General features: G+C 46.3%; 1 protein-coding gene across 3 annotated transcripts; it reads left to right on the forward strand.

The window, feature by feature from the left end:
- The first annotated feature begins 4,639 nt into the window (after positions 1–4,639).
- On the forward strand, positions 4,640–59,189 carry Car12 (carbonic anhydrase 12). 3 transcript variants are annotated; one of them, XM_006511548.4, is made up of 11 exons: positions 4,640–6,277; positions 9,904–9,924; positions 38,814–38,993; positions 39,920–40,065; positions 43,274–43,369; positions 44,287–44,350; positions 44,631–44,788; positions 46,039–46,165; positions 54,744–54,776; positions 55,591–55,678; positions 56,632–59,189. In XM_006511548.4, the coding sequence occupies exons 1-11, from the start codon at positions 6,193–6,195 to the stop codon at positions 56,699–56,701; spliced, it is 1,068 nt and encodes a 355-aa protein (XP_006511611.1). In that variant the 5' UTR covers positions 4,640–6,192; the 3' UTR covers positions 56,702–59,189. The 3 variants fall into 3 exon arrangements, with proteins under 3 accessions (XP_006511611.1, NP_848483.3, NP_001293077.1); NM_178396.5 differs by having other exon boundaries at positions 6,030–6,277; positions 54,747–54,776; NM_001306148.1 differs by lacking the exon at positions 54,744–54,776 and having other exon boundaries at positions 6,030–6,277.
- Positions 59,190–66,272: the final 7,083 nt, after the last annotated feature.

Below are 66,272 nucleotides of genomic sequence, written 5' to 3' on the forward strand. Positions count from 1 at the left end.
TATCTGGAAGTTTTTGCCTGTTCATCCCTGAAGGCCCATGGAAGTTGGTGAGGTTGCCCACACCAAGTATGGAATTACGGGACAAAATTACTGGCCTCTTCCTCCTTCAGCCATGCAGGGCCTTTTAAGAGAACTACATGTATGCAGTGTTAAGCATGCCCCCGTGCCACATTTAAATATGCCTAGCTTATTATATTACTTCTTGATGGCTCTGTGGGGGTGTATTTACTATAGCCCTTGTATCTTTGCTATCTTAAATTATTGTTATCATTTTGAATTTTTGAAGTGGTGTTTGTCTGTAAAGCCCAGGCTTGCTGTGAACGTGTGCTCTCCCTGCTGCCGACTCCTGGGTGCTGGGGTTACAGGGATACTGTCCCCACTCCTCAGACAGTATCTGAAGATACTCAGAGCAGAAGGCTGCGTGCCCAAGGTCATGTAGGACAGCGAGTGGTGTGGAGATGCAAACCCAAGCTCTTTCTCCCCTGTGCCTTTCTGTCTGACTCAGTGAAAGCTGCTGGGTTTGATATTAGGACTGTTTAATTTATGTTTCACTTACGAGCTTCATGGAATGTGAGCTGTCCTGCACTGTGAAGGGAGGACATGCTTTGGATCAATTCCAAGACCAGGATCTGAGACTCCTGAGGTTAGCGGAGAGTGGATTCAGCAAGCAGGTATGCAGGGAGACGTGGCTGCAAGAAATCCAAGCTATAATGGTTAAATTCTATCTCCCAAGCCGGCTTCATGTCAGCTAACCATGATTTCCTAGATACCTGGAAAGAGGTAAGGCTCATCCTCTTAAAATGATAAATTATCTTGTGTGTAGAATTGTGAACTTTCATGGTTTTTAAATTAATTATGCAGTATTTTGTAAAGACTGATTAACATACATCATTGCACGTTCAACAGGAGCGTAGCAGCTGAAGAATTCCACGGCCAAGTAACTGAGCCAGCCTCACCATGGTAACTGGAGGCAGTGATGGGCTGAGAGTTTCCACACTGGAATCCAGGAATCCACGAATACAGTTTTCATTTTCATTAGAAAATTAAGGCTGAGATTCTCCAAACTTCCTTTTATTCCAAGCTGGCTCAGGAGCGATGAGAGAGAGAGAGAGAGAGAGAGAGAGAGACAGAGACAGAGACAGAGACAGAGACAGAGACAGAGACAGACACACACACACACAGATTTATTTGATTTTTTTTCCAAAGCACTTTCACACATATGGGCCCAAACCTGTAGGGGGTTAGACATTCTTGTTCCAACTAAGAGGTCAGAAAACAGAGGCATACACAGGGTGAGAGGCTTGTGAAGGTTCTAGGGCTGGTTCCTGGCAGAGCCAGGAGTTTGGCACTGTTTCCTCCGGGTCACACTGTCCTCTTACTGATCCTGCCTGAAACTGAGCAGAGTAGAGCTGCAGTTCACACAGAGGTTATGAATCCATGCCCTCGCTGCATGGCATGAAGAAAGCTGTAAAACTCGCTGCGTTTTCACATCCCCATCAATGAGCCTGCACAAGTTTGGACATAGAAGTCTGCCCAGTGAGAGCCAGCTTAGTCTTTTTTCCTTCTTCTTTCTTCCTGCCCCATCCCTCTCCTTTGTCTTCCTCCCCACCTTCTTTTCTGGTTGAAGCACAGCTCATTAACAGAACAAGTAGCTGTGCAGAGAGCTCATGTTCTCCCCCTTCGCTGGAGAACTGTGGAGTCAGAGCCCTGAGGTCTCAAGTTCCCTCTATCGCATTCCATCCAACGCTGTGTTCATCGAGGGGCACTCCGTCTACATCTCTGCCTATGGGGCTTGGCGAGGGAGGCACAACCTCGTCCTCTACTGAGAATAGATCGTTGGGATGGACACACCTTGCCTCTTATCAGAAAATACAGAACTACACCATCTAGAAAATCAGAAAAATCACATCTCTGAGGAATCCGAAACTAAAACAACTCCATTTGAAGCATTGGTGGGATAGACATAGAAAAGCCTGCCTTGGTCTTGAGATAGAATTATCTGGATCAAGAATATAGTCTTGTGAATCTGTGTTAAGAAAGGATTGATCTTCAAGCCTCAGATTCCCAAAACCTAATGCTACCTACCCCACCGGTGATTTTAAGAACAAAGAGCCACACACTGTCACGCAAACAGCAGACAATCAATCGATGTTAGTTTCCCTCCACACAGCCCTTTCTTCGGCTCCATACAAAGGAGAATTCCCCAACTAAGTGCCACTCCTTATGGAGTTCATCTCTACCTCAGGAAATGAAATTCTTGGGGCTGGAAAGTGGTTAAAATCATCTGCTGCTCTCAAGGAGGACGCCCCCAGCCCCCACACAGGCAGTTCCAATTCCGGGGCCTCTATCACACTTGTCTGACTTCCTTCGGCACCTGCACGCATATGTGCACATCCTCCTCTCTGACTCCTCCATACACTGTCCTCAACATCTAGCGATTCCACCGGAAAGGCTTATGGAACAGGCGAAGGCCCAACGACAGCTGCCTTGGCAAAGAGGATCCTGGCAGTTGCTGTTATTTCCAAAAGTTTCTGATGTCTTGGGATCTGATTTCACACTAATGATGTCTTCTGTCAGCACCCAGGGCAGAACGAGGCCTTCTGGGTCACACGCCTACCTTCCACTGTACCACTCCAATTATAATCCCATGTCATGCTTGTGTGTCCTCCAAGAACACAACCACACTTACCTAACACAGTTCGTGGCACATAGAAGATGAATGAATGAGCCAGGCAGTGGTGGCACATGCCTTTAATCCCAGCACTTGGGAGGCAGAGACAGGTGAATTTCTGAGTTCGAGGCCAGCCTGGTCTACAGAGTGAGGTCCTGGACAGCCAGGGATACACAGAGAAACCCTGTCTCGAAAAACAAAACAAAACAAAACAAAAGAAGATGAATGAATGGACAAAAATATTTCCAATGAATGAATGCGTGAGTGAGCAAAACTTTTTCACTGGCTTGTCCCTCCTTAGAGCCGTATATGGGTTCTGTCAGGAGCCCCAGGGGCAGGGCTTACCTGTCTTACATTGGCATGAAGTGGGGCCATAGATGCCTCGGTCCAGACCTCTAGACAGACACTGTCCTTGGCACTTTCCCTCTCTAGTCTGGCCTCTCAGTCTGTTTAGTTACAACATTCTAACCAAGCACTGTTCCCTGGATCCGTTTGGTGGCTAGGTGCCACGTTTTGTGCATAGAAGCTCCACCCCAAGTCGATGAGTAGTGGGGCTGTTCTTTAGCTGGCCAACAGCCCTGTCTGAAGATGTCAAAGCTGGCCCTCACTTGTAAAGCTACAGTAAGTTTCAGAAAACAGAGAAAAGATACGCAGAGTTGGGATTGTAGACTGGTGAGGGGTGCATTGCTCAGCCTGACTGGCTGGTGAGGTCTGGTCATTCTACCCATTTAAATTTGCTGCTCCTATTTCTGATGCTTTAAAAGTATTCTTTCATCTCAGATTCACTCTAACTACTCAAGGCAATTCTTTCTGCCAGTTTCTCTCTCTTTTCTCTCTCTCTCTTTTCTCTCCTCTCTTTCTCTCTTTCTCTTTCTTTTCTTTCTTTCTTTCTTTCTTTCTTTCTTTCTTTCTCTCTTTTCTTCCTTCCTCTCTTTCTTTCTTTCTTTCTTTCTTTCTTTCTTTCTCTCTTTTTTTCTTTCTTTCTAAACAGGGTCTCAGCATATAGCTTTGGCTAACTTGGAGCTCACTATGTAGACCAGGCTAGTCCTAAATTCACAGAGGTCCACCTTCCTCTGCTTCATGAATGCTAGAATTAAAGGCATGTGCCACTACACTTGGCCCTTTCTTTTTAAAAACCTTCTTCCTCTTCCTCTTCCTCTTCCTCTTCCTCTTCCTCCTCCTCCTCCTCCTCCTCCTCCTCCTCCTCCTCCTCTTCTTCTTCTTCTTCTTCTTCTTCTTCTTCTTCTTCTTCTTCTTCTTCTTCTTCTTCTTCTTCTTCTTTCTCCTCCTCCTTCCTCCTCCTCATCCATGTGGGGCTAAGAGGCAAGCATGCTTTGGCATACATGGTGAGGTTAGAGAACAACTTGAAAGAGTCAGTTCTCTCCTTCCTTACATCCCACTGTGGAGTCTAAGGATCAACTCGGCTGACTAGGTTTTCCCAGCAAGCAGCTTCACACTCCGAGCCACCTCTTTATTATCTCCTCCCAGATTATTCTGCCCCTTTCTTGTTGACACAGGGCTTCACTTTGCAGCTCAGAGATCCCCCTGCCTCAGCTTCCCGTGTGCTGGGACTTCAGGTGTAACCCACCACACCGAGTTTCAGCTTATATTCTTGATTCCCTTCTGTTAACCATTCTTTACCAATTAGCCAGCTATCTGCTAGACATACGATGAATGTCACAAGCTTTCCCTCTGTGGCTCCTAGTTTATGATCTATTCTTACTATTTGACTAAATCCACCATATCCTTCTTTTTTCCCTGCATCTTTGGGGATCCGTTTAAAGTGAACATTTGAGAAGTTGAACTGAGTACTTTCCGACATACTGAAAAACACCTGTCGTGGGAGTGACACAGGCCGGTGGCAGGTATGATCCAGTTGGCCTTGAACTAGTCAAGGCTTCACTCTCTGGGCCCAGAATCTGCATCTCAGAACATTCAGGGGTCTCTCTGGGCCTTCTGCTCCCCAGTCCACCTCAGCCTTTAACAAGACTGCCTAAGCCACTCCAGAGCTCATTCAAGGCTATTCATCTCTGAGAAAAGGTCACCCTTAAGCTTATTGTGGTCTGGAAATGATTGTGACAAAATTGTCATTGTAACAACTTCCTTGAAGAGATTTCAAGCCCTTTATTACCCATACAATAGTTGAGCTGTTAGGGACAGAACAATAACACCCCTTGAAATGCAGGCGACACCTGCTTCCTGGTGGTTCTCGGCTGCTCAGTCTCTCCAAGTTGTAGGTGAACAAATGGCCTCTTTGGTCACCAAGGCCAACCTGAGTTGTAGGTTGAGTGCCAGAACAGATGGGGGATGGGGGAGGGCTGGGCTGGTTGACTTGGCCCAGAGAAGAGGGCATGGCGGGCCAGGTTACAAACATGGGGTTATGTACTATTCCGTATGTGTAGGCAGCAGGAGACCAGGGTTAGTAGGAGCAGGAAACTGAGCCCCACACCTGAGGTGGTAGAGAGATATGGAGGAGCCAGGGAAGCAGAGACCATCTCGGGCGGGAATAACAAACAGACGATATAGGAGGTAAGGGTGGGGAACAGCAGAGCAGGAGGCCAGGAAGATTCAGCTCCGCATGGGCGGGCTAGACACAAACGTGATCAGAACAACGGGCTCCTGTCTAGAGTGTAAGTGTGCATATTGCAAAGCAAGCGGAGATTGGAGAATAGTGGGCAGGAGTAGCAACAGGTGATAAACCAGCATTGGAAACAGCCTGGCCACTGGTCCACATAACCCCTAGCCTGGTCTCTGATGCTTGTAGACACTCGGTAATAAAGCAAGTCCTTTTCTTTCACCACTACTTCAGAGAGGGCACCTTCTCCACCTGCTGCCTACCGAAGATGGGCTGATCCTGTGAATTTGCACAAGGAGTAAGCCTTGTCTACATGCCTCCTCCTCCTAAGGGAAATGCTAATCGCCAAGAAAAGCGACTCATTTCTGTGAATCCCTTTATCTTAGTTTCCGATTCGCAGTCTCTTTGTGGTTTCGTTGAGAAGAGCTTAATCTGGATGTGATGTGTAATTCACAGCTACTTGGCTAAGACCAGGCAGAAACATTCAGACCCTGAATGAGGCTTTGGCCCAAACAGCATTCTATGCTGGGGCTTTCAAGTAAGGGCAGTGACAGACCACAGTCACATCTAGGGAAGTGAGTGCTGCACGGGTCCCTGACTTTCCATACCTCCCTGTGAGAACTGGCTCCCCCAAGTAACCTGTGGCCCAGAGGACCGCCGCAGTGGGCCACTGAGGACCACTTAAGTCAGGACCTCAACTCACCTCGGACCTGGGGCTCCTGCCCTCCGGTAGGCTGGGCTTTCTGCCCCGCCCTCCTGCCTGATGACATCATGTTTAGGGTTGAGTCGCGGCATTAAAAAGCAGCCTACAGGCAGCCACGAGTCTACACAACCAACGTGCACGTCTTGGTCCCAGGCTAAGTGCACACTGTGCTGGTGCGCCGCTGCCAGCTCCGAGCGCCCCACAGCTCCGAGTGAGTGGCAGCTTTGAGTCGCCAGGACAAAGATGCCTCACCGCAGCCTGCGCGCGACTGTCGTCCTCCTGTTGGTGATCCTTAAGAAGCAGCCTTCCAGCTCAGCCCCACTCAACGGTAAAGTTTCTGCTTACTTAAAAAAAAAAAAAAAAAAAAAAAAAAAAAAAAAAAGAGTCCTGTGCACTGAGCCATGCCTGGGCAGAGAGAGGATTTCTGCCAGGCTCTTGCAAGATAAAGTAAAATCACTACTGAGCGAGTAAGGAAGTTGCTGTGTGCCTAGCACATTTTCAAGAAAGGATGCTAGCTTTGGGATCGTTTGGGATGCACTGTTAGCTGAGGTTAGTTGGAGGCACTTTTTTTTAACGGTGCTTGGTGCACAGTTGTAGTTACTCATTTGCCTCTTTTCTGAGCACACTACCTCTGGAGATGGGGCTTGGAAACTTGCTAGCCAGGATCCCGGAACCACGTGCAGAGCGCTGAGAAAGGACTGTCTTCCTGTGTGCTGTGATCCGCAAGAAGGGGTGTCTGGCTGATCGTCAGAACCCTCAGAGAGGCAGTTAACCAGTAGGTTTCACACTCCGTGTCCAGGGGATAATGTAGCCCACCGTTAGTCATTGTCTTTCCCCTCGAGATCTCTGCTACACTGAACCTACATGTGTGCGCACATGCCTTATTTCTAACTGTAATAAGGGGCTGAAACCCGAAGGGCAAGTATGCTGAACAGGGTGTCAGGTTGAGGTGGGAAGAGGAGCCTGAATTGTGGGCTCATGTCCAAAGCCTGGATAATTAACTCCTTTGGAATAAGAAAAGGAAAAGCAAGCTTTAGCCTGCCTCTCCCTCAGGCTACTACTAACCTTAGGGAGAAGGTGGGGACTGGGTCCTGCTTGTTTGTGTCAATGGGTCCCCACACTGTGGTGATACTTGTTCTTGGGTTGCAATAGAAGGGACCAAGAGTGACCCCAGTGGCTGAACAATGATTCCCCTGGCCAGGCAGCGGGGAGAGAGCCCAGCTCCTGCCCAGCAGTATCAGAGCTCTGCTCTCCTTCCCCCCTTGGAGGACCACACTCTGCCGGTGGGCAACAAGCCACTACCCCTTTACTGAACCTTCATCGACTGGCTGGCAGGATCTGCCTACTATCACCTTTCCCACGCAGTCAGGAAGAAGCAGAATGTGGGAGAAGTCCCACAAAAGTGGCGATCAATTTTGAAAACTGTTAACTTTGGGTTGCTACTAACTCTAAAGGAATCTATAGAGACTGAAGTTCACCAGAAGTCGTTTTAGCACCAAGCACCTCACACAAAGGAGAGAAGGACTCTATTGATCTTTTTTTTTTTTGAAAGTTTGGGGCTCTCCATTCTCCTCTTTGTTGCCCCCCCTTCATGTCCTCCTTATTCTCTAAACTGCATTAGAGGGAGTTTGCAGTAAAGCTCCACTTTCCCCTCACACTGAGCAGTCTTAGCTACCGCTAAGTTCTAAGCTTTTACACTGCTATTTATTGGGCAGGTTTCTTGACTGCCTCAGGAGATGAAGTCAAACACTCACTGAGGTGGACTGGAGACCAGTTAATACAAGGTTGGGGCTGGAGGGTTAGCTGAGTAAGGGGGTCAAAGTGTGCTTTCCTGATACTTGGGGGTTGAAATTTGTTAAAGCTGACGCTAAGAAGAGCCTAAGAAGAGCCCTCAGTCCAGGGGTGAGAGGAGCACAAGGTGAAGTTGAAGGTTTTCTGAAGACAGCATGGTGTTCTTTGTTGCTATGGCTGAGGGCTGGTTCAGTGAACTCCGTTGAGCCTGCTCTGCCTGAAGTGAAGGTGGAGAGCCAGGCAAGACCACACTGCCTGGCTGCATTGTCATCAGCTCCTGGAAGCTGCTAGCACCCAAGGCAGGGAGCAGGCAGAGCAGGACCCCTGGCCTGACTTTACCAAATGCCCTTTCCTCAGGGCATCTCCCTGCCCAGTGCCAACCGGGTTTGCAGGTTCCAACAGGCACTGCTGAGCTGCCCAAATTCAACTTTTTTTTTTTTTTTTTGGAAAGGTAATGGTTCTATTCTAGGAAGAGCTTGACTCCCACCCCCTTAGGAAGCTCCTGAAATTTATGGGAACATGGTACATGAGTGATAGCCATGCTGAGACTCGTAGTAGGCACATGGTCTATCTATGACAGGTCACTTTACATCACCTGTGAAAACTACACTCTTCTCTTCCAAGGTAGGATGTTGGTAAATAGTGCCTGAGTCTACAAAACCCAAATGGGGACAATATTAATATATTTTCAAAGTTATGGAGAAAATACTTAAAGAGTCATTTAAAAAACCCCAAAGCATCCTGGGAAGTAAGTAAATGGTAAGTGACTGGGGTGGGGGTGATATTTGTTAAGAAGCTTTGCAGAACCATCTGGCTCTAAACTTGTTCAGTGTCTCATATGATCAAAACTATCAATATGAAAATTAAAAACAGAATTAACACAGAGGCAAAGAAATGGAAGAAGGCAGTAATAGCAACAATGGAGAAGAAAAAGGTGATACCAACATTAAAAAGAAAGAAGTGAAAAGCAACGTTTTTAGAAACCAGCATTGGCTTGAGTAGGACTTTCCTGCTCATGGCCAGTGGCCAGATCCTTGACACTACAGTTTATTGAGAAACAAAGGGGAGCCAGGTCCTTATTCTTCCAGCTATTTCTCCCAGCCAGAGGCTCTCGGAAGATGACAGACAAAGGGTGCTCAGGAGTTTCCCAGTGTACAGGGAGACACATCTCAGCTTGGGGGCTCAGTGTTCTTCCTGAGGGAGGGAGAAGGTGGGCAGCCTGGGAGATAAGAGCAGAGTCCTGCAACAACTGCTTAAAAATATCACTCGATGTGGGAGCGAGGGACCTGTGTGCTGTGACGGGTGTGGAGTGGGAGGTGGTGGGTGGCTTGGGTTATATTCCTGGCAGGATGTCTCCTCCACATTCCTGCCAGGGCTGGCATTGAAACTCAGATGAGAATGGCAGCTCCCTTGGGGGAAAACATCTTCCATTTCTGCTCTCTGGGTACTGATGTGAAAAGTTCTCCAGGATACAGTGTTGAATGAAAAAAAGCAAGATGCTAAATAGTGTTTCCAGCAGGGGAGACAATAGAATGCACGAGTGTCTGGTCCATTGTGAGGGGCCCACTATCACTCATACACAAGGTGTCTACTGGAAGAGGGAAGAGGGAAGAGAGAGAGTGGAGAGAGAGAGAGAGAAGAGAGAGAGAAGAAGAAGGAGGAGAAGGAGGAGGAGAAGGAGAAGGAGAAGGAGAAGGAGAAGAAGAAGAAGAAGAAGAAGAAGAAGAAGAAGAAGAAGAAGAGGAGGAGGAGGAGGAGGAGGAGGAGGAGGAGGAGGAGGAGGAGGAAGGGAGGGGAGGGGGAGGGGAGGGAGAGAGAGAGAGAGAGTGAGAGAGCGCTCCCACTGAACCAACACATTGATTACTTTGGAGTTTCAAGTCACTTGGAATTCCCTGTCCAGTTAGTAATGTTTGACTTTTCTAACCTGTCTGGGGATAGCATCTATTCCAGAAGCCCCTGTAAGTCCACATCCACCCCTGTAAACTCCCCATCCTGAGCTCAGCTCGGTGGAGACATGATTCTGGCTCTAAGTCAAGTGTTCTTATTTGGCGGCATTGACTTCCTTTTCAGCCTCCGCCATTTGAAAACTAGATGTGGGGTTTCTTCTTCACTTCCGTTAGCTCCATTGTGTTGTACTTATCTGTTTCCCTCTGTTCTTTACAGGATCCAAGTGGACCTATGTTGGTAAGTAGAGATTCTAAATATTTATATATATGTGCCTGCGTGTGTGCGTTTGTGTATAGCACAATGGAGGATGCGTACACGGATTCTGTGCCATCTGGGCCCCTGTGGGCTTCATTTCCTCATCTGCAACCTGAGGATGGAGTTGTGTAGATCAGTGCTCCTCAGACTGTGTCTTGGCATCATCTATCTACATTAGAATCTTCTAGAATGCTTTCTGAAAATGCAGGCTTCTGGGTTCAGCCTGAATGTAAGGAGAGACCTGAGAGACATGTATTTTTAAAAACATTCCCCAAGGTGTAGATTTATTTATTTATGTACTTTTGCTGTGCTGAGGATCTAGTACAAGGTCTCTCTCTCTCTCTCTCTCTCTCTCTCTCTCTCTCTCTCATTCTCTCTCTCCCTCTCTTAGGAGATGAATGTCTTAATAAGAAAACTAGAAGCTTGATGGAGGTTATTTGGGGTGTGGTGGTGGTTGGGAAAAGTTGGGCTGTTGTTGGAAGAGGCATTGATAGAGCATGGCTCCTCGTGGGAGTTACATTCTGAATTTTAACCCAAGTAGAAAACCTGCACTAGGCACTTGAACTGTGAGACTCAGAATTAAGACTTCCAAATTCCAGTAAGGATTTCTCCCAGACCTCCAGCTGCAGGGACCCTGGCAGGAGGGAACCCTTCCTCCTCACAGGATGTGTATGCTTCAACAAAGAAGAAAGGGCTCCTTTCTGAAAGTTTGGCTCAGGCCCTAGAACTTAAGCTGTCAGTGATTCTGAAATTAACTTTTTGTGGCCATGTTGTAAGCAAGTGGATGCAGAGATGATGGCCAGTCTTCAGTGAGGCTTGTCCTATGTGAAATATGGTTCAGGGCTTCTGGGGGACTGGGTCAAGAACATGTTAGCGGTTTGGCCAGCTTGTAAGACAGTTGGCAGGGCTACACTGTTGCAGTAAATTGGCAACCTCACCACTGGCTGGAGTGGGAACAGGAAGACAGGCACCTGGCCTTCGGGCCAGTGTAGGAAAGTTAGTGATATTTTGATATGGTCGGAGTCTACTGCACAAGATGCAGCATAGAAGTGACCTCAATGACCCTGGCGAGCGAAGAAAGCAGAGGTGTTCTGTCAACGTTAAAGCCAGGAGACTCAATGGCTATGATGGTGACAGTCAGGAAAGTTGGTTATGAGAGTAGATGCATACTGTAGGGAAGTCTGACCTTGGGATGTTTGGGTAACCAGGAAGCATAGGAAAGTCACTGAACCAAAAGCCACATTCTCTCAGGCCAGGCCTCCAGGCACTCGGCACCCCGCCCCCCAGTCCTGCATAGCTCCACCATTACTAACGTCCTTTATGTACTTATTACGTTCAAGGAACGTTACTAGGTGGGTGGGTAATTAGAAGGGTTTGCTGAGCTCTGTAGCTGGGAATTACTACAGTTCATAATTCAAAGCAGAACATAATAGGTAGTAGCAGCAGATTGCAAATGAATGGCCCAGTGCTCTGATTGTCAGAGGAGAGATCCCGTGCTGGAAGGTGAAGAGACTTCCTGAAGGAACCACATTTCTACATCGGCCTTAAAAGAACGGGAGAACTGACAGGGTGGGAGAAGTGCTGTTGGCCCAGGTGCCAAGGGCATCTCACGGGCAGAGATGGAAGGCCAAGCAACTGGAATGTGAAGGCAGTACAGGAAGAAGGCTTTATAGAAGAGGCATGGGTTTGGAGGTCAGAAAGAATGCATCAAGCAGAGAAGGCCAGGAAGTTCTGCCTTGTTCTGTGTGTGGTGGGCAGGGAAGGGAGCATAGCTGGGTTTTAGGAAGAAGACACTTGGGCCGATAGAAAGGAGATTGGTAAGTGCTGAGCCTTTGTGAAAACTCTGTTCTGTTCCCTGTCTTCACACTTACCTTACAAAAGGGCAGGGTAAGAGTCTGTCAAAGGAAGAGTCCCTTGGACAGGTTCTGTATGTGCCCGCACGTGTGCCTGCATGTGTGCATTTGTGTATAGCACAGTGGAGGATGTGTACATGGATTCTGTGCCACTTGGGCCCCTGTGGGCCTCATTTCCCCATCTGCAACCTGAGGATGGAGTTGTGTAGATCAGTGCTCTTCAGACTGTGTCTTGGCATCAGCTACACTCGAATCTTCTAGAATGCTTTCTGAAAATGCAGGCTTCTGGGTTCAGCCTGAACGTAAGGAGAGACCTGAGAGACCTGTATTTTTAAAAACATTCCCCAAGGTATAGATTATTTATTTATGTACTTTTGATGTGCTGAGAATCTACCACAAAGCCTCTAGAGCAGAGGTTCTCAACCTGAGGGTTATGACCCCTTGGGGGCTCAAACAACCCTTTCATGGGGATTGCATATCAGATATCTCGGATATCAAATATTCACATGAGATTCATAACTAGTAAAGTTACAGTTATGAAGTAGCAATGAAAATAATTTTATGGTCGGAGGGGGTCACCTCAACGTGTATTGTTGTCACTGTAACTGTATTAACAGGTCACAGCATCAGGAAGGCTGAGAGCCACTGGTCTAGAATCTAGATGAGCACCGCCCACTTAGCCATACTCCAAGCCTCAGAGTCTCATGCACACCCTGAAAGGACCACATACAGACACTTCCCAAGATCCTTCTAACCAGAGAGTTAGCGCTAACTTGCCCCCACTGCTTCTGTTGGCATCTCACATACAAGTCAAGTCTCTACAGGGCTCTCTGGGTCTCTGCTCCGGCCCCCAAGCCTTCAGGCAGAATGAGGAGGGAACAGGGGACATCCACATCAGCTGTAGCTGTCGCGAGCATTGTTCCAGGACTGGCTTCTTTCAGTAGCCATGAGGCCTGGCCCAGGGCTGTTCTTCCCGACCACTAGCCCTGGGCAGACCCCTGCCATCTGCACTGTGCAGTTAGAATGTCTCTGGGATGAGGAACCTGATAATACACATTGAGAACCTAGACTAGGTTTTTGTTTTTGGTGTTTTGAGATAGGGTCTCTTCTTAGCCCAGGCTAGTCCCTAAAACTCACTCTGTAGCCAAGGATGACTCTGAATTCCGATTCTCCTGCTTTCACCCCCTGAAAGGTGGGATTATGGGCTTGTGCTCCCATGTCCAAGTTATGTGTCATTGGGATTAAATCTGGGGCTTTGTGTTTGTAATCTACCCCTGGGCTACAAACCCAGCCCAAAGCTGGTTTCAATTAGGGGTGCACAGTCATCCTTCAGTGCGCATGTGATCTGGGGGACAGAATGAGGACAGCTTAGGTGGCAACAGGTCCAGGCCGGCAGCTGGCAGTTGGCACCTGTACCCAGAGTCGCACAGGTAGACGGCAGGCTCAGCACTGGTGCTGGAAGGAAGTGGTTTTCCAGCAGTAAGGGCTGAGCAGAACGTGACAAGCCCAGCCAGTGCCACTGAATCACCTTGCCCCATGCTTCCTGCTGTCTGCTGCACATGATGGAACCTCTAGAAATATATGGGATTTCTTTTTTAACTGCTGTCCCTGGCACCGAGCCACTGTGTTGACCTCATGGTGGCTCTCCAGACACAGGATCATCTTCCAGCCAAGATGGCCCAGGTCCTGCCCCTCCTCTGTTCCTGGGCTGGCTTTAGAATTTTCAAGGCTTGATCATGAGAGAGGAAAGGTGTTGGAGCCGGTCCCCTGCCCACCTCCACTTTAAGCCAGTGCCCAGTCAGCCCTGTAGAGCTGAGTACTTTACCTGCTCAACTGCTGAGAGACTGACCTGCAAAGTCAGGCTATCATGTGAGCTGAGGACAAACTCCAGCCTGCTAAAGCAAATCTGGGTCTACAAATTAAGAGAATGGGTGTCCTGTGGGTAGCGAGGAGGAGGTGGCTGGAAAGTGGCACCAGAGGTAGCTGGGTATACTCAGTTCCTTGGCATGGGTACCGAGTTCAGTTTATGAAAATCTACCAAGCTGTTGGCGTATGATACATGCATTTGTTTGTATATACATTAGATTCAATGCAAAAAGTGAAAATTTACAGCTAGCTAATAAAGACATTTTTCTCTGGTAGGCAGGTTCTACTAGCCTTATGTTAAAGCAACAACAACAAAAATGTCATTGTGGGCCAGAGAGATGGCTCAGGGGGCAAAGATGCCTACGGCCAAGTCTGACAATCTAAGTTTGCTCAGGTGGGACCCACAGGGTGGAATGAGAGAACCCACTCCTGAAAGTGGTTCTCTGACCTCAACACATGCAGTATGGTGTATGTATGAGCATGCACACACACACACACACACACACACACACACACACACACACACAGCATCCAGTGTATTTGAAACAGTGCAGTAACCAAACGGGAATGTCAGTATTGGAAATAATGACCCAAGAGCAGAGAGTGGTCATGATCTCCAGTGGTACCAGATGCTAGGTTTGGTTGTCTGCAGATCTGAGCCAACTTAGAAAGAGACTCAGGCAACTAAGATGAACCTTCATCATAACATTGGGAAGTGTGGGTACCTGGAGAGTCCCACCTCTTTCCAAGTCATCACCCACCCCCAGGGCATTGGGCTAGCCTCTCTATCTTGACATGTGCGTTTGGGATCAGTGGGGTCCTGGCTATGTTGGGGGGCGATGATTGGCTGCAGTAGAACACAGCTCTTCCCATCCAGCTCAGTGTTAGCTTGGACAGCTTTGGCCTGGGGAGGACTTGGTGTGTCCCAGGCCCTGCCATGCATTCTCAGAAGTGTCATTTTTTCTCTATGCCTACCCCATGCCTCCCACACAATGGATTCTCCATCCTTAACCTTTGGAGGGCTGGGGAGGTAGCTCATTCAGTAGAGTGCTTCCCACACAAGCAACCACAGAAGAGCTGTAAGTAGTGACTCATTTGTAACCCAAGTGCTGAGGACACAGAGACAGGCAGACTCCTGAGGCTTCCTGGCCAGCTAGCCTAGCCTAACTGGCTAGCCCCAGGTCCCAAGGAGACACCTTGTCTCAAAAAACAATCTTGACAGAGTCTAAAAGAGGGACCACTGAGACTAACTCTGGCTTCTACATCCATATGGACACACATGCACATGCTCACCCTGCACACACGTGAACGGGAGGAAATCGCATGGGATCCTCCATAGCCACAGACATCACATTCACATCCCTCACGTCTTTCCTGCCCTGCCTCCACCTGCCTCTGCCTGCCTCTGCTGGAATACAAAGCTGCTGCCAACACATGTGCCCTGGGGCCCTGCACACTCCTTAAGCCCTTCTTAGACTTTAAGACCCAGAAACGGAACACAGGAAAGGAGGCTGGGAAGCAAACATTACTTTCTACCCTAAAGCAGAGATGGAGACCCGTGTGCCCCCCCCCCCAAACTGCAGTAATAAAAGCAGGCCTGTTGAAGGCCAGGGGAAGGGCCGAAAAAGGCAGCTGGGGGCACACGCAATTACAAGGCAGATTTAATTAAGGGGGTGCATGTCTTTCTCCAGTGTCCCACAGCTGCCATCCTGAGCATGAATAAAAGACCCAAAGTACTCTTCAGAGAGCTGGAAAAGGCCAGGCATGTTTTTCCTATTAGAAAACTGAACCTTGTCCCTGTGTCGGGGGATTTTCCTGAGGCCAGCAATCTGACCCACTCTCATTTATTAAATCTGGGCTCCAGTCCCAGTTACTACTAATTAAAGCCGTGACATGCAGGGTCTGTTGGGATGTGGTGTGGTCTGCCCACTTGCAATGGTCCTCATCTTTCCTGGGTTGCAGAGTTGGGGTTTAACCGTGTCCTGGAGGTCTGAAGCTTTCCAGATCTCTGCGTCTTCGTGACTACCACTGGCCTTTCCAGCCAGGCGAGAGGACAGAGGTGGCAGTATTCATCCCTACCGTTGGGTGTGATGACTGTGGGTGGGTAGTTGGCAGAAAACTGGGATGTAGAAATATGGAGACTCCAGAAACAGAAAGACGTTGGGCATAGCCACTAGGCCACTTTCTGGATGGCTGGTATTAAGAAGTAACTTGGATGCTCTGTCCATAGTTATAAAACTGGGAGTGACAACATCTAGCTTGGTGTGTCTCAAAGCATGATCCTTGGGCCAACACCATCAGCATCAGTGAGACTGTTAGATGTGCAGATTCTTGGCCCTGCCCCAGGCCTATCCACCAATCAGGAAATCTTCTAGGTAGCCATCCTTTTAGCAAGCCCTTTGTATGAGTCTGGTGTCTATTCAAGTTTGAGAACTACCCCTGGCTTAATGAGGATCAAAGAAGATAGTTCATGGAAAGAGGCTGGCTCAAAGCTATAAAAGCCACACATGCCCTTGTCTATGCCAATACCTGATAACACTCCAGCGGTCAATGCACCCATGTAGTCTCTCTCTCTCTCTGAATTGGTTTTATGGCCATTAGATATCCTCTTATATTGTGATTAAACAAAGGATATTTCTTTTTGAGAAGGGAAGAATTATACAAAACACACAAGAGTCCCCCCTCCCCCAGCCCAGTGGTGCTTTTTCTGGCTTTGTTCTTCAGATAAGCATGAAGGTGGATCTAATTTCCTGGTGTTTTCTTGGCACTTAGGCACCATGTATTGGTCTGCACAGCCAAGGTCATATCAGCCAAGCACCAGTTTCCCAGGAAGCAGGCCTATCATAGATGCCTAAGCCTAAGAAGGAAAACGAACTTGGCATAGGATGTTGCGACTCTGGGCTACATATGTCTAGATCCATGCAGGACTTTCATGTCTAGAGAGGAGCCTATGTATGGTTCCCTTTCCACTTGACCAAAAGAGACCTCTAAATTGGCATAAGAGCTAAGTTCAAAGCTGGTGTGTGTGTGTGTGTGTGTGTGTGTGTGTGTGTGTGTGTGTGTGTGTGCTTCAGGAAGGCACTAGTAGGTATGGCTTATATGATGTGTCACTGTGACAAAATGCCTAAGAAAAAAAATTTTTTAAAGCAAGGGTCTCACTGTGTACCTCTGGTTGGCTAGCCTTGGGTTCATAGGAATGCCCTTGACTCTGCCTCTCAAACATTAAGATAAGGGCACATAATACCAAGCCTGGCAAAGGTAAGTTTTCTTTTTCTCATGGTTACACAGCTTTCGCCAGCTGTCTGCATTGCTCTGGCCCTGAGTGAGGCAGGGCACCATAGTAACATGGTAGAGAGGGTGGACTGGGGTGGGGCTACTCACCACATTGCATCCAGGGAGCAGAGAGGCAGGAATATCCATATAGCTCCTTCACAGACCCTTCCCCAGTAGCCTTCTTCCACCAGACATTTCCACCTCCTGATAGCCCATGAAGCTATGAACACCCTCACGGATTCCTGTATTTATGAATTTGCTGTCCTGGTGAGCCAATCACTTCTCCATAGCAACACATAGCCACTGGAGTCTAGACCTTCAATACACGAGTCTGGGAGACACGTTGAATCCAGAGCACAAGAGAGTGAAGAAAATGGTTTGCAGAATGCTTTAGGGAGACACCCACAAGCTTTGAAGGAGACAGGCCCTCTCTCTTTCCTGATCCTTTACTGACCTGCCTCTGCCAGGTAGTCCTGCAGTGAAGCAGCCATGCAGCCCTAGCCAGATTATCCAGGGCAGCATGGTGGGATGTAGACAGAGTTGGTGCGCCTGCCATGGTCAAAGGTTCAATTACATTTGGTTCCTGATGATCTACTTTCCTCATGTCTTAGCATTTCTGAAGCCAAGATAGATCTTATTGAGACAGATGTGTCCCAGGCTATCTGGAAGCGTGTGGGTCCTCTGTCTCAGCCCGCAGAGTGCTGGGCTGAGAGGCCTGTCTACCCACTGAGCCTTTGGTAATAGATCCGGTTATCAGTGGCATCTCCAACCATGAAAGTATGATAGCTGCCTCATGAATCTTCACTGAGAAACCGTGCTCTAGATGCCAGGAATGTGGACAAAGGGGTAGAAATGAGTAGTTTCAATAAGTAGTGAAAGCAAGGGGAGGGATCAAGGGATTGGAAAGGCATTGAAAGGCTGTGCACACTCTGCTTCAGCATCTAGGAAGGACAGGGACTCATTCGGGTTTGAATACAGCTCTACCGAGCTTTCTATCAGTTCACAGCTCACACACTCGATCAGGCATGCTGGGTAAGCAAGGAGAAGTTTTAGCAATATAATTGATGTGTCCTTTTAGTTTACAGAAGTATCCCTTTACAGGGGAAGCCTTCTGAGTCCCTGACAGTCATTTGATTTGTGCCAACCAGGAAGGAACAAATCTTGGCTGCCACCTCCTTGTGTCTATAAAGGTTGACTCAGGATTGGCATAACTCTAACATAACTCTAAGTCAGATGGTTCTGTTTAGCTCACCTTACCTTTTACAATGCTTTTGCAATCCTTAATGAGTGACTCAGTCTGCTGGGGGACCTCTGGGTAGAGTGGGGAAGACCCGTGCAGTTCTCATAGGGACCCGTGCAGATTCCATGCAAGACAGGCTGGCAGAGGTGCCTCAGTCACAATGAGAGTGGGCTTTGCTTATTGTACCCAAGAGTGACATTAGCCAATGATTCCCAGTGCTTTTTTGGAGTAGCCCCTCCTTGGGAACTGCAAGAGAAATGGAGAAAGAAAACGAGGTGATACTTTAAGCTTGAGTGACAAAGATGTTTTTGTAGCAGGTCTGAAGCAGTTATGCAAGTCACTGTTTCCCTTTTTGGCTTTGATTACCAGGAAGGCCAGTCGCTCCAACTTGAATAAGTGCCTATTTATTTATTTATTTATTTATAGGTAGGGACTAACATATCCTAGGCTGGCCTCAAACTCACTTTATACCTGAGAATGACCTTGAACTTCTGATCTTCTTGTCTCCATCTTCCAAGTGCTGGGATCCTAGTTTTATGCAGTGCTGAGAGTTGAGCCAAGGACTTTGTTCATGCTGGGTGAGCAACTGAGCTATGCCCCTAGCTAATTTTCTTTGTTTGATTTTAAGAAATTACTACATTAATGAGCTGGCTGCCATGTAGTAATCGGAGACCAGAGACTTTAGTACACCTGAGAGGATAAGTTTACAACATACTGCAAATATTTCCTAAGTGAATAGTTAGTGCCAAACATCGGGCTGAGGAAACAGACAGGAATTAGAGCTGAGCTCCGCTATGGGACTGGCAGTCTGGAGACTCTGCAAGTAACTGGGTCTTAAAGCACAGAGCAGAGCGCTCCCACTCAGAGTCCCGAGGAAAGGATTATGGCGGAGGTTCATAGGTTTCCTGATGCTGCACCCCTTTAATACAGTCCTTCCTGTTATGGTGACCTCCCAACCATAAAATGATTTGCTACTTTATAACTGTAGTTTTCTCCTGTTATAAATCATGATGTAGACATCTGATATGCAGAATATCTGATCTGTGACCCCTGTGAAGGGTCATTTGACACCCCCCCCCAGGGGTCACGACCCACAAGTCGAAAACCACTGGATTAGGAGCAGCTCACTGTGGCAGCTTGAGCTGAGACCTGAAGGTCATATAAGAGCCAGGGAAGGGCACTGGAGACAGAGGGACAACCTGCACAGTGGTCAGTGAGGAGGCTGGTATGAAAATGACCCAGAACCTCAGTGAAGAAAGAAAGAACTTGGAGAGAGAGGAGCCTTCAGCCTGCTAGGGAGGCAGCAGGAAGCTGCTACTAGAATGTTATTCTAAGAAGACTCATGTGATGGGGGAAGCTTTGAGCAGGATCGTCTTGATCGTGGGATGAAGAATGGATTGGGTGGGAAACACTGGGAAGGGAGAGTGGAGGATGTGAGGAAAGGAGAGTGGGTTCCAGATCAAGGGACCAGCGACACAGACATGGGCCTGCTGGAAGAGTTTAGAGCTATACGGACAGCTCAAGGTGTGGTCTTCCTGTGGTGACAGCCTGCTCAGCTCTCAGCTCAGCTTCACTGCATATTCATGCAGGCTGACTGTCACTATTGCCTGGAAGGGCCCTAAGGTAGCACGGGGAAGAGGAGATGCAGATGGAGCCATCCGGGCCTCATCCCCATTTACAAATGAGACCAAGGAAACAGTTGGCAAGAGGGTAAGCAGAGCCAAAGGGCCGTGCACAGCCAGACCTGGGTCTCCTGGCTCTCACCTGAATCACTTCCCCAGGCGTTTGGCAATGCTTGCTTTATGCCGGACTGTGCTCCTACATGACACATCATGCCATAGAGGAAACACAGGGACTGAAAGAAAAAAAAAAAAAAAGAAAGTACACAGTGTAGACGTGTCAGAGACACATCACGCCAAGTTAACTCGCTTTTCTTCCCCTCCGTGGGATAAAAGGCTTGGTGGTTAAGGAAAACACGGCAGACTAATGCCTGTTGATATAAACAAACATTAGACAGAGCTCATTGTGGCATGCTCGTGGGAAGCGCAGGTCAGACTGCTGTGATTGCTCGGAGGAGAGCAGAGTGGCGGATATGCTTGAGTGAAGGAGCTGACCAGTGATGGCTCTGGCCTACAGGCCTCAAAGGGATGGAGGAGCAGGTCCCGAAGGATGTGAGAAGAGCTGCATGCAGAAATGGTGAGAAGAGAGACTCAGCTCATCCACCCTTGGTCACACATGACCTCTGTGCCTAGTTATGCCCCTCTCCTGACACCTTCATCTACTTAGAGGGTCCTCCCAGTTTGTTACTGAGTTGCATGTTTGTGCCTCCACATATTGCTTGGCTCCATCTTAAAGCCACTCCTCTGCTGGCAGGTTCCCCCCAGCAGAGTCCCCGCTTTTGATAGACGTGTTGTTGTCATGGGTCCATCAGTAAGGAGGAGGCAGGGAAGGGTCTCATCTCTAAATGGATATCTGGGAGAAGACTTGAGAACCACAGGGGCTGAGCATGATCCTCGCAGCTCAGGAAGCACAGGTCCCTGCTTCATGACACCATCTCCCGGAGCGGCCACTCACAGCTGGACTAGCTGTGAGACTTTGGGTACCTTACTTTGATTCGCAGAGCTTTGCTCCCAGGATGCAGGGGGCAGCAGCCATCTCACAGGGCAGCTGTGAGACATTTGGTGTCATTTGTGGACGGTCTAAACATGAACTTGGTGACCGTTGATGAAGACCTTTCCCTCAGTGGTCGCTGGTGACCTGCTGTGTACCGTCCTGTGAGTGGTAACGTGTCAGTGAGGGACCATGCAGGCCCAGGAGGTGAGTTACTCCGTGGCTGGCTCCAGAGGTCAGTGGTGGGAAACTGAGGAAGCATCCATCTACGGACACAGCTGTGGGATTCAGAAAAGGCTCTAAGAAGACCGTGACACCTGATCGAGGGTGGTAGGGTTTCAAAGGAGACACCAGTCTGAGTGAAATACAATGCCACTGTGCACTGGACAGAAAACATGATGTGTTTTAGGTGAAGTAAACGGGAGACACTACTGTGAAAAGTTGGAAAGCAGGCCCTGAAGCTGGGAAGGGACCGAGATGCTTCAGCTCTGAACGACCTGCATTCCAATAAAATAGTTCACCTTGTTTAGACTGTCCAGAAAGGACACCAGCGCCTCACGGCTGCCCTGTGAGATGGCTGCTGCCCCCTGCATCCTTCGAGCAAAGCTCTGAGAACCAAAGAAAGGTACCCAAGGTCTCACAGCTGTACTGGCAGCTTGGGGAGATGGTTTCAAAGTCTTTGGTTTCCTCGTTGTGCTTCAAACCTTTGGAAAAGACTGTTGGAAGTAGTCTATAATGGAACATCATTAAGGATGAGAACTGGCAAAATGTCATTTTTTTTCCATAAAGGGAAAATGAAGGGAGTAGTCACACACACACACACACACACACACACACACACACACACACACGCACGAGAGCTATAGGTTATCGATCAGAAAGAACTTTCCTTTTGTGAAAGCTACTAAACTCTCGATCAGCATTCAGAGGCCAATACAACTTCACCTTAGCTCCAACTTCACTCTAGGGAAGGGCAGAAAGTTCTTGTTTGTTTGTTTGTTTGTTTGTCTGAAGTAGTAGTCCAGGTCCTTTAACAGGCTGGGCAGTCAAGGATGACCTTGAACTCCTGATCTTCTTGTCTTGACTTCCTAAGTCTTGAGATCACTGGTGTGTGCCATTGCATCTGGTTTTTTTGTGGTGCTAGGGACTGAATACAGGGCTTCCTGTGAGCGAGATAGCACTCTACTAACCTAGCTGCAGCCCAGCCAAAGCTGATGTCTTCTGATACAATCCCCACTTCTTCTCATTTCTGGGTTCTCCAGGGACTGGTAAAGGGGATGTTTTATGATGTCACAACCCCCTCCACTCCTTTTTCCCCACCAGCTCTCATTGATCCAGTAGGCTTTACCTCCTAGCCACCTCTGACCCCTGTCCCTTGTGTTGAGAGGTTGCTACGGTGAGAACAAGGGCTTCCACAGTTCCCAGATCAGCCTTGTTAGTAACTGGCCATGCCAGTAGCCATATGTCTCAGTTAAGGGCCTTGTGGCTATGATGAAAGACCATCACCAAAAAGCAAGTAGGGGGGCTGGTGAGATGGCTCAGTGGGTTAGAGCACCCGACTGCTCTTCCGAAGGTCCAGAGTTCAAATCCCAGCAACCACATGGTGGCTCACAACCATCCGTAACAAGATCTGACTCCCTCTTCTGGAGTGTCTGAAGACAGCTACAGTGTACTTACATATAATAAATAAATAAATCTTTAGAAAAAAAAAAAAAAAGCAAGTAGGGGAGTAGGGGAGGAAAGGGTTTCTTTGGCCCTTTGGTTTACACTTCCATATCATTGATTGTCATTGAAGGAAGTCAGGAGACTTTCTGTCTATACTATCTTGCTCTTCATGGTTTGCTCAGTCTTCTTTTTTTACAGAACCCAGAACCAGCAGTCCAGGGATGGCACCATCCTCCCCTCATTAATCAGTAATTAAGAAAATGCCATATAGCTGGATCTTAACAGAGGCATTTTCTTGATTGAGGTTCCATACTTTCAAATGACTTTAGCTTATGTCACATGGACATAAAACTATCCAGCATACCATGTTATTCCATCTTTCTGAGCTCATTTACCTTGTCCACTAAATGAGAACATGGTACCTATGCCATAGGGTAGCTTTGCAAATAGAAATAACTCAGAACTGTGGTCCAGCCCTCCACTGTTCTTGTGAATTAAGTTGCACAAGAGCATGCTTTGGTCTTTTGCCTGCCTTTTCTCCGAGGTTGCTTTTCTGCCACAACAGCAGAACTGACTTTCGACAGAGACTGTGTAACCTGTAAAGCTGGAAATCCCTCTGATCTGGCTTTTTTGTAGGAAAACTTAGTCAATGCCTTATCAAAGGGTTGCCTGGGGCATATTCAGTGCTCAGTGAATCATGACTTTGTTGAAAGAACTCTAAACCCAGTAGGTCTTGGAGTTTAAGAAAATTTAAATAGAAAACTAACTCCTGCAAATTGTCTTCTGATATCCCTACTCAAACCATGACGTGCATACATGTGCTCTCTTGCTCTCTCTCTCTCTTCCTTCCTCCCTCTCTCCCTCTCCCTCCCCTTCCCTCCCCCTCTCCTTGTCCCTCTGCCCCCTCTACCCCTACCTCTCTCTCAAAAGAAAAGAAAAGCAAAGGTGTGGAGGGGAATCTAGAATAAACACAGGTTGTCAGTGTTCCCTGAGGATGACCTCAGTGTCCTGTCTTTTCAGATGGCAGGGACAGTGTCAGCCTCATAGGTATCAGCCTTGCCTTCGTAGGCTGCAGTCCCTGTGCCTATGTCTTCTCATCCCTAAAGCCAGCCCCCTACTCCACATTTCTGCCCATGATGACTGACAGTGAGAGCAACCACTCCCTTCACTGTGAGTGTTATTTGGTCGCTTCTTCCCTGTGCCCTGAAGGGACAAGAATAATCCTCTAGTCCAGGGCTTCTGAGATTTTGCATGACTGAGCTTTGTCGTGGGATTTTTGTCATAGAGTGGTTCTGTGCCTTGCAAGATGCTTCCCAGAATGTCTGGCTTCTGTCCAGCAGATGCTGACAGCATGCCCCTACTTGTGATAACCAACAATATCTCTACACATTGCCAAATGTTCCCCGAGGGGCAAATTGCTCCGACCGAAAATCACCTGGCTTAGTCTAAAATAACTCCACAGGTGAAGCAACAAAACTGGGTCCAGAGCAGATGAAGTTCATGCTTAGGAAAGCAGGGTTCTGTACAATGCAAGGGCACGTAGACACTGTGCGTGTGTCTGATGGGTCCTGTTGCTTCATTCAGTAGAGTACTGGGGCTCGGCTGGACTCTACAGCTGACGTTCAACATTGCTGGAGAACCTGGATAGCTTCTGCCCCCTGTGTTACTAAGATGCTCCTTCCCCCTCCCCTTCACTTCCTCTTCCCTTCCTTCTCTTCTCTTAGGCAAGGAATTGGCCTCAATGCCTTGTGTATCCTATACAAGTACTCTTTCATGAGATACAGCTTCAGCTAAGAGAAGAGTTTTGTGTGTGTGTGTGTGTGTGTGTGTGTGTGTGTGTGTGTGTGTGTTGACCTACTTGTATGTAAGTGTGTAAGTCAGAGATTAACACTGGGTGTTTTTCTCTATCACTTTCTATGTATGTATGTATGTATGTATACATTCATTCATCCATCCATCTATGTAATCTATCTATCTATCTATCTATCTATCTATCTATCTATCTATCTGAGACAGAGTCTCTTACTAAACTTGGAGCTTACAGATTCAGCTAGCCCGACTGGCCAAGAAATTCCAGGGAGCTGCCCGTCAGCCCCAACTCAGGACTGGGGCATCAGTGAGCCTGACATTTATGTTGGCTGTAGGGATCTGAACTCAGGTCCTCATGATCGAATGGCAAGCGTGATACTGACTGAGCCAACTCCCTAGCCCAGAAGCGTTTTCAAAAGGTCCCCTCCTACAGTACCAGGAAGGCCGCCCTAGGATATAAACATGCTTATGAATCCAACACCCCGTGCCAGCTTGTTAGCTTCTTCATTTTCATATCCAACTGTACTTCAGAGGGAGTATTTGGATACTTGCATGTTCACTGACTCATTTATCCTTCCCCCAGTTGATACCAATTTCCGGGGTGGGGGGGGTGGGGCTGACCATTTGGTGGCATATAGGAGGGCAGAGCCAGAGCCTTGCCCAAAGTGGATTGATAGTTAAAGAGAAGTAGACATGAAAACAGATATTGCAGCAAGATGGCTCAGCCTGAATTTGATCCCTGGGAGTAACATGGTATAAGAAGGGTCTAGATCAACCCAGAGGTGAGCATAAGAAGAAAAGCCAGGGAGCTCACATTAAGAGACAGGCAGCCTGGGGCTGAAGAGATGGCTCAGCCACTAAAGGCGAGATTCATAACCAAAATCAAGAGGCAGGCCACCTCACAGAGATTCAGAGAAACTAGAGATCTGAGGTGACAACTCAGACAACGCCATGTCCTGAAAACAGTGAGAAGTTTTAGAAACAGCTGGAGCTGCGTGGCTGCTGAGAATGACGCATGCCTGTGATCTCAGCACTTGGGAGGCAGAGGCAGGGGATGAAGAGTTTAGGGCCAAGCTGGACCACACAGTGACATCTTGTCTTATGACATAAAACAGGAAGAGACAGAAAAGGAGCAGGGGCGGTAAGACAGAGCACGGCAAGGGTGAAGCCTGTGAGGAAAATGACGGCAGAAGAAAGAGCATTTGAATTCAGTGGTCTGTGGACAGGGGCTTGAGCAGAGTGAGCGGCCAAGGTCTGAACAGCAGGGGAAGATGCAGAAGGGAGTAGGCAGACGGTTCTTGTTGCATTCAGAGCAGAGCAAAGCCGGACCAGAGCAAAGGGGAGATTCTCACCCAGTGCACAGACATGGAAAGTCCACAACTAGTCACCAGTCCAGAGCGACATTCAATTTAGATAGTCTGATTTTCCTGGAACTCCTACGCAAATGCCAGCCAAGCTATAGCCCCCTCCCAGCCTCTGGTATATAACAGATGAGCCCCTGAGAAGGGGGAGGAAGAGGGAGAGGCAGAGCGAGTGCTTCTGTCAGCAGGCAGGCAGCTGCACCCCTGAGGAGAAGCACCTGTGACATTTACAAGTGTCTCTGCCAGGGAAGCAGCCAGCCAGGGAGGCTGCCTCCGCCCACAGTGTTTGCTCTCCCACGGGTCTCCTTTCCTTGCCAGGAACACTGTTCTATCCTTTGTAGCTCCTGATATTTCAGGTTTTCTCTTTCTACCCGGGAGCTTGCTATGAGTGATAGCCTTCTTGACCCCCCAGCCTTTTCCTACTAACTGCTCCCCGGGTCCAGTCACAGCTTGTCTCCTTTTAGCCAGCAACTACTTCACATGAAAGGACAAAAGCAACTTACCTAGAGTCAAATACTTAAATTATAACAAGATCAACCTTATGAATGGATAAGCAAATTGTAGCATATAAACAGAGTGACATGGTTCTCAGCTGTAAAAAGGAGTGGACTGAACGCATGCTCAAGGGACAAGCCTTGGAAACATGATGATAAATGAAGCCCCTCTGGGACCGGATACCATGTGACTGACTCTACATTAAATACAGAATAGGCAACTCCATATAGAGGGAAAGTGGATTTGTGGTCACCAGGGGCTGGAAGGAGGGAGAATGGGTAGAAACCATTGACTGTTTGGGGAATGCTTGCCTGGCATGCATGAAGTCCTGGGTTCAGTCCCCAGAACCACATAAAACCTAAGGTAGTTTTACATGTCTATAATCCAGCACTCCAGAGGCACAAGTAGGATCATCAGAAGTTCAAAATCAGTGGATTCTATGTGACTTTGAGCACCATGGACTCTGAATCCAGAAACTCAAGGTCATTGTTTAAACTTTATTTATCTTTAGTGCATTGGTGTTTTGCCTGCATGGGAGTGTTGGATTCTCTAGAGTTGGAATTACAGACAGCAGTGAGCTGCCATGGGGGTGCTGGGAATTGAACATGAGTCCTCTGGAAGAGCAGCCAGTGCTCTCAATAGCTGAGCTATCTCTCCAGCCCTCGAGGTCATTCTTAAACTACATGGGAGTTTGAGGCTAGCCTGGGCTATATGAGACCTTCTCTCAAAATTTCTTTTTAGTTGTTGCTATAAAACAAAACAGCAACCTTGCCTTGACCCAAGAGAAAAACACAGCCCTGGCTCCAATCAGACAAGGGCCTTTGATCAGACGAGGGCCTCCACCAGCTCTTCTCAACTTCAGCTAAATATTAGGATCTCTGGGGCAGCTCAAGACCAGTTAAGCAAAACCTCATAGGCAGGGCCAGGCAGGATTGGAAGCTCACAGAGATTCCTCTGTGTGGCAAAGGTTGAGAAATAACGCTTTAGCACAGTGGTTGACAAATGTGGGGCCCAGCCCAGCCACATCAGCACTTCGGGGGCGGAGGGTGGGGGGTGTTGGACATGCAGAGTTCAAGGTTCATCTCCAAACTGCAGTGTCAAAAACGCTGCGTTGTAAGAAGCTCCCATTTAGGCATGGTGACCACTCTTCTGAGTCTAGACCATGTGAGCCAATCTTTGAGTAAAAGTCTAGAAGCCTCTGTTGTGTGTTTGGCTCTGTGATGGCTGTTGTGAAAATACAGAGGCATACCCAAGCCCTCAGGCATCCTGTGGGTTAGGTTCTTGGAATAAGATGAGTCCTTTATGGCTGGGTAATATTCCACTGTATGTCTATGCCACAGTTTTGCATATTCATTTCTCTGTTGATAGATATGGATTATTTCCACCATTTGGTTTTATGAATAATATTGTTGTCTGGCCAGGCTAGTGGCCACAGTGTGCTGTGGATTCAGCAGTTTCCCACACAGTCAATGAGTCAAAGAAAACCAGCAAGAACATCGTGCATTGGGCTTGCACAGGCAGCTGCTTGTTTCATCATCAGGGTAGGCTAGCACCATGCTAGCAATTTGCACTAGTTTGTAGCTATTATAGTTTCTATATTCAAGATCTGTTTGAGAATTTCAGAATGTCTGGGCTCTTTTTCAGGAATCACACATACACGTATAAAACTAGCTGCCACCTAGTGAAGCTTGTCTTAGTTCTTGGCAAGCACCAGGATCATTTGGGGAGGTGATATTCAGTAACAGGCCCTAAGCCCACCTCCAGAGTCTGGTTCAGTAGGTCTAGATGGGGCCTGAGAGCCTGCATTGTTTTCTGGCTTTTCTTATATCCTTGCCTTGTAGCTCAAGGTAACCTTGAACTTTAGATCCTCTTGGCTCTACCTCCTGAGAGCTGGAATTACTAATATGTTCCACTATACTTTATTTGGTGCTGAGAATGGAATCTGGGGCATCTTGTATGCTAGGCAACTGCTCTGACAACTGAGCTACATCCCCAGTTAGAATATACATTTTGAAGGAGCTCTAGGCAGGAGAAGAAGATGATGATGATGGTGGTGGTGGTAGTGGCAATGATGATGATGAAGATGTTTCTCTGAGGAGTAGTTTAGGTAGCTCTTGATTATTGGGGTAGAAAGGCCAGCATTCTTTTGCTAAGAGTAGTTGCTGAAGAAATGAAGAGTGCAGAGGGCCCTGCACCGCTGGAATAAAAAGGAAAGGTGAGAGCAGGGAGTTGCTATGGCTTCTCTGTGATCAAAAGGCTCTAAGACAGCAGCTCCTCAGGGCCTGCCAAGAGGTGGCTAAGACAGAGAAGCAAAAGCAAATAGATAATTCACCTTTGGCATCTTGGAAACCCCACCCTTCTGTATAGTGATACAGAGCTTCTGAAAGAACCTGACAAAAGCCTTGAGGTCAGAGTGTGACTATGGAGCCCTTTGTCCCTTACCCCAGCAATACTGGAAAGGAATATTGCAGAAGCTTATAGGCGGGCGGGAGGATGTGTGGAAGAGCAGGAGAAAGACGCTTGCAGTGGCTAGCAGAACTGATTGGCAATCCCAGCTTCACCCTCCCAATCTGTACCATCAGCCCCTCCCACCATGGTAGGAACAGAAATGATGGCAGAAAGACCTGGGGTGCACTTTACAAGTCCCAAGCTGATTCTGCCTGTTAAGTCGACACAATTTAAAACTGACACAATGAAGATAAAATCAAAACAAAGGATGACTTAGGCATCTTTAGAAAATTCTGTCTATTTTAATTGGTCTATAATGTAAAATCCAAGGGAAAGAGTGGCCTGCTGGGGCAGCCCCCTTCAACATTTATAAGTAAGGAGTCGCCCTGGCCCGGTAGCCTTTGCTCTCTGTCCAAGCCAAGGCCTGATTCATCTCTAACATTAACAAAGAAAAAGTCTCCATGCCAGTGTGATTCCTTGACCTCTGTTAGTAAATAACACAACCAGAAGGCCTCAGCCATCAATTATTAACCTGGCAGCTTCCTTCTCTCTGGCTGGATCTTGCCTTCATGCTTGTGTCTGACCACTTGGTAGACAGGGAAGCAGGCCAAGTCCAGCCAAGTGTTCCTAGATTTGTTGTGAGAAGCCATATTTTCTTAATAACTTCTGAAAGGAACTCCAGCAACTTAAATGTACTTTAGATATATTTTGAAAGTGTGCTTCTATATCCAAACTACATCCTGGAGATACGTGCTTTCGAGTTGGTTTTAGAGGGATCCTTCCCTTCTGGATGGGATTCTGGGGGCTTAGCTGCATTTTCTGTGGTTCCAGCCACAGGCTCAGGAGGAATGGATAGCCTCTCCATATAGAAGCGGGTACCAGCCGCCTGAGGGGAAGACTTCTTCAACCTGTGAAAGACCATACACTAGTTGGCATCAAAGGACTCCTGCTCAACCTCCCCACAGAGCAGCTTCTTCCTTGGCAAGAAACCTAGTGGGCCCCAGGTCCTCTCTGAGTGCAGGTCTCCTGTACATCTGGCATGCACCACCTATCAGCTTTAGCAGGCCTGTAGGCTCCTCAAGCTCTCCGTCTGGAAGGCTGGTCCTCCATCTTTGTTCATGGGTCATTTCATCTCATCTCTTAAGTCTCTACTCGGATGGCATCTCCTTCAGGAAGGATGCCTATACCAGAGATGGAGTGAGGTCTCTCCGTTTCTTCCACCACAGCCCTTGTTCATTTCCTTCATAGCGCCAATGGCAGACTATGGTGATTTGACCTGTGTAGGGGTTGCTTATTTGTGACTCATTATTGGTCTTGACCCCTGGAATGTAACTCTACAAGGACGGGAAGTAAACCTGCTTTCATATCAACACCGAGTCTAGTGCCCAGCATACAGAAAGGCACCTTTGTGAAGAAATGAATAAATTCACTTCAAAATTAAATAGCAGTTCAAAGGATATTAATTAGAGATTTTTCTCCTTCATTGACTATGGCTACTCAGGTGTGCGTGTACGTGTGCGTGTGCGTGTGTGTGTAGGCCAGAGATTGACCCTGAGTGCTGTTCCTCAAGAGCTGTCCCTCTTGTTTTTGATAGATAGTCTCTCACTAGGACCCAGGGCTTGCCAGTTTTAGGCAAAGCTGGTTGGCTAATGTGCTCTGGGGAGCCTCCTGTCTCGGCCTCTCCAGCACTGTGACTGCAAGTACACGCCTACGCAGCAGCTTACATGGGTGCTGAGGATCACACTCGTGTGCTCATGCCTGCAGGACAGGCACTTTTCCAAATGAGCTTCCATCCCGGCCTCGGAACCCTCTGTTGTTATTGTCACTACAATCTGTCTTGTTTAGCATGCGTTTGTGGTTGGTCCACAGTCACCAATCATTTGTGTGCACATTTGTGTACTAGGACGAGGCATGGTTTTATTCTTCCCAGATCTCCGAATATAACAACCTAGCCACAGCCTTGAGGGACTAACCAAAACCTACACATTTTCACAGTGTGGGAAATATGACCGTTGGTTGGCAAAATGTCACCAACATCTAGAATGTCAACTTTGCCACAAAGGCAAGTTCTGATCTGTTTTTGTAGACAGTCCAGTTTCAAGGGATCCAGCTTCTTCCTCTGGCCTCTGTGAGCACTGGACTCACACGCACATACCCACACCCCCACACATATACACATAATTAAAAATCATAAAAAATTGTTATTAATCTTGAGAACATAGGACAGCCAGTAAGAAACCGTAAACAAGCCTTATGGGTAATTACATGGTTCATGCTTTATTATTATTATTATGATATATGCTATAACGTGGATGTATCAGGTATATAAACACAAGAAATTACTTAGCCCAGACATTTTTTTACCCAGACATCATGTCTGCAAACAGGTTATAAAGGCATCCTTCAATCCCTTGTATGAATTATTTGCTCAGAGCAACGGTGCGTCTACACGCTGTGTGCCTAGATGCACTGAGGATACAAACAAGCTCTTAAAACCGCTCTGAGATGAACAAAGAAAGCTGAAAACTCGCTGGGTATTTAGTTATACTAATGAGTTATAAACAGATTTTACATTGGAAATGAGCTTATGGTTTAAAGAACCCTTATCTTTAATGATACATAAATATCAGACATGTTGCTTCATCTCCAGCCCATACTGTGTTTTTAATTTTGTTAATGCTTAAATTTTTCTGTAATCAAAATTCAAATTAAGACATACGAGTTGAAGCCGGGTGTGGTGGCGCACGCCTTTAATCCCAGCACTTGGGAGGCACAGGCAGGCGGATTTCTGAGTTTGAGGCCAGCCTGGTCTACAAAGTGAGTTCCAGGACAGCCAGGGCTACACAGAGAAACCCTGTCATGAAAAACAAAACAAAACAAAAAACAAACAAACAAAAGACGTACGAGTTGAATGTAGTTGTGCATGACCTGTGAACCCAACACTGGAGTCAGACACTGGAAGCCTGGCCCAAGTTTTAGACCAGCCAAGGTTAATTTTTATGTAAATTTTGAGTGCTAGGCCAACCAAGGTTAGTGAGATCCTGTCTCAAATAAAACAAAACTAAACAAAGGAAAAGAAAGCAAAGATACAATTTTATATATCTCTATCTCTATCTATCTATCTATCTATCTATCTATCTATCTATACTTCTTTAAATAGGTAGGGATGAGTACAGGGTTAGAAATCACATCTTTGTTTTTAAGATGGCTGGTTTGCTCTGGCTGTGTCCATCTCAGAGTGCCAGACATTCAGACTGTTTCCCACAGTGGATCCTCCTCTCCCATCACCTTTGCAGCCTACAGGATCTCAGAATGTCTGGTTGGGCTTTTCATTATCTAGGTGCTGGAAATCTGCACCTTTTCAAAACTCATCGGTGTTTCAAAACCCAGTCCGAATTTTGCCAAAGCCAGTGTCTGCTTTTCTATGGCTGAACTTAGCCAGCTTAGAGGTTCCCACACGGGCAGTGACTCAACCCTTCCTGCACCTGAGTAGCCTGAGGCTATCTCCAGACTACAGCTCTCTCCACAGTCTCAGACCTTTGAAGGCCATTCCCTATGAACACGTAATGGTAGTTACAAATCATAGACATGGTAAACGGTCTCTTAAGCTCATTTTTGAAATTCAGCCCACAAAGGATGGGAAAAGAAGGTGTTCGGTTCCTTAATGGGGAGACTCGAATATGCATCCATGCAGATGGCAAAAGAGATCAGGGAAGGAAGGTTGCATACAGGAGAAAGAAATTTGTTCCTGGAAAAAGCAATGGCTTTGAAAACCTGGACAGGATAGGGCATTTTAAAACTTTGAAAAACAGCTAGTTTCTGCTTTGTCTTAGTGGGGAGCAGGGCGGGGGGGCATGTTGGGGATCAGAAAGTATTTGGAAGGACCAGCCACAGAAGCAAGGCACCACTAGCTCAGTCTGGTTACAGCGGGAGAATGGAATTGGTCTGATTAAAGCTGGTGAGGGAACCTGGCATCATGACAAGAAGGTGGAGACTGGGCAGCCTGTGGAGGGCCCTTGCAGGATGGCATGGTGAGGGTCTAGCCTGAGATGGAGGAGGCAGCCATGGAAAGTTGTGACTCAACTAACTGGGAGCAGAAGACACAGGGCACACTTGGCTGAGGGCAGAGGATGCAGGGCTCACTTGCCTGAGGTTTTGAATGTTGGAGGAGTTAGGCCCAGGTGTTCTCTGACAAGACACTAAACGATCAAACTGTGATCTGGGTCCAACATGATTGCTGCAATCTGTGGACCCTATTGAATACTAAAAGTTACAAACATACAAACAAAATCTTATAAACTTGTAACTCTACCAAGAAGTTTGCACCAACGTCTAGGATATGTGCATCCTCTCTTTAACACCCATGCTTTGATTATCTATTAAAACTGTCCCATTGTCAACTCCAACTTTGCTTCATCCTGACTCATGCTGAAATTACTTTATTCTGTACAGTCAAAAACCCTAGTTTCGCTGGAGTAGATGTCTTTTAAAAAGCTCAGGCTCCTACAGGATGTAGAAGGTGTCTCTGTCTCCCACTGCCATCTCTGGTAGGGGCCCACCTGAGATGACACTGAAGCATTACTGAGTTCCTTCATAGAATGAAGATCCTCCAGGCTGAGACCCTCTCATGTCCTCTCCCTCAGGGAAGGCAAGTCTAAACTTTAATCCTGGATAGGCAGGATCTAGCAGGATGCATTCCTGTTCAATAGTGAAGAAGTTTCCAAACTCTTATATCATCATCGAGCCATAAAAATAAGGAGCCAAAATCTCAAGAGGGGGAAATTGAGACTGGATAGGAAGATGGGGAAATTGAGAGGTCATAAGAATGGGGGGGAAATCCCCTTACTCTGTAGACTGGTTGACACTTTCTTCAGCTAAGAGCCAAGAATTTTGGCATAACTAGGATTCACTGCAGACGTGGAGACATATTCTCTTTTCTATAGATACTGCAAATAAAGACGTTAAAACAGCAGAGGCTAAGGGCTGTAGCTCTGTTGTAAGTGAACTTGACTTGCATGCATGTGGCCATCGGTTTAATCACCAGTACTGCAAATAATATCATAATAATGATGATAATAATAATCTAAGAGAATGGTAAGAAGCAATAAGGAACTCGTGAGATGGCTTGGAGGGTAAAGGCACTTGCTAACAAGCCTGCTGACCTGAGTGCAGTCCCTGGGACCCCCATGGTGGAAGGAGAGAACTGACTCCACGTGTGTGGGTGGCATGTCCATGTCCGTGCACACAGGGCAGGTATGCATATATGCACGATATATAAAACTTAAAAAACTTAAATTACCCTTAAAGCTTAAGCATATATGACCTTTGGATTTAAAATATTATCATGTGGTGTATGATGGGGGGGGCACACAGGAAAATGTAGTCAGTTCTGCCTCCTTCTTTATGTGGGTTCCAGGAATCAAACTCAGGTCATCAGCCTTGTGCATCAAGCTCTTTCCCTACAGAGCCATCTTACTGGCTCATGAACTTTGGCTTTAACCTAACCCTTACCCTTCCCTGGGACCCCCATGGTGGAAGGAGAGAACTAACTCCACGTGTGCTGGGTGGCATGTCCATGTCCGTGCACACAGGGCAGGTATGCATATACGCACGATATATAAAACTTAAAAAACTTAAATTACCCTTAAAGCTTAAGCATATATGACCTTTGGATTTAAAATATTATCATGTGGTGTATGATGGGGGGGGGGCACACAGGAAAATGTAGTCAGTTCTGCCTCCTTCTTTACGTGGGTTCCAGGAATCAAACTCAGGTCATCAGCCTTGTGCATCAAGCTCTTTCCCTACAGAGCCATCTTACTGGCTCATGAACTTTGGCTTTAACCTAACCCTTACCCAGCTGTAACTCTTATAAGCTTTCTTACAAGAATCTTAGAAGCACGAGTATGAACCCTGCTTATAGTGAAAACGTGTGTGAACTTCTTTGTAACTTAGATCTAGGAAAGACTCCATAGTCCTTTATGACCTCTGTGTTTCATCCTATCAGCTTATAATACCCAGCACGTTTAGAACTCACCCAGGGATCACATTCACTAAAAGAAGATGGAAAACCTCCTAGAAACCCTTTAAATAATGTCACTTCAGAAGCCACCAATGTTGTATCTGGGGCTGATGTTAAGACACTTAAATACAAGTCACTCTGGAAGTGTGCACCTGTATTCAATTCGCCCTTTCCCAAGTGCCCTTCGCTGTCCCCTAACACCCACACATAAATCTGTTAGCGCTATTTCCTCATAAGCCCCAACTTGGCTTCCTTGGGGAAAAAAAATGATGTGATTGTAAAACTGGATGCCGATTGGATTTGGTAATATTAAATTCTAACTCTGCAGGGGCACCAATGGGACTGAGCTTTTGCTTTGAGATCTTGTGGTTTAGAAAAGCTTACCGAGACACGTGCAGTTGGGATTAACCTGGTTTGTTTCAGAGTTATCCAGGCAGACAGTGAAGATGAAACAGGACTGGCTATAACTCATAAACTGTCACAGCTTCACAGCTGGGTGAGGTGGAGTTCACCTTGCTTATCTCTCTCTCCTGTTGGATATGTTTGAAAATTTCCCTACACCCTCAGATAATGTGGGTCCTGTACCCTGGGCCTCACAATTCCCAGTCAAGAAGTCATAAGACACACTTTGAGCAGTGCAGTGTTATATTTCAAAACAAAGATCTGTCCACTCGTTTGCCACCAGTAGGGAAATTCATGACCTGGAAAGAAACAATGGCTTGCTTTTACTTGGGAAAACAAGCTTTGGGATAGACATGGTCTCTTTCTGGATCATGGGGTGGAGGATGGTGATGGGAGCCCACCAATGGAAGAGGTACCATGGAAACCTAGAGCAAAGGCAAGTGTTTAGAGGAGCTGCTTTGTAAGGCAGGCTCTCTGGCAAAGAGCACTTGGCAAGAGTCTGAAAGCTAGTGCTGGGTGTGTAGTTCAGTTGGTAGAATGGTTGATCCATACATAGTACCACATAAACCAGGCATGATGGTGCATGTCTGAAATCCCAGCACTGGCAAGATAGGGGCAGAGGACCAGAGGTACAAGGTCAGCCTGAGACACATGAGACATTGTCTCAGGTTTAAAAAAAAAAAAAAAAAAAAAAAGATTGTGAAAGCCGAGACTCTATTGAGAAATTATAGCCTTCAGTAACCCTCCTAGGATTACTGTGGCTGCAAGTCACAAAGTCACATAGGCTGGACAGAAACTGAGGACAATGGCAAGAGTCTTTACTGTAATATTTGATATTGGTTGGGTAGATACCTAACCATGTATCTCTCTCTCTCTCAACCAGGAAGTCATGAGACTGTATGATAGTGTCCCCAGCTGTGCAAGAGCCATCCTGTGGTGGTGGTGGTGGTGGTGGTGTCGTCTGTGGACCCTATGAAGTCACAGTCACCAGGCCACCTCCCACAGTATAGGATGGAAAGCAGGTTTCCTTTACAGCAGGTAGGCCCAGCCATCCAGACCCAATCCTCACACAGATGAGCTCAAAAGCTAAGGAGAGAGTCTGAACCTGAACATGCGAGCTCGTTTGCAAATATTCTTTTTTTTTTTCTTTTTAAAGGCAGGGTCTCATTTAGCCAAGCTAGTCTCAAACTTGCTATATAGCCAGGGATGGCTTTGGGTTCTTGATCCTCTTGCATCCACCTCACAAGTACTAGGATTGCAGAGGACCAGCAAGATGGCTCAGTGGGTAAACGTGTTAACTGTGAAAGCCTGAGGACCCAAGTTCATATCCTGAGACCCATGTAGAGAGCATGATATGGTGGCACACATCTGTAATCCCAGCACTCCTATCCTGAGATGGAAGGCAGAGAAAGGAGATGCCCCAGAAGCTCACAGACCACACAACTATGCGCGCGCACACACACACACAAGCACATGCATGCACAAGCATGTGCTCACACATACACAGTAGGGGGGGATGAAGCAGCACTAAGATTCTGGATATGTACCAACATAACTGGCTCTAATTCTTCTTTGAAGGGATAAACAGCATGTGGGGACTTCAAACGGGTAATCAAGTACCCTTAGAGAAAAATAAGCCGGAAACAGGTGGGAGAATTAGTGAACAGGCGAGGACCTGCCGTGTGCCAGGCAATGTAGGAAATGCGGGGAAGAGCGAGGCACTCCTTGCCTCCAGGGAGAATGTGGGGGAGAGAGGGAGGAAAGAGATGCACAAAATCTCCCAGAGAAACACCCAGAGAGAAGGCACCAAAGCCTCGTGATCCACGCCAGGTAACTGATATTTAAGCCTTAGTCTACCTTGGGGCACTTCATTTATCTCAGTAACAAGATACTTCCATCTTCTCCCCTTGGCTGTGTCAATGTTATAGATTTTTCAAAGGATCAAAACTGCTAAGAGAAACAAACCATGCTGTTGATGGTAGAAGAAGGGGGAGGGATGGAAAGGGTTCTTTTAGACCCTGCTGCCATACGGATCTGTAACTGGTGCCAAGGACAGAGGCCAGGACTGGGGCAGGTGGTGTCTACACCCCAGCCTGCCCAGGGACGCCAGCATCCTGTGCCTTCACTTCTTCACTGGGTATCTCAGCAGGATGCATTGGAGCTGCCTGGGCATGAACAAGCCTGGTGCAGAGGGAGAAGTTGCTTATATCTTGGATCTCAGGAGCCAGAAGGGACCTTCCAGAATACAGTATCCAACACTGCCATGTCTACTTAGGTTAATGGCAGCTCTAGCAGGGAACATGACCTGGCTGGGGCCACTCACCAAGGCAGTGAGACAGTCTTGCTCTCTGGGTACTCCTCGTCCAGTGTTCTCACTTCTGTTTCTCCTGAAGGCTTTGCCCACACTGACTCTGCTGTCTTTGATATACTTATTTTTCGTGCCCTCAAATACCTAATGTGGCTTTAACTCCTAATCGAGTCTACAGGGAACACAGCTTAGACAATTTCTTCCTTATACCTCCCAGGATCTCAGTTCTTTTAGGGAAATATTTGCTGGTAGCCTGAAAATCCATTGAATTTCCATGGGAGATAATCTTTTAAACACAGATTTACATTCTTTCAGGATTTTCCCCTGTGAGAATCACACAGTTTTCAGTGGTTCTCAACCTTCCCAATGCTGAGACCCTTTAGTACAGTTCCTTGTGTTATGGTGAGCCCCAACCATAACATTAGTTTCATTGCTACTTTAGAACTGTAATTTCGCTACTGTTATGAATGGTAATGTAAAAATCTATGTTTTCTGATGGTCTTAGGTGACCCCAAAAGTGCTTCATCCCATAGGTTGAGAACCACTGCTTTATCTGACCATGGAATGTTTATTTCCATTCACAGAGGAGCAACTGCTAGCCCATATTTAGCAAGGATCATGAGCCTTGATGCTTTTTAGTTTTAAGCCTGTTTCTCCTCACTGAGGACTTGTCATTTTTATTACAATAATTCGATTGTAGTATTACCAGGCTTCCTTCAAGTTAAAACCCTGCTGTGTTTGGCTCTGTGGTCCCAGGCCTATAATTACTTAATGTTTTTCAATCATCCCTTTGGGATTGCATCCTGCACTCTAGATATAGATATCATAAGTCTGTATCCAGGGTTCCCTATCGGGAATCTCACACTGTGAATCGATTAGCCCAAAGACCTACTTGAGCTATGGTCAGTCAGATACCAATTTCACCAACCTGGCATGGTTCAGAAGATTCATCAAAATTTCCCAACTAGGATAACGTCCCCTTAGTGTTCAACCTGGGGGCCTCAAGACTTAGAGTAATTCCTGGATCATAATAAGTGTTCAACAGTCTGATGGTGTATTGTTGGATGTCACTAATTTTCATGTAGGGAGGATATGCATTGTGTCAACATGGGAATAAAGTAGAGGTTGGGTGAGGGCTCTAGTTTCTGTGCTGAGTTACTCTAGTCTTTCATCCTCTACAGCACTTGAACGGCAGGTGGTATTAAGGCGTTTTCTAGGCCTGATTCTGTAAGATGCTATCTCCAGGACTTGAATAGTTTACCTCTAAGACTAGGACTGACCCTTCTTCCTCATGGCGGTTATAATGAACAAAGGTATTGAGTATTTCTTCTGACTCTTCACTACTCTTAGATAAGGTCCACACGGATGCCAGGGGGCAATGCAGACAGTTGCCTCTTATAGACTACTGCAGTTGTCTATGGAAAGATAAAGGAGAGAAGTAATAAGAAACCATTGTGTAAATAGAGATTAGAAGATAAAGAAAATTTCTTGTGGAAAACTGAGCTTGAGTCTCTCCTAGGTCCTGCTGGGGAAAAGAACTGGTCCAAGAAGTACCCATCGTGTGGAGGCCTCCTGCAGTCCCCGATAGACCTACATAGCGACATCCTTCAGTATGATGCTAGCCTCGCACCCCTCCAGTTCCAAGGTTACAATGTGTCTGTTGAAAAGCTGTTGAACCTGACCAATGATGGCCATTCAGGTAAGACAGGTCTGAGACTCCTTTGACTCCCTGGACATCTGGCTAGGAGGAGCTCCTCTGAAGCACCCAGGAGAAGGGGCTAGGAAGAGGGTGTAAGACATGCCTGACCTACTATCTACTGTAGGGGGGAGGGAGGCAGGGGAGTTGTTGGAAGCCCTGGCTCCAGTGATTCTTTGTGGGTAGCACATCTCAAAACTACATCTCTTGTGGGAGGGAGAGGGAGCAGATTGGCTAAGCTTCCAGGGTGAATTCTGGGTTATCACAAACTATTCAAGGCACCAGCAATTTGGCTAAACACACACACACACACACACACACACACACACACACACACACACACACACACACCAGGTTTAGGAAGAAGTCTTTCTAATCTAACAATCTAGCCAGGAATCATATCCTCACAAGAGTGCTCAATCGCTTACATTTTAGTTGATTCCAGATGTAATTAAATTGACAATCAAGATTAGTCATCACAGATACTAATGAGTCATCAGACTGGGTAAGAATTTTAACTACCTTGAGTTGTCATTTGGAAGAGGGACCTATTGATATACTACAGATTGGGTATATCAGAGTCTCTTGTATAGTAGTGCTTCTTAAATAGCAATTATTGCAATTCTCCAATTGGAAAAGTTCTTCACTGAAGGTTCTAGTATCAGACAGGAGCCCGATATACTGATTAGTAAAGAAACATCCATCATTGGCTTAGAGTTGGTGCTTTGCAGGGAGACCCATGAAGGTGTTGGTGCCACTACAGTTACACTAGGGAAAGAGGGCAGGTGCCACATCTGCAAGCATCATTGCTCAGGTCTGCTCCGTGGTCCTGCAGCCACCTGTGCCTGTGCAGTGGCTGCCTGCAGGCCTGCTTTCTAGCAGGGTTCATCTGGCCAGGGCCCTGAAGGTTGTTTCTCCGTTCCTCACAGTGAGACTGAATCTGAACTCAGACATGTACATCCAGGGTCTCCAGCCTCACCACTACAGAGCAGAGCAGCTGCACTTGCACTGGGGGAACCGCAATGACCCCCATGGCTCTGAACACACCGTGAGTGGGAAGCACTTTGCTGCCGAGGTGAGTGAATGGCCAGTATGGTAGAGAGGACCTGGCACTGGGTCCCCCTTCCACAGCCACTGGGATAGAGTAGCCTTCATAGTCTTTGTCTCCACTCTTCTGTCTACAGAACAGGACGGTCTCACTCCCCTGCCCTTATCCAGGTCCTTGTCCGCTCCTCTGCTGGACCACGCTGAGTTTGCCTGTTTCTTTTACTGTATGATGCTGTTGGGAAGGCTGGCCTTGCAGATGACATGGTGGGGTGCATCTAGACATCCCCTTCCCTTGTGCAGATGAAGACCTCACAGCTTGCCTGGCTGCTGCAGCTCATTGCTTAATCGTATCTGCTTCTCTTTGCTTCTCAGTCTTCACACATCACGCTTGCTTACAAATGCCTTTCCCACATCACTGGACTTAGGAACACAAGGACACGGACCCAGACCCACTCTTGCAGTTTCCCATAGATTAAGAGGTGGAGGGCATTGTGATGATTAGAGATTCTCTGAAAATGGTTTGGGATGTGGGTGCAGCACTGTGTCATGCCGCCTTGAGATTCTAACCTAAAATGCTGAAAGAGAATGAGAAGAGAGGCAGAATGTTCTTGCTGTACCACAGGCAGGTGATGGGGTGGGATGGTGAGGGGTCCTGAGTTCTTCCACCCCGAGGTGTGAGTTGGGGATGTGGCTCTGAGCGCATACAGGGAAATAAATAGGAGGAGATGAACGCTGCTGCTCAGCCGGCAGATCCCGTGGTAAGTAATGATACAACTATTCTCTCCTCCGTTCCCAACTGCTGAACTGCTTAACGTCTCAAGCTAATTATAGGTCTCTTACGAGTGTGGAGGGGCTGTGATTCTGCCCCGGTGGAATGGTGTGACTGGAGGCGCACACATTTCGGAGTAGACCCTTCCTTCCTTGGAGCTCAAGAACTGCAATTTCTTGCAAGTTAATTGCAATGTTGAGGCTTCTGCTTCTCCCTAGGAGAACAAAGTGGCAGCTACGATGTCGGCTTGGAGAGTTTGTGCATTTAAAAATATTTCCAGGGTGCCGGAGAGACGGCTCAGCAATTAAGAGAGCGTACTGCTCTTACAGACAACCCGAGCTTGATTCCCAGAATCCATGTGGGGAGCTCATAGCTGCCTGTAGCTCTAACTCCAGGGGGTCTGATGCCTTCTTCTGGCCTCCCCAGACACCACAGTCGCATGCATGCTCTCTCTGTCTCTGTCTCTGTCTCTGTCTCTGTCTCTGTCTCTCTCTCTCTCTCACACACACACACCCACGCCCACGTTTGAGACATAATCTTACTATGTAGCCCCCATTGGCCTATATATATTACTAATTGTTACATTCTCTGCTCTTAAGCTAATCATCAGACCAAGGCTGATGGTCATGGTTGCTAATACTCAAGACAAAGCATCAGGGTGGTCCTAACTGTCAGATTCTGTGTATGGAATCTCTTTGAAGTAGTGGTTAAGGGCTGGGGATTACAGAAGAGTCTTTCTGAAGCCCCTTACCAGGGAACTCCCAGTCCTGGATTAATTTTTACCTATTTTTTATTTTGTCCGAATACATTAAAAGCAGACGCAGACCATAGGGTCAAACGTCAAGCAATAAGGATCTTGGTTAATTTAGACAAATAGACATCTACTCTGTTCTCCAAACCATTCCAAGATGGTGTGAGTTGTGTGGTAGGCCATCCTTTATATGGAAAGCTAGTGAAGCCAGAGCCCCTGAGGAAGCCTTATCACAAGGTCACTTAGAAGAAATAACATGAAAGCCAGGCATGGTACTGTATTCTGTAATCCTAGCTCTCAAGAGGCCGAGGCAGGACAGTTTCAAACCCATGGCCAGCTTAAGCTAGATGGTAAGATTCTGCCCACCACCCTCAAAACGACCCTGGTTCACTTCCCAGCCCTCACCTGGCAGTTCACAACCATCTGTAGCTCCAACCAGCATCCTCTTCTGATTTCCACTGTAACCAGGCGCGCACATGGTACACAGGAAGATAGGCTTGTTGGCAAAACATCCATACACATAAAATAAAGTGAAATGGAAAACAGCAAAGGCCACATAATAACATTGAAAATAGACCTAATGCTGAATTTCCTTTAAAGAGGGAGATGATGAGTGACTGGAAGAAAAAGAAATCCAGATCAAATCTCTATAGGCAGTAATTTCCGCAACATGGAATAAAAATGCACGTTTGTATTTAGAGTTATCTACTACAAAATCTTCTGAAGGCTAGGTGATACTATCTTTAGGATTAAAAGTCAGCTTTAAACATCACCAGAATTTATAATAACAATGGTCATAATATGTGCTTAGGTTTTCTAAATCTAAGACTTCTCAAAAACTTCTCTTTATCTTAATAATTAGTTTCTGATCAATGTTCAGAATTTTATTTGGAGAAGATTTTTTTAAAAAAAGTCTTAAAATCTGACTGATAAGGCCGGGCAATGGTGGCGAATCCCTTTAATCCCAGCACTCTGGAGTCCAAGACAGGCAGATCTCTTCAAGTTGGAGGCTAGCCTGGTCTACAAAGTGAGTTCCAGGACAGTCAAAGCTACACAGGGAAACACTGTCTCAAAAAACAAGCAAGCAAACAAACCAACCTAAGCTGGTAAAAACCATGCTATGATTTTTGTCCGCCTGAGGGATGAACACCAGTGTTTTGTGTATTTCAATTATGATTAAGTTGTAGCTGGCAGCTAGTTTTCTTCCCCACCCCTACTGCTTCCAGATCAACTACAGAGATAACAAATTATAGGAGACCACTTGGCCCAGGCTCAAAAAAACAAACAAACAAACAAACAAACAAACAAAAACAAAACAAAACAAACAACAACAACCAAAAAAAAAAAAAACCCAAAAAACAAAAAAACACTGAAGGGAGAAGAGTTCCAAAGTACCCGAGCGTTTTCACAGTGATATAAAAATCCACCCACTCACCCACCCACTCATTCATGCCTACTGTTCCTCTGCTACTTTCCAGGTGCCTTATCAGACAAGAGGGGTCCAGTGAATAAGATAGGATGTGCCCTGGTTTGCAGGTAGAGAGGACTGGGGGAAAAGAGAAACCTGGTGGGGGGGATGGTAAAGGTAGGGGATCAGTTCTTTGGGGGAGAGGAGGGACAGATGCCCATCTTTCTGGTTGGTTCAAGTCTTGTGCAGAAACAAACGGTTCCTGTGAGTTGATTGTTCCCTCATGGGTACCTTCTCTCCTATTGCAGCTGCACATTGTCCATTATAACTCAGACCTGTACCCTGACTTCAGCACCGCCAGTGACAAGTCCGAAGGCCTCGCTGTCCTTGCTGTTCTTATTGAGGTATGATGTGTTTAAAGGGCTTCTTACCTCAAGTCTGTAGCAGAGAGGGTATCAGGACTAGGCATGTGTTCTGTGCACAGCAGTCTGGAGTGAGCTGCTCCTGGCTGGCCCTGCATTGCCTCCAGAGCAGGGTGTGGCCCTCATAAGGCTTCTTCTCTCTTTTCTCAGAGGAAGCTTTTCCTCTGTCTAGGTAGCTGAAGAAGATACGTCTTTTGTGACATTAAAATATGAGCCCCCGTCTCTAGCCCTGGTGCGTGGTATGGGACCACCTGGCTGGGGAGGGCCTGTGCGGTATAGGGATCTATGCTGCACCATCAGATGAATCCATCACAGATACAACACCTAGCATCCAAACTCCATTCTGGAATGAATGATTTAATCTCAGGGAAATAAGAGTTGAACCTGGCATGCCTGTAATCCCAGCAGGTCAGAGGTCCAGGCAGGACTACTGAGAGTTTGGGGTCGGCATGGGCTACATATAAACATTTTGATCTCAAAAATGTGGTGGGGTGGGAGGGGTGTTAAGAAAGGAATGACTTCTAATCGACTTGCTTTGTTTTCCCCCAAGAGGCAACATGTTTCCAGTTCCCAATATGCTTATTTATTTGGCTTGGCTTTTGTTAACTCAAAGTGCTTCGACGTTTCAGGTTAGATGGACTGGTTGTAGTCTACCAGGCTCACATCAGATTACTGGGAACACACCTAATATACCGGGACACTCAAGCCTAGCTATCATTTGATGCAAAAGGTCAAGAACACTATACTAACTTTCAACAATCTGGTGATGGGTCAGAATTTTCTTTGTAAAGCAGATCCCCAGGGAAGGCCATCCAGTCAGGCCATCTGACGACAACTGTCAACTCGGGCTGAGCAAATCTTATTTTGTCCCAGCTCAACCTGCCTGATCTCTGTTGCAGATAGGCTCCGCCAATCCATCATATGACAAGATCTTCAGCCATCTTCAACATGTTAAGTATAAAGGTGAGGGCTGCTTGGCTACTTATTCACTCACTGTTACACAGAATGTGGTCGCACTGGTGTCAGCTTAAGAATAAGAGCATAACGGGGTAGGTGCTGTCTGTGTTCACCACATTGATTCCAGCCATGTTGCTGGGCAATGTTGTGACACTGAGTCAGGTGGCCCAGAAAAAAGCACATTCTTCGCTCTGACTCTAAATGTTTAAGCTCAGTTGCTGTGCCTACCTATGCCTCTCCTAGCATGACTTAAGCTGACACCCTCACACCCAGTGTGTCTCTCCAGGCCAACAAGTGCTCATCCCAGGCTTCAACATTGAAGAACTTCTGCCCGAGAGCCCTGGCGAGTATTACCGCTATGAAGGGTCCCTGACTACACCTCCTTGCTACCCTACCGTGCTCTGGACAGTTTTCCGAAACCCTGTGCAGATTTCCCAGGAGCAGGTAACAAGCCAGAATTTGTATGGTGTCTTGTTCCCTGCCAGAAGCTGATCTAATCAAAGACTTGATTTCCTCAGAGTTCCATTAGCAGCTCCTCAGAACCTCTCCAGATTAGCCTTGCTACTGAAATGCTGTAGAAATTACAGACTAAGCTTTAAGAGGAGCTAAACCGAGCTAGGAAAATGAGCACACTTCCCACAGTTCTTTAAAGAGAGCTGCAAGACTGTGTTTGCTAATATACCCCTCAGTGGCTGGATGGCATTTACTGTCCTTGTAGGAGAGAGCCTGGCTCCTTTGGTGGGACAGAATAAAGATCATAGCAGGCTAACTCATGGGCCGTGGGGTGGCAGTGATAGGAGGCTCACTGACTTTAAGCTCACAATCTAGCTGTGGGAGCTGGGGAGCCACGTCATTAGCTACCATCTCTAAGCTGCTTGTGTTGGAAGGCAAGGTTAGAAGTTCTCAGGATCACCCAACTTCTGAGCTGAGTCACTGCTCATCCTGCTTCCCCACAACCTGAAAGCATGAAAAAGAAGAAAAGTGTAGAGGAGGTGGACGGTGCTGCATAGTAATCACCCACCGGAGTCATCCTAGCCAGCCCTCACTGTCAAACATCTGCTCCTTACTATGAGCCTCTGTGCTGCAAAACCTCGATAAATGGCAGCCGGTGGGTGGACAGGAGAGGAGATGAGCTGAATCAGAGGTGAAATGTGTGGGGAAGCAGCAATAGCCAACCCAGGAGCTGCCATGGAAACAGAGTGCATCATATTCACGGTGTGTGTGTGTGTGTGTGTGTGTGTGTGTGTGTGTGTGTGTGTGAAATGTCAGGGAGCCAGCAGCCAGATCACCAGAGGACCTCTTCCCTCTGTCTTTTTTTTGATTTGGCCATAAAATCAGCCCACCCACCCCCCAACTGCTTTAAGAGTTGGGTTCCAATTCAGGGTCATAAAAAGAATGTGGTCTTGGTGGGGAGCTGAGGAGCCCCCCTTCTCTTCAGCTTTCACTTGGGGGGCATTCTGGGGTCATCAGGAACCTTGATGGTGGAGAAGCACCCAGCCCAGCCCGACAACAGTACCTAGTGAGACCCTCAGAATAATGGATAAGTACTTCTCTGGCTTTCCCTTCATTTTCAAATACTTTCTGCCAAGCCCCTGATGGGCTGATTCAGAGGGTTCCCTCAAGTCCTCTCTCCAGTCGGCCAGTCCAGCCAGCATCACCTGTTCATAAGGCCCATTCCCACTTTCCCCCCTCAGCTGCTGGCTTTGGAGACAGCTCTGTACTTCACACACATGGATGATCCTACCCCCAGAGAAATGATCAACAACTTCCGGCAGGTCCAGAAGTTCGATGAGAGGCTGGTGTATATCTCCTTCCGACAAGGTGAGGAAGGTTCTGAGGGGAGGGAGAGGCAATGTGCTACCAGATGTCTGTTTCCTACTAAGGAAACAGTGTCCTTTGGAGACTGGCTGAGTCCCCTGGCTGCCAAGGAACCAGAGCACATCCAAGAGCATTGGAGAATGAGCTACTGGAGTCCCCCTTCAGTGTTCTCCATGTTCTCAAGACCTTGGAGAGAAGTTCAGACCATGACCTTGAAGTACATGGACCAGAGCGCTTGTTAAGTCTGGGAGTCACCCACAGGTGGACATGAGATGTTTTGGGGGATCTCTCTGCTCTAAGAATGATTATCCTAAGACACATGGAATCCTTTGTATGAGGAAAGAATGCTTCTAACTTCCCACCCTAGATTCTCTTGTATCAAGGGCTATATACCCTGCCCTCAGCCTAGCAATACTACCAATATTCATACTACCTACACACATTCATATATGCTTCCTTTATAAGATCAAGGCTATCACCCATGTTTATGGCCACAGCAGCTCAAAATCTAATGTAGCAACAGGACTCATTACGCAAGAAAGTGTTCTGGTTCACAGCCTCTTTTTTTTTTTTTTTTTTTTTTATTAATCTAATCTTGAACTTGCATTAACAAACACATTCCAAGTTGAATAAAGCTTAATAGTTTCATTTATTTCAACTGCTAGGGACTCATTATTCCTCCTAAGTCTATAACTGTAATGATTAGGAGAAAATTAACATTTCACTTGCTCAGAGCCTCCGTCAGAACGCTGAGAGGATGGGGTGGGGGGATAAGGAGAGCATCCACAGCCATCTTCAAACCTCTGAGGTCACTTTTCTCACCACACCTTCCTGAGCTTCCCCAAATTTGGGGGTCTTGGATGGTCAAAAGCAGTGCAGAGCTGCAGAAGTGCCCCCATCATCTCCTCATGGATCACTAGGGCCAGATGTTCATATTTTAAAGCCCCCCCCCATAGGCTCACCTGTTAGAGGAGCCATGCCCTCATCTCACCTGATGCTTGTTGTTGCTTCACTATGTGAGATTATAACTGTCACCTGCTCGGCTTAGACATGCACCAATGAAGACTGTTAACAAAGCCCTTGCCAGAAGGTTATTAGAAATCTGCCCCTCCGAACTGACCCATCGACATGGCCAGCACTGTGCCTGTAGGCTATCTCTGTGGGTTACCCTCATGACCGAAGATTTGTCTCTCGTGTTCTCTCTGGATACCCCTCGCTTCAGGTCACTCCCCTCCTCTCCAGTTTCTGAGCCTGAAACACAATCTGGGAACAGGGTAGCCCTTCCTGTAACCTGAGAATGAGTAAGACAGTGACAACCCACTTGCTCTCTAGGGAATGACTTGGGTGTCTGGGATGTTTTCATTTGCTCTCCGTTCTGGGTACAACACTCTCCTTTCCCATTCTTCTTAGTGGACTATGGAGTACTTAGGGTTGAACAAAAACGACTTAGGTTCTCTGTATTCTTGCGACAAGGTCTCGTGTATCTCATCTCAGGCTGCCTCCCAACTCAACTAAGAAAGTCCAGGCTGGCCTTGACCTTGTGGTTCTCTTGCCTCGGCCTCTCGAGAGGTTGCAGTTACAGACATGAGGTAGCATACCAGGTATGGAATGACTTCAGTTCTTTAACTTAAAAGCCTGGAGATGAGAACCATTGTCCACACAGCCCAGGCAAGATTTTGCTTATGGCTGAAGGGCTGTAAGAGCTGTTTTCTGAGGTAGTCTGTATCTATTCTTGGAAAAGAGGTAATATATGCTTTCCCTGAAGTCAGGAAACCTCCATTTAAGGACGTGAACAAAACATACCCTTCTTTAGGTTGGGTTTCCTTGGTCTTGCTGGGCTAGAGACTTGCTCTGACATCCTTTCAGTGACAAGATATTAAATATGGATACTAATAACTGCCAATCCTAACTTTACATTGCAGGGTCAGAGCTTGGGGGCGGTTACAGAGGATCAGAAGAAACCGTTCAGGAATTTGATTATGACAACTAAAAGTAATCCCACTTGTATGGATGGACTGTGGCACTGGTGCTAATTAGCCATCTTCCTAGATGGGCTCAGGTCTAAGTAGCTGCTTGTTGACTGGACCATACAGGCAGTTTTGTAGCTGAGTGCTTTGGTAGATCCCGCAAGATCTGGCTGGAGTAGATGAGAAGGCTCTAGACAGAAGCTTGAGGACTAATTTCTGGCTTCAGACGTCAAGATCAAAGCCCAAAGGCAGCTTTGCCACAGACCCTCCCGCACGGCTTAGTCAGAGCTGCTGCTTCTCTGAGGCTAGATCCAGCTTTCTCCTTGGAGAATCTGTGGCCTTTCAAGGCAAAGTTGTTCACTTAGACACTGGTTATAGAAACTTGGCCAAAGTACTCCCCTTCCTCATCCTCCAAAACATAGGCAGCCAAGGCTACTTCCTGAGGCAAGATGAAGAAGCAGCCCTTAGGAGACTCAGCTCCTACCCCTCTGCCCACAGGTACCTGGATTCACGAGGGCCTCTCACAACCAGCCTAGGGCAGGTCTAGCTAACATGCAGTTTCAAGTTTATAGTGTGAGCCTGTTTAAGCACATGACAGTGATTTGGGTTCAATTCTTTGCAGACTTTTCCATGTAGGCTGTTTACAACTAGTGTCTATTATATTCAGAACTTCCTTTGGACGTTAATGAGAGCTAAGGAATCCAAACATTGTTCCAGGAACAGAAAGCAAGGTAAAGAAAATCTCTAGGAGGGAGAGAAAGTGTGTGTGTGTGTGTGTGTGTGTGTGTGTGTGTGTGTGTGTGTGTTTAATCAAATTGAAACAAATAGGACTGACCCATTTAACTCACCCCTGTTATTTCCCTAGAATATGCTTATAAAAGAATCATAAAATTTGCTTTCTGCTTGCAAGAGGCTTGTACTTGAGCTATAATATATAGCTCTAGGGTGGGGTTTCTGAATCCTGGCACTAATGACACACAGGACAGGATAATTCTTATAGTGGGTGTCTCCCTGTGTCCTGTGGCATTAGCAGGAGTCCATCATCCTCACCTACTAGATGCCAGTGGCACATTTCCATTTGTGAGATTTAAAAAAAATTCTCTAGACATTGCCCAGTTCTCTAGGGGAGATGGAGCAAAATGGCCCCATTGAGAATCGCTATCCCCCAGGGATTGGTCAATGACTTTGTAGGTTTAGGCCTGGTTTTCTCCCTATTAGTATAGGATTCTAAAGTTGAATATCATATGCTCTGATATTTATTTGTAATTAAATGTTTATTTTTATTTTATATGTATATGGCTATTTTGCCTGGCATGTACGTTTGTGTACTATGTACGTTCATATGCTCCAGGAGAGCAGAATAGGGTGTTGGGAGTCCATGGAATTGTAATCACAGATGGTTGTGAGCCACTATGTGGGTGTTGGGAATTGAACGCAGCTCCTCTGGAAGATCAACTGTGGAGCCATCTCTAGTCTTTAGTGCATTATGTCATAGAAACCTGAGTATTGGATAATGATGCTGGACAAACCAACGCAAGAGAAGCCTTGTTCCCATAGCCCTTTAGAACTTAAATAAATATCCTTCCTATATAATTGAGTAGGGCTAGAAGTGGCAGGAAGGAGAACTGGTCTCCCTTTGGGAGGGCCACAGACCCCTTCATCTGAGCACCTTTCTGCAGGACCCTCGTCACTCCTCGTCTCTTTCCCATTTGTATGAGGCTTTCTGGCCTGGTGGTCCTTTTGACTTCTTAAAGTCCCTACTCTAGATGGGAAGCTGCAGGCCCTACCAGGGGGCTGTTAATTAGCTCTGGAAAATCACTTCTTCCAAGGAAGACTTGTGCTTGCCCTTCAGGCGGGGTGCTAGGGAGAAGACTCACCTGAAGCACTTTGGGTTCCCTCAGAGCCAGGTACCCTAAGTGAGGATGCAGGAGAGAGCACAGGCCAGGGCCCAGAAGTGGGTTAATTTCCTCCCGGTCAGTGACACCAACTCTGAATCCAAGTGGGGAGAGATAATAAGGCAAGGACCTAGGAGACTCAAATACTAATATTGTCGAGCTCATTTTAAGCATGTTAGGGGCAAGGAAACTGGAGAGACACAAGGAGGCCAAAAAGTTTCTATAATCATGTCTTTACTGGGTCTGCTCTAAGGAACTGCATGTCACTCACTGGGGATCTAGAGCCAGCTGAGGGGCATCTAGATGTGTGAGTGTGCTGAACTATTGAGCTTGCTGGACACCTAGCGGGAGGGCTCTAACCAATGGCCATTTGCAGAGTAACAGAATTAGAACCTGCTTGACCTAGAGAGACCTGCATAGTTTTAGAAAAACCTTCAGAAAGAGAGAATTCTTACCCAGCTAAGATGGCTAATTAATTTGTTTTGGAGACTAGAAGTTGTGTGCTATGGCTATTGACCTTCTGTTTCTTCAAGTTTCTATTTATAAATAAAAGGTATTAGATGGAAAAGTATCACCGATTCTTCCAAGGTATCCAATGAAAAGAATCAGAGATGTTGCTACCTTCAGTTTCCTAGACCTGGATCAGGGGTCTGAACTGTCAGCAGCAGTCATCAAGTGTGCTAAGAAGTGAAGCCCTGGTCCTTCCAGCACACCAAGAACTTCCCTAGCGCAGCCCGATTTGTGCACTATGGAGTCAGAAACAGAACAGAACAGAACAAAGCAAACCCACTGAGAATTCCTGCCCCTGACACAGAACAGGCTCAGTGCAGGAACAACAGCTGGGAAAGGACCCTGGCTGACCCTCCCATGTTGGCTCTCTGGGGCCCCCATCCTTGTCCTCTCAGCCTCAGTGCCCCCCAAGGACAGGCACATACAATATTTATCTTGTCTGTGCTAGCTCTGCCATTCTCAAAGTTCTTTTAAGACCTAGTTTTAATCACACCTTCTCAGAAGCACTATGCACTATCCTAGAGGTGGCTTACCAACCTACTTCATCTGATTTATTCACCTCTATTGAAGTATGTGGCATACAACTGAATAGTTATTACAATACAATAAAACCAGAGAGAGAATATTTATACACCTGATGGGCTCCTTGAGGAAGGATGTCTCATTCCTTTATTCCTGACTCCATGCCCGGTGCATGTTATAAGCTTGCTGAAAGAATATAACTGGCCATTTCCTTTTCTCTTTCCTCCCCAGTATCTTCTCTCTAGAATGGTTTATACATAAAACTGGCCAGTTGTCAAATTTCAAGTCTTACTTTGCTCTATTCTCAATTTGTCAACAATATTAAAATACAACCACATGTAAGAGAAATTCAAGACTAGAACTTGCAACCAACTTTTAAATGCCTGGAGGAAGTTGCCAGCTGACGTCATATGTTTTGTTGCTCTGTGATGACAGGGACATAAGCTCCCGCTCCTATTACCCATCACTACTTAAGCCCCAACAGCCAGGACCACTGAATCCCACTTGTGGTACAAGAGCTGGCATGACACCTGGCTCAGAGCACTGCAGCCTGCATGCTTGCAATCTGGGAGACCAAGTTCTCTGTTCCTATCCCAGTTTTATAATGCAGTTACCCCATGATCTGTCTAGTGGAGTCCTCTGAGCGTATTTCTTTGTAAAAGTTATTCTCTGACTGGATTGAATATGGTTGATTAAAAATAGTGCTGGCTATGCCCTCCAAAGACAGTAATGTGTTCTTGACCACCAAGGGCATTTTCCTTAGCAAAGTACAATTTGAAGGGAACACTAGCAAAGAGGTCACTTCCCTTGTGGCTTATAACATTATTCAATAAGAGTCATTTGTTACCATTCTAAGCCAATGTCATGTTCTTAAGTATTTGAACTCCTGGTAAACCTAAACTCTCCTGGCTTATTTCATAAGACTGAAGACCACTGAAGACTGGTCTGTTTATATATCATCCCTACATAACATGCTGTCTATGAAAACAGTCAGTGCTTTGACTGGACTTTGAAATAAGAAGAGATTGCATCCTGCAATCCAACAGAAGTTTTTTAAAAGCTAGAAAATACTAGACTGTTCTTCCAGGTACGCCAAGATGTGTAAATGAGCACTTGCTCTTCGGGCTGGACTTGTCTGTGTTTGTACTTGAGGCATCAGAACATCTCAAAAGCAGTTACCCAGCATCCTCGGTGCAGCCAGATGCCAGCGGAAGATGCAGCTCCTGAGCCTGCCAGTCCAGGTAGCAAGGCCTTTATGTCAAGCAGTGGCTGACCTTCTCCAGGTGTCCTGCCTTCCTGGACAATGCAGCTGTCTATCTGTGCGCAATTTCCTTTTGCGTGTCATATTGTCCTATCTCTGCTCACTCTGCCTGGTTGCCCCAGTGCTCTATGGAGGCCCTGAGCAGGCAGCACTCCCCTAGATTCTCAGCCTGAATCCTAGAAGCTATCTCAGGAGCCTTTACTGCTAGGTTCTCATCAGCTGGTGGTCAGGGACCACCTCTGAGAGCAAACCTTTCTCAATTTCCGTCATCTGTCTCCTTGTTCTTCTTTAGAGACTACCTGTCATCATCCCTGTTTAGAAACAACCCGTTTCTTTGTTTAAGCTGAACATGACCTTCTCTAGCTCTGTCTGCCATCTTTGATGTACTCTAGTTACCCACAGGTTGGCCTCACCCGCCTGAGCCTCTGCTGAGAAACACTTTGTCTTCTCTCTCTCTCTGGCTCTAGTTCTCAAATCATCTCAGCATTCCTCCCTGACATTGCTAGCCCCCTCCCCCCAGCTCTTCCACTAGTAGATGCTTTGGTTCTATCTTCAGTGGACCTCAAACCCACTAAGAAAGATCTTTCTCTGCAGGCCTTGGTTGGTGCTGCCTAAATTGGTGGGATGGTGTTCTAACCCCATCTTTCTGTCTTGGGCATCATGGGAGGTAGAAAGACTTGTTAGGGTAACACTGCTACCTGAATCTCTCTTCCTTGGCACTTAGGTTCTTTGCCTTCGTGGTCAAGCTTGCTTGGTTTTTTGCAACATGAAAGTCTTAGCTGAAAATTCTCCCATCCCAGTCTTTGTCTCCATAGCTGTTTAGGCCCACATCATTGTTTCTAAGGAGAGGCAATTTAGTCCCTGACAGGAGGCCACCCAGCAGTGAAAACTTGGGTTGGAATACTGTTTCCTCACAGGGATAGAGAAGAAACATCTGGAGCTTATGAGAGAAACAAATAAAGTTTCTGGGTGCCATGGGAAAAAAAAACCAAAACCCCAGCAAACTCAAATACTAAGTTGTGCTGTGCTTGAACCTCAGGCCAGGGGGAGCACACAGTAGGTTCTGTAGAAGCATGAAATTTTCCCCTAGTGTGAACCTGCCCTCTGTATATCTCAAGCCATATGTTGCTACCCACATTCAGTTTACCAGGGAGGCCCTGGCAGGCTATCTGAGCAGAGGAGGTACTTAAGAACTGGTGGTTGCCAGCCAGAACAGGAACAGTCCACCTACCCTTGGGACACTCTCCTTATGACTCTGACAGTAACCAAGGCCTCTCAGGGTCAGGCTCGTCTCAGAGGCTTGGCAGGCTTGGTGTGAACTTGTAGAATGGCAGAGAAGAGATAAAGGAATCCTAGCTCCTGTTGAGTCAGCCAGGACCTGGCCACAGGATAGGAGAAGGCAAGTGAGTGAATCCTCACCTTGCAACCTCTGGACTTGTGTAAGCCTCAAGGGTGAATTCTTACCTCTGCTGGCACCTCATACCAGGGCTCACCTAGAGTCTCGGTTCTTATAGTGGGCTTTGCTGGTGTAGGCTATCTCTGGGTGTCAGAATGGGTTACCACTGCCTGTCACACTCAGGATTCCAGTGTTAAAATAAACACCACAAATAGGAAGGCAGGGAGGCAAGCAGGGATGAACACACACTAGCTCTGTAAGTTTCACAAAACCACTAGAAAAGGGGGTGTAAGTAGGCAGAGACTTCTTTAGATGAAGGCCCTGGCTGAGCGAAAGAGGAAAAGCAGTGAGAACCTATAGGAAGCAGGCTAGGGGCTTCTTGGGGAAGTTGTTGTGACTCAGTTCCCCCATTTATTTAGGAAGATGCAGTTACCTGGGACTCTGTCTTCTGAGATCCCATATAGGCTATGAAATTTTACCTTCAATGGCCTGGACCCTGCTCAGAACTCTAAACTCACCCTACTTATTCCTCAGGGAAGTTGTAATTCTTCAGTCTCTTGAAGCAGAGCAGATAGGTTGGTATATAGAGGAGTTTGTCCAGTAGAGCCAAGTGGAAGTGGAAAGGAGAGAACCAGACCGTGATGATAGAGTAGGTGGAAATAGAATGCTCGCGGCAGGTTCTGTACTGGGGAAGAGAAGTACCAAGAGAAGTAGGCAACAACTTGCCAAGGTAGATTGACTCTTACTGCGTCTTCACCTTGCCTTTTCGGCCACCATGATTAATAACTGAAGTCTTGTCCAGCAAAGAAAGTGACTGTGATAAAGGTACAGAGGATGGAGAGGAAACAGTATGGATTCCCTAGGTGGGCGCTTCCCCTACCCTATCAACCTAAGTCAAGGGTAATCATCCCTCAATATGAATAAGCTCTGGAACACCAACCAAAAATAAAAGGCAGAGTATTTTACTATGCACCAGATTCATCATGGTCTGGCTCTAGATTAACTTCCAATCTTCTCTCCCCCTTTTAAGTAGGACTGCTTACCAACACAGGACTGAGTTTGGGTATGTGGCCTCCTGAGTGTGCATGCTACAACTGGGTGACCCCATGATTTTCAGTGTGATCTGGGCCTGTGAAATTTTCAGCCCATCTTCTCTGCTTCTCTGCTGTCGCTTTGGCTTCTGGTGCCCCTTGAGCTGCTCTCTAATTAAAAGAATGAACTGCCAATCAAATGTTTCTCTAATGAAAGACCAATCACACTGGGAGGTGTATGCAAAAATTCCACTTAAATTCAGTCTGTTGATTAACATTGGAGGGTATTTTGCAAAAACACACCCAAGTCCAGTGTTAAGGTCAGGTGGCTGGCCACATGACCTTCACCATGAGTTAATTGTTTAGGACTGCAATTGAAACTGGAGGCAACAGTGATAGAGTCATTCTAAGGGAACTTACATCCGGCAAGCAAATACAGATTTTATTCTGTAGCATAGGGTTTCTCACAGTGTAGTTCACAGACCACAGACATCAACATCAGCATCACCTGGAGATAGTTGAAAATAAAATGCAGATTCCTGGGTTCCAGGTCCAGTAGATCAAAGGCTGACCTTTTGGAAACTCTACATTGTGAACATAATCCTTGTGTGAGTTTGAGAACCCCTGCTAGAAACCACTGCAATTTACATAAGGCACTTATGTACAGCTTCCAGTGGCCCTTTAAGCCACAAAGCCAGAGGCTAGACTCTGAGAACAGAGGTGGGGAGATGATAATGTTCCAAGGACAACCGTGTAGCTAGGACATAGTTTCCCGCCCGAGTGCTATGATGAAGATGAGATGAGGCAAAGCATAGAGGATGACACATGTTCCCTGCCTTTCCCCAGGTATCATCCTTTCAGTGGCCCTGGCTGGCGTTCTTGGCATCTCCATTGTTCTGGCAGTGTCTATTTGGCTCTTCAAAAGGAAGAAGAGGTGAGTTGGTTTGGAATCAGACTCCCCATTCTGAATGTATGCCGTATGTGGCCATAATGGTTGATCCATCTAGCAAGACAATTTTGCAGAAGAAAGAGCCCCTGTTGTGTGACCCACGCTATCTTAGGAATGCTGCTGTCCAGACACCAGTGTCCTAGCTCCTTGCATGAAACACTGGTCATGTAAGGGTTACTGTGCTCAGGTGTGGAGGTGACCCTACCTAGTTAGGTTCGATTACTAACTAGCTGTGTGACCTTAGACAAGTTTGTATTTGTCTTTGCACTAATATCTGTACATCTGGTTTTTTCTCCTATGAATCAACAAAAAAGTGAAGAAAGCTCTGATCTCTCACTCATACCAGCTATAAGTGCCTTTGCCCACAGTTTTATTGCCATGCTTGGCTTTTCCTAAGACATACTTTATTTCTCCTGGTAAGGAAAATAAGAAGGTTTTTAGGAATTACGGCATCGGAGCTTTGAAGTGAAGGGGGTAATAATGAAACCTTCTTCAGAATGCAGATCTAGTAGGACCAGGCCTTCAGAACAGAAAACAAGCCGGACGGTGGTGGTGCACGTCTTTAATCCCAGCACTTGGGAGGCAGAGGCAGGTGGATTTCTGAGTTCGAGGCCAGCCTGGTCTACAGAGTAAGTACCAGAACAGCCAGGGCTACACAGAGAAACCCTGTCTCGAAAAACAAAAAACAAAAAACAAAAAAACAAAAACAAAAAAAAAAAAAGGAAAGAAAAGAAAAGAGAAAACAAATAGGTTCAGGTTTAGTTAATACATAGCATGATACCGTTCTCTCTTAAGTCCAAAGGACTGGGGGAAGTCCTCAAGAGAGGAATCTGGGCTTCTAAAGCTCCTTCATCCTACACCTGAGCCAGGCTGCTCTCTGGCATTTTCTCTCTCTCTTTTTTTGACTAACAAGACTTGTGTTCTTATTGTTCCTGTAGCAAAAAAGGTGACAACAAGGGAGTCATTTATAAACCAGCCATCAAGAAGGAGGCTGAGGTCCACGCCTGAGGTCCCTGGCAGTCTCAGACATCCAAGGAAGGACCTTGCTTTGGACACTCCATACTTTGGCTCTCTGGACACTTGAAATACCTCCAGCTGTTCTCTTGAGCTCACCTGTATCCCCTCCCCCCAGACTCTTGTGAGGTTCCAGCTGGGCCTCCCCTGCTCTGCTGTCACAGCCACCCCAGGGTGACCAGTGAGTGGGATGAACTGAACTAGGGGGCAGGAGTTTTGAGTGGATTTCTCCAGCTGTATGAGATGGCTAAAGATTCTGAATTTTGGGTCACAAACCTAACCTGCTGGTGGGCCATTGTGGTTTGGAAAACACTTCCATCCTGGGTTCTTCCTGGTCCATCTCCAGGGCCCTGAACATTCTAGCTATTCTCTGACCTTCCAGACTAGAACATGTACCCTTTGCTTAGGTGACACTTTTGAAACTCAGCTTCATCCCTCAGGGAGCAGTTGTCTTCCTTGGCTTTCCTTCTGCTCTGACAGACTGCCAGCAAGCCTGGCCTCACACCTAACGGGGAAGAACTGAGACAGGAAGTATGAAATTATCAGAAAGAAAGGACAACTATAATAAACTAGGGCATTTTTACAGTCCCATCTTTTGGGTTACAGACATTGACCAAGCCTCACTCAAGTTTTATTCCTTAGTGGGGATGAAAGGGAGACAGAGAATGAGGGAAGCAGAGGGAACAGGAAGGCGTACATTGTCCAGGAGTCTTCCTTTGTAGTCAGAACTGGAACCAAGATATAATGTGGGGGGAAAAGTCTATGTTATCACTTACTTGGCCTCAGGAAGAGGACAGTTACACTTTATATTCCACTCCATTACTTGAAAATGAATTACTCCCTCTGTCTTGTAGTAGATGTGAGTTCTGGAATAATCTACCCTGTTTTGAACCCATGGGAAACAGACAAAAGCAGACTACGGGACAGCTCTGCCTCCTTTGCCCAAATGTCAGTTTTACCTTGTCTGATCTTCCTCCTGCCCACTCATTGTCAGGACTGTCTACTCCTCTGGCTGTGGAGAGGTCTAAATAATGTTTAGGTAAAATGTATTTTCATACTATCAAAGCAGAAAGCTATCTGTGTAGAACTAAGCTTGGTCCTGGTATTTAAGTCCTGAAACCAATAGCATGTTTCTAAGAATCTCCCTGTTCTTCCCCCTCAGTCCCATGGTTTCTGGGAATGCTTATTCCCTTCTTCATGTTCTTTCCATAGAGGTGAGAACCCTGTGGAGAGCAGTCAGTTCCATGGCTCAAAAGAAGTCTCAGCCACCAGCCCCTAATTGCTAGCTCCTTGCAGTTCATAGGGAGTTCTCTGATTTAGTCTCATTTTGACAGCATGGAATGTCCTCTTGAAGAACAAGGTTTATATATTTTTTTCCTTCTTCTATCCCTCCCTCCTTCTGACTTGATAAAAATCTCTTCTGCTATCAGAATGTTTCATGGTGGCAGCTGTGTGTGCAGGATACGTGCATGCACACAAAACCTCTGACAGTCTTGGAGTCTGGGTGGCACCCTAGCCTTGGGACCAATGGCGTCACCACAGTAAGGACAAGCCTCAAGAAGAAGCAACACAATTTAGTTTCCTGAGCTTGGTCCAGGATTGTCGGCCAAGAGCTGGCATAAAGCAGTCCAGGGCAGCAAGACTGTCCTAAAGAAGTGTATACACTAACAAGTTATCTGAGAGTGCAGCGTGGTCATCATAGCTGGCACGAGGACTGGTCAGAAAAGGAGAGGTGCTAGGAGGCAAAAACAGTGGTGTTTCTCCTTCCCTCTTCCCCTTCAGCACGGTCCAGCTATTCAGTGCTCGTTCAACCCTCATGGCTGAGACAAAACAAAGCCAAGGAGGCAGAAAGAGTGCTCCAAGAATCAGCGCTGTCAACCTTTAACTCCTGAAGATGCAGATTCAAAATCATTCTGTGAACACCTGGCCACCACTGAGGGAAACCAGTGCTGTGGTATTTGATGCACAGCTCGCCTTGCGCTCCTTAACTCTGCCGTGCGAGGTGCAAGGTGGGTGCCTAGGAGAACCTGGGTGGGCACAGGGCTGGGCACAGGGCAGGTGGAGATGACCAACACAATGCGTGGGTGGATGGGGGCACACACTGGGGACCCGAGGAAGGCACTGGCTTCTGCAATGTTTCTTCTGCCTCTTACAGGAGAACTTGAGTCTCTGTTCTTTTTTAGTATCCATCTTCTGTTATCGTAAATCCTGTATCCATGGCTTTAATAGACATTCTAAAAGTTGCTGCACTGACAGTCTTAATAATATTTCTATCCCTCTCCCTCTCAATACTCTTTGAAGACCTCCTGATTGGCCCTGAGGAAGTATCCAGGGTAACAGTATTCCTGGGTCCCTGTCCCTCAGCCCATAGGCCACTGTGATAATTGTCTGCTCAGCATTTCCATATTTATTGTACCAATGATTGTAATGAAAATATACACTGAAAGTTTAAGAGATTATAATAAAAACGTTTTTCACATCAGACTGATTTTTTCCCCCCCTGAGGTAACAGTGAATGAAGCATTATTGCTGGTGATGAGTAACAGAAGGTCTTGTCATTTGCATCCAGCTCTTTGACTCTGGCTCCAAACAAAAATACAGATGGACTTAATCACTTAGGATGGAGGACTATGAAGATGCATGATGTGCGCATCTCTGAGCCATGTAGCTGCTTATTTGTGAGGCTGAGGAAGACAGAGTGATTAGGGGAGAGCTTAGGAGGGAAACATAAACAGTCTTGAAGAGCAAGTCACAGGATGCCTAGTAGTTGAGAGTCTGAGACAGAAGCATCAGGAAGCCACAAGTACTTGGTGCTCTTGCAGAGAGCTGGCTCTCAATGTCCAGTGGCTCACAATCACCTGTGATTCCAGTTCCATCCATCTAACACCCTCTATGGATGCTGCGTACCCATTCCTACAGTAGATTTGAAGAGATGGATGGGAAAACAGGAGATAGCCCAAATGAAAGGGTTATGACTATAGGAAACAGGTCTGTCTCTTCTTACCCCTGACAACGCTACATGCAGTAGGTAGATAGCCTCTCTTGGCTGCCTATTTCCTTACTTGGATTCTTTGCAAAACATGCTATCATCCCCAAATAGCCTTTTGTCTAAATCCAGATCTCACATACTACTTTGCTGATGAGGCAGTACCATTCGGGTTATAGTAGGTCCCATCATTGAGTTATTTAGAGAACTATCCATGAGTAACGTGTTCTGGGAGTTGACACAGCAGCAGCCCCAGCTTTGGACTAGAAGTGTTGACAGTTGCTTTACTGAGAACCCAGGCTTTGGCATCCCTCTGGATGTCATGCACTTGTAGGGATGCAGACAGGTTGGGAACAAGACACAGAGAGCTCCCTGAAACACTCATGCTTTGGACTTGCTCCTATCCCTCTAGGCAGGAGGTTGGAGACACTTCCCGAATGAGGCAGTATCTCCTCTCTCTGCAACCTTTATCCACGTTCTGTAGAATCAAGACTCAGACTCATCTGGGTTAAGCCAGGAAAGCGCTCAGGTGGAAGCTATCCATGGCAGGCAGAATGCCTTCAAGCCGTCTTTTTTTTTTTTTTTTTTTTTTTTCAGTTTTCCGAGACAGGGTTTCTCTGTGTAGCCCTGGCTGTCCTGGAACGCACTCTGTAGACCAGACTGGCCTCGAACTTGGAAATCCACCTGCTCTGCCTCCCAAGTGCTGGAATTAAAGGCATGCGCCACCACTTCAAACCCTCATCTTGATCATGCCTTCATGTAAATACAGTTAAAACTACTACCTAAGCTGGGCCTTGAAGAAAAAGTCACAGGATAGTTGTGTTACCAGCCTTTGGGAGGCTCAAGAGTTCAAGACCAGACTCGACTACGTAATGGGACCCCATTTTCAAGAATAAAAAAAAAGAGTGGATTTAAACAGATGGACAGAAAAGAAAGATGATGAATGTACTGAATATACCATCCAATAGAGATAAAATATAATTGCCACACAGCACACTTTAGACCACTGGTTTTCAACCTATAGGTTGTAACCCCATTTGGGATTTATATGAAAAGATATTTATATTATAATTCATAATATCAAAATTACAGTTATGAAGTAGTAACAAAATAATTTTGTGGTTGGGGGTCACCACAATATATGGAACTGAATTTTAGGGTTTTAAGATTAGGAAGGTTGAGAGTCACAGCTTAGGCTTTCTAGTATCCACACAAAAGGGGCATAAAGAAACCAGTGACATTAATAATCTTCTATAATCCAAAGGACCTTACTAAGATAGTATCATTTCACTATGTAATCAGCAACTGTAATAAGATATTTAATTATACTATCATATAACTTAAATATTTTTACATGTACAGCATATTTATTGCACAGGGGAAATTAGGTCTAGAGGACCAACTTGGGGTTAGAAGGATGGAGATGGGAGACAGATTTTAGAGGACACCAGAGAGGGGAGGAGACAGGAGGAAGAGGAAAATCAAGCCAAGATGAGCAGGTTAGCAGCAGACCTTGGACTTGGTTCCTCCTCTTCTCCTGTTCCTTCCCTGTAGCATCAGCAGTTTCACAGCCCTCCTGACCCCGGACACTGCCTGGAGGGTCCAGGTGTTGAGGAGTGACTTGGACCTGGAGTGCTTCTGCCTGTCTTCTATTGTAGCTGGTACCTGATTATCCTCAACAGAACACAGTATCTCTTTCTTCTTCCCTCCATCCTTCCCTCACTCCTCCCTTCTCTTTAAAGTTGTTGGGTCCTCTCACCTACAAGGTATTTCCAGGTACCAGACAGCTGAAGAGGCTAGGTGCTAGCAGAGTGATGCACACTAACTCTGTTGATTGCATCGTTCACTACGTTAGAGAGTGGTGCTCTTTCAGAGTGTCACAAACCCTACAAGGTTCCCTCCAAGGAGGAGTGATCTCTGGGGCATCTGCAAGAAGCAGAGGCACAATCCTTATCACTGTCTGCAGGGTACATCTGGGTATGGCCACGTTGAGCTGCCATCTACTCTGAAGGTCACCCAGCCAGGGGCTCATAGTGACTTTTATGACTCAGAATTGACTGTCGCACAAGACTTCAGGGAGATATGAGGCTGGGTGCCATGGGGACAACTCCTCCCCACTTCATTACTTAATGACTTGGCACAAACAGGGGCCAAATTCCTGGCTGCGGTGAATGATTTACCATAGAACTGCTTGCCACCAGGTGACATATATTTGACTGTATTGTGTCAGTCTGACTGTAGGCCAACCAGCAGTTTGCTAGTGCCTTAAACAGCCTTGGCTGTTTCTGTGTACTTTAACTCCATGAAGCAACCACCCAGGGAAACATGGAGCACTGCTTTCATCTCCTTAGTGGGAAACAAGTATCTGGCTGGCTAGCTATCGACCATTGCGGTCTTCATTAGCAGAACTAGGGGGCCCTCCTCCGGCTACATAAAGCACCCTACTCTCTCTTTGTTTCTCTTTCTCTCTCTCTGTCTCTCCAACTCTGTCTCCTTGGCTCTCTGTCTCTAGTTATGTATGTATGTATGTATGTATGTATGTATTACATATGTATACATGTATGTATGATGTATGTATGTGGGGGATGTATGTGTGTGTGTACATGTGTTTTCAGGAAGTTGCCATAGAGCACATACAGATATCCGAGGACAACTTGCAGGAGTCATTTTTCTCGTTCCAACCATGTTGGTCCTATGAGTCCACCTCATGCCCTTGGGCTCACTAGCAGGTACTTTTACCCAGATCCATCTTTATGGTCTGGAAGTACTTGTTTGTAATAGAACTCACCATCCTTGCCTTGGTCATGCAATGATTCCAGACACTGAAAACCCTAAATGATTTCTAGAAAGGTAACAACCTCCTGCCTCCAATCTGTTTGGTGGCATTCAACTTTGACTTCTAGTCAGGTACAGTCTGAGCCAGCATCACCAACTGCAGTGGGCAGAGGAGCTGGCTCAGCTCCCAGGGGATGATAAGCTTTACCTCTTATTTAAGTAAAACTAAATTCCCAAGGCCACGTTTAGGTCTTTTCCTAAAGCAGGTCTAGAGAAAAACAGTAAACGCACACAGTGTGAGTGTGTGCTTCTCCGTCAGTACTTGGATATCATTTCATATGAGAGAAATCTGAAGAATATAAACATAGCGACAGGAAGCAGGTCAGCGGTTGCCTGGGGAGGTGGAGTGGTATGTGTATATATGTGTATGTAAGGACTAACTACACAAGTATATGAGAAGCAGCTGAACTGGTGACTACGCTCATTATTTTGGTTTCCCCATGTATGTCAAGAATGTACAAATTTTACACTTTAAATAGAAGCCTAATTACAGCAACTACATAATTCAGAAAATATGGGGGGAAGGGGGACCCACATAAGGACAAACCATCCTATCTCCTCTTTGCCACCAAGCAGGAGAGATTTGGCCAGAGCTGTGTCACCTTCACTTAGACCCCCACTACAGGCAGGAGTGAGCTCTCTCTTCACTTGGCCAGCTATGACCTCTGAGTACTGTAAGTCAAACTCATAATTTCCACTGGAGTTCACCCCTTTCAAACATTAATTCTTTTAATGGCCTACAGTGTACACAACACACAGAGGATCCCTGGGCTCAAGGGCATTCTGAGGCCTCTACAGCAACTCAGTGATGACACAGCCAACTTGGAGAAGCAAAGGCTTTTCTAGTGAAACATATAGCACAACCAGGTAGCTTCTCTGATTAAACCAGGTCTCACATGTCTTAGTGTCTCTTCTTGTGACTAACAGAGAACCATTCGAATCCTTTCCATGGAGGGCCATGGAGCCATTAACACACTCAGTTCAGGAGCTTGTCACTCCCTTTTAACCACTGGTGAATTGAAGATAGTATCCTCCTATCAGTGAGAGCAGCTTTCAACTATCTCACATACCATCTCATTTGAAAGCAAAGCTTTAAAGAATTGTCTGCTAAGTGTAGAATAAGTGGTGGGGATTCTAGCATAAGACAAAAGCCATTGACTATAATATAAAGTTATCTGAACATAATGCTATGTTGTCCATTAACAGAAGAATGGCTAACCAAATAATGGCAATTTTTTTATTGAATAGAATTTTGCAAATACTGATACTCACTAAAACAAATGAATCCTGGGAATTGTTGGGCAAAAGAATCTAGAGGCAGAAATATAATAGTTCATGTTATTCTAGTTAAAGTTCAAAAAAGAACAAGACAGTTTTGAAAATTAAAAATTCTATATATTTGAGTGTATGTGGAGAAGACGCACAAAGGCCATGGTGGGCATGTGGAGATTGGAGGACAAGACCGTGGAGTCACTTCTCCTACTTTTACATGGGTTCTAGGAATTGAATTCAAGTCGCCAGGCTTGTGCAGCAAACACCTCCATCCACTGAGCCATCTTGATGGCCCCAAACAAGCACAATTTATCGCTGATGATAGACACGAGAGCCACTAGTTGTGTCTGTGTGAGTGGCTTGAAAGGAGGAAGAACAACCATTAGGGAAAGGATATGTCCTGTGTCTTGGCAGGAGAGGAGTATTAAGAGTACACAGGGGCAAATATGTACATATATTCCATTACAAATCATTTTATTGAATGTAAATTATCCCCTGATTTAAGAATAAAACATGTAAGGGATTGTGGTGGAGAAAGTCACTCACTTACCTTTCTAAGTCTAATAACGTCAGGTAAGACTTCTCACAGGAAATGACACTTGAGAAAGACCTTGAAGCCTAGATGCTTCCTAGTTGGAGCTAAAAAAAGAATAAAAATGTGGAGGCATTCATGGCACAACTAAAGGAAGCTCCAAGGGTGTATTTGAGAATATGGGCCTTTAAGAGAATATTGAAGAAGGGAGAGTAGGTCTTTGACTCATTTTGAATTGACTTTTATACAGAGTGAGATATCCTAATTTCATTCTTCTGTATGTGGGTATTGTGTTTTCTCAGCTTTATTTGAAGAGACTCTTTTTCTCCAATGTTTGTTTTTCAAAACATCTTTGCCAGAAATTAGCGGGCCCCGGCTCTGCGTTTATTTCTGGGTACTCTTTCTTCTACTCTATCAGTGTACGTATCTGTTCTGCTGCCAGTGCCATGCTGTTGCTGTTGCTATGGATGAATGGTATAAAGAATGTTCAAGTCCTTAGTCACCAGGGAAATGCAAATCAGAACAACTCTGAGGTTCCACGGCTAAGATAAAGAACCGAACCTCCAAGCGCTATATTATGTAAGAAAAGAGCAAGTGTACTTCCGTCCTCATTACTGATTTTAGGGGGAAAAATGTTTCTCAGAGCCTCATATTACCTGAAGAAAGGCTTTCTCCAATTGCACTCCCCTGTCTTATCCACTAAGGAGAAAACTAAGAGAAAGTCCAGGAGGAATTTCAATGAAAAGCTGATAATTTTAAGACTATGGGACAGTGGTTCTTAACATATGGGTCCTGACCCCTTTTGGGGAGGTTGCATATCAGATATCCTGCATATCAAATATTTATATTGTGATTCATAACAGTAGCAAAATTACAGTATTGTATTAAAGGAATTGTATTAAAGGGTCAAAGCATTAGGAAGATTGAAAATCACTGTTTTATGACTCCCATACTGCTGCAACAACAGAACGCCAGTATTGGTATACTGCAGTATTGGTATACAGTCTCTAAAATAAGCATTAAGGAAGGCCGCAGTCAAGAGGAGAGGAGAACAAAAGCACCCCCAAGGGTCCCCAAGTTTCTGGCACAAACAGACAACAAACCTAAGGAACCCTGTTTCTGGCTACAAATAATCAACAAACATTATAGACTAATCCAATGCAGTTTAACATGAAACTCATCGTGATAGTTGTTTTACTTACGAGGTGATTCTAGCTCTTGACAGATAGTGAAAAGTAATATTAAGAAGCAAGAAAGAGGTGACTAGGAAGGTTGCGCAGTGATTAAAGCACCTATATGAGAGTGGGTACAGGCGTTCAGATTTGCAGAACCCATGTAAATGCCAGGTGGGCATGGCAGCTTACTTGTAATTCCAGCCTTGGGAGGCAGACAGGGGACTCCCAGGGCAAGCTGGATAGCAAGTAGCCATATTAGCAAGTATTGGCTTTGATTGAGAGACCTTGCCTCAAGAAATAAGATGGAAGAACAACCTATAGCCAAGGCTGATTCTCGACAGCAACTTCAGCATGCACGTGCATGAGCCCCATGTACAAATACGCAAGCATGTGCACACACAGAAACACATGCACCTTCCAAAAACACATGGAAATAGAAAAAGAGGCAAGAAGAAAAGCTGTCTGAAAAAAAAAAACAGATTTTTATATTTTTCTTTTTTCAAATATGTATTTATATTTATTCAATATGTATGAGCGTTTACTTGCATATATGTATATGTACCACATGAATTCAGTGCCCTCAGAACAAAGAGGAGGGTGTCAGAACCCCTGGAATTGGAGTCACAGAAAATTGTGAACCAGTATGTGGATGCTGGGAACTGAACCTGTGTCCTCTGCGAGAGAGCAAGTGTTCTTAAACAATAAGCCACCGCTCCAAGCCCAGATTTTCTATTTTCTGAATAAGCTCTGTGAGTATTTCTTAAA

This window comes from Mus musculus, chromosome 9 (assembly GCF_000001635.26).
Source record: "Mus musculus strain C57BL/6J chromosome 9, GRCm38.p6 C57BL/6J".
In the NCBI taxonomy this organism is placed as follows: Eukaryota; Metazoa; Chordata; class Mammalia; order Rodentia; family Muridae; genus Mus; species Mus musculus.

Bases quoted from the DNA above. Each gene is read 5' to 3' on its own strand.
- Car12 (XM_006511548.4), top strand. From the start codon at position 6,193: ATGCCTCACCGCAGCCTGCGCGCGACTGTCGTCCTCCTGTTGGTGATC. The intron at 44,351-44,630 runs GTGAGGGCTGCT...GTGTCTCTCCAG, and splicing joins TCAACATGTTAAGTATAAAG to GCCAACAAGTGCTCATCCCA. The intron at 46,166-54,743 runs GTGAGGAAGGTT...CCCCCTTTTAAG, and splicing joins GTATATCTCCTTCCGACAAG to TAGGACTGCTTACCAACACA.